Raw genomic sequence first — 72089 nt, 5'->3', positions numbered from 1 at the left:
CGTTCCTCCACTCAGCACGCTCTTCCGTTCTCCACGTGCCTCTGCTCTCTGCACATAGCCGCTCTCCACACTCGACTGCTCTCTACACTCGACGGCTCTCCACACTCTTCCGTCCTCCACATTCTTCCGTCCTCCACATTCATTTGCACTTCAAATTCATCCGCTCTCCACACTCATCCGCCAATAGTATTCATCCTCTAACACTCATCCACAACTCATCTATACTTATCCACACTCATCCTTACTCATTCGCTCTCCCCACTCATCCGCTCACGTCCTCCACACTCATCCGCTCTCCACAGTCAACCGCTATCCATGCTCATCCGCTCTCCACGCTCCTCCGCTCTCTACACTCAACCGCTCTGTACATTCATGAGCTCTCCACATTCATCCTTCTTCCACATTAATTTGCTCTTCATATTCGTCCGCTCTTTACACCCAACCGTCCTACACACTCAACTGCCCTCCACACTCATCCGCCAACAGCATTCATCCTCCACACTCATCTATACTCATCACAGTCATTCGTACTCCCCACTCGTCCAATCACGCCATCCACACTCTTCTGCTCTCCACGCTCGTCCGGTCTCCACGTTCATCCGCTCTCTGCACTTTCTACATTCCCAGTGATTTATTCCTATTGTCCACTTCACTGTTTTAGATCTACATTACTCGTTTTAGTTCTGTTTGTCATTGTAGGTTACAGTCTGGTTAGTTTAGCTGTACTTTATTTATTTTGTGGTTTGCTGGGTCGGTGTTATTGTGTTGATTGTTGTTGCTGGTATGGAACTGGTTGGTTTTAGGGAAAGAGCCAGGTTTTTAGTAGTTTGCGGAATGCCGTTAAGTCCTTAGTTAGGCGGATGTGGGGAGGGAGCAAGTTCCATAGGGTTGGGGCCAGGGCTGAGAATGATGCTCCGCCTAACCTGACTGAGTTTGTCTTGGGAATTACTAGGAGGCCGGCTGAGCTTGATCTAAGGGTGCGAGTGGGGTGATAAGGTATTAACTTTTCTTGAAGATATTGCGGTCCAGTTTTATGTAGTGCTCGATGGGTGAGGCATAAGGTTTCGAAGGCCACTCTATGGGCTACTGGAAGCCAGTGCAGTGTCTTGAGGGCTGGGGATACGTGGCCTCTTGGACCGAGCGCGAGTAGCACTTTGGCCGCCGCGTTTTGTGCTCTTTGGAGTTTATTCAGTTGGTAGGCATGAATTCCGAGGTATAGGGGGTTTCCATAGTCCAGTCTTGATATGACGATTGATTGGACCGCGGAGAAACTGTTGGGAAATGAGAGATATGGAAAGATGGGCCTAAGGTTTTTGAGGTGGTAGTGGCAGGACTTTGAGACATTGTTGACTTGGCGCGAGAGTGTTAGGTCTGAGTCAAGGGTGCATCCAAGATTTTTCACTGTGTTGGAGGGTGTCGGTGAGTTGCCCATGGCTGGTGGCCAGGGTAGTGGGTGCGGTAGAAGATCAGAGTTGCTGCAAACCATGATTTCTGTTTTGGATGGGTTTAACAAGAGGTGGCTTTGGGTCATCCAGCGTTCTATGTTCAGGAGGCAGGATGCAATATCAGGTCGGGAGTTGGGTTTTGCGTTCAGGATTTTTAGAATTAGTTGAGTGTCGTTGGCGTAATTGTAACACAGGATGTGTGAACGAATTATTGGTGGGAGGGTGATCAGGTAGAGATTGAACAGGAGGGCGGATAGACATGCTCCTTGTGGGACTCCTGTGTCGACTGGTCGGGCTTGGGAGGTAAAGTCGGAGAGTGTCGTTATTTGGTGCCTGTCTTTGAGGAACGAAGCTATCCATTTAAGGGCGGTTCCACGTATCCCTAGGGAGTGGAGGCGGTCCAGGAGGATTGAGTGGTTGATCGTGTCAAAGGCGGCCGATAGGTCGAGAAGGATTAGTGCGGCGCATCCCGGGGAGTCAACTGTCATTTTAAGGTCATCCCATATCGAGGTTAGGGTGGTTTCAGTTCCATGACGGGTTCTGAATCCTGATTGGGCGGGGTCCAGGAGATTGTTGGCTTCAACAAAGGCATTTAGTTGGGAGTAGGCGGTTCGGTCAGTGAGTTTGGCAAGGAACTTGGTGTTTGAGATGGGGCGGTAGTTTTTGGGCTTGAGAGGGTCGAGCAAAGGTTTTTTAATTAGAGGTTTGACGTGCACCAATTTGAATGCATCTGGAAAGATACCGGCGGAAAGGGAGGCATTTATGATAGATCTTGCGTGTTCTCCTGCGCAGGTGGAGGCAAAGATTTCTTTTAGGGTTGTGACTGGGCAGGGGTCCAATGGTGATCCAGATGGTTTGCGGGCGGATAGGAGTTTGAGAAATTGTTCAGTCCAATATCACCAGAAGGATTCGAAAGTTGATTGCGTAGAGGTCGCAGCTGATGGGCTGGCCGGTACGGGCGGAGGATTGCCAGGTGGCTGTAAGAGAGCCAGTTTGGTGGTTAGAGTTTTTGTCCTTTCGATAGCCGTGGAGTAAAAGTGGAGGGAGAGAGAGTCACACAGTGATTTTCACGCGGTCGGGATGGTTGTGTTACAAGCCGGATTGGTGAATTCGGAGATAATTTTGTGAAGTTCTTTGCTTTGGTTTTTGCAGTTTAGGATTCGGGAGTTGTAGTGGGCCTTTTTTGCTTTTTCGAATTTCGGTTTTGTACCGATACAGGTGTCGGGCTAAGGAGGTCTTGCTCTCATGGGTTTTCTCTTTCTGCCATTTGCGTTCTAGGTATTTGTATTGTCATTTAGTGGTCTTCAGCTCAGGGGTGAACCATCTGGGGAAAAGGCCACGGCGGGTTGATGGTTTGCACGAGGGGGTGAGCCGCATCAGAGATGCGTTGAGCCATGAATCAAAGGCCTCAGGGGTTAGTTGGTTGTTGAGATAGCAGGTAGGTGGTTGAGACTGGAGGAGTGCCTCGGCTAGGTCCGGGATGATTATTAGTTTCTTCCAGCATTTGCGTATGTTTGGAGGTTCAGATGCGAGTACGGGAAGGGGTTCGGGTGAGTGGATGGCGAACGAGAGAATGAAGTGATCGGACCAGATGACAGGGGTGGGCGGCATTAGATGGGTCAGGGAGTTGGAGCTAAAGATGGCATCAAGGGTGTGTCCTTTATAGTGAGTCGGGCCGTTTATGTGGGGTTGGAGATTAATTGCATCTAAACCGTCAACCAGGGAGTATGTCATAGGGTTGGTGGGGATGTCGAGCCATATGTTGAAGTCTCCAAGAAGGATGAGGTTGGGATGGTTTAGTTGGAGGGTGGCAATAGAATCGCAAAGGTTGTTTGCGAAGTGTCTATCGTAGCCAGGGGGCCTGTAGATTATTAGGAAGCTGTGTGAGAGCGACGGGGAGAGGGATAGTTGAATGAGGAGAGATTTGCAGGATGGAATGGAGGGTTGGTTGTCGATGATTGAGGCGCGGAAGAGAGATTTGAAGACGAATGCTATCCCCCCTCCCTTGGACGGGCGGTTCAGTGGGATGAGGGAGTAGTCAGGCGGAAAGGCTTCATTAGTGATTGGGGCGAAGTCGTCAGAGAACCAGGTTTCAGTGATGAAAACTAGGTCTGGTTTGACTGAGGCGAGGAGATCAAAGATGCAATATCTGTTTTTTGCCACAGATCGGGCGTTAAATAGGATGCAGTTCACATCGGCAGCCAAGGATGGTCTTGGTGCTGGAGCGGGATGGGGCGGTGGAGGAGCGGGTGGACGGAGGGGGGTAGGGTGGGTGATGATAGATGGGAATAGTGGGCGAGCAGAGAGATTGGCAGGCTTCGGGTGGGGTTGGAAGGCTGCGTGTGATAGGATGATCAGGTTTGGGTTGGGGGATTTGAAGGAGGGGTGTTGGCGGTTAGGAGTTTCAGTTGCAGGTGATGTGAAGTCGAGGGAGAGGGGTTTCAGGCAGGGAGAAGCCATGGGGGAAGGAGGAGATTGCGGGATAGAGGTGATGGGTCGAGACAAGGGAGGTGAGGAGTGCTGAGAGATTGAAAGGGACAAGCAACGTTTCCTCTTTAGTTTCTTTGCTGCGACTTGTGTGTGGGAGAGAGCAGGGGGGTCGGAGGGGGAGAGGGATGCAGCTTCGGTTCTTGCTAGGGCTAGGAGTGCAGTTTTTAGGGAGGGGAAAGGGTGTGGTTGGGGGGGGAGGGTGACAGGGGTATGAGGGGAGGGTGGGAGGTGGGAGAATGCAGGGTGGGGTGTGCCAGGAATTATAGTGAGGGGAGCGGGTATGGGTAATGCTGGTGGGGTGGGGGTGGGGTTCAGGGTATGAGTGGTCTTGGGGCGAGTGGCTCGCCATCGTGCCCCCCTGGCTTGGTGTTTGGAGAGGGGAAAGGCAGGGAGTGCGAAGGAGGTTGGAGAGATTTGGGAGGGGGGGGCGGGAGGGAAGGCAGATCGGAGAGTGGGGGTGGTCCACGGGGTTCGTTTCTGACTGACTCTTGAGGAGTGGGTGCACTCATGATTGGTGCGAGCTTTTAGGTTGATTTAGGAGGGCTTTCTGATTGTAGTTCTGAGGCGCGGTGGTGGTGACACGCTTTTAGGCATGGTTCAATTGCTTGAAGATGATACTAGACTATTGGTGGTTTTCTAGATAGAATTGTAAACAGAGGTGATTTTAGTTTATTGGGTACACTTCTAAGTTCACCTGTACACAGAGAAGATATTCGGTCAGCCTCTAGATTCAATTTGCTTAGAGGGGGTATTAGATTATTAGTCACAGTTTTAGATTCTATATTACACAGATATACTGTTAGTTATACTGTTGGGATTGAATAGGGCACGATAGTGGTGGACTTCTTTCAATTCACCTTTATACAAGGAGGGTATTAAGCATGGATCTAAATCAACTTTGTAGTTAGATTATTAGTCACTGTTTTAGATTCTACATTAAATAGCTATGCTGTTAGTTATTTCTAAATCAGAGTTTCACCGAAAGGTTGTTGGGCACAGATTTAGATTCTATATTACACAGCTATACTGTTGGTTATTTCTAAATCTGAGTTTCACAGGTTGTTGAGCACACTTCTAAATTCAACTATCACCGATAGTCAATTGGGTCCACTTATAAATGTATAGACAGGCTATTGGGCACACTTCTAAATGTAACTTTCGGGGTGGGTAACTTTCTAAATTCAAATTTCACAGAGAGGCAAGTTGGGCACACATCTAAACGGACTTCTCGCGTTCTGTTCACTTCTAAATGCAACTTCTAAATGCACTTAATTCAACTTTCCACAGGGAGGCTATTGGGCACACTTGTAATGCAACTTCTAAATGCACTTCTTAATTCAACTTTTTACAGGTAGGGACTTGGGTACATTTCTAAATGCACAGAGAGGCAATTGGGCACACTTCTAAAAGCACTTTTAAATTCAACTTTTCATAGAGAGGCAAATGGGCACACTTCTAAGTTCACAGCGAGGCTATTGGGCACACTTCTAGATTCAGCGAGGCTGTAGAGCACATTTCTAAATGCACTTCTTAATTCAACTTTCACATAGGGGGTATTGGGCACACTTCTAAATGGACATCTCGCGTTCTGTTCACTTCTAAATGCAACTTCTAAATTCAACTTTCACATAGGGGCTATTGGGCACACTTCTAAATGGACATCTCGTGTTCTGTTCACTTCTAAAATGCAACTTCTAAATGCACTTCTTAATTCAACTTTTCACAGAGAGGCAAATACGTGCACACTTCTAAATGAACTTCTTAATTCAACTTTCCACAGAGAGGCAAATTGGGCACACATCTAAATGGACTTCTCGCGTTCTGTTCACTTCTAAAATGCAACTTCTAAATGCACTTTTAAATTCAACTTTCACATAGAGGCTATTGGGCACACATCTAAATGGACATCTCGTGTTCAGTTCACTTCTAAGATGCAACTTCTAAATGCACTTCTTAATTCAACTTTTCACAGAGAGGCAAATACGTGCACACTTCTAAATGAACTTCTTAATTCAACTTTCCACAGAGAGGCAAATTGGGCACACATCTAAATGGACTTCTCGCGTTCTGTTCACTTCTAAAATGCAACTTCTAAATGCACTTTTAAATTCAACTTTCACATAGAGGCTATTGGGCACACATCTAAATGGACATCTCGTGTTCAGTTCACTTCTAAGATGCAACTTCTAAATGCACTTCTTAATTCAACTTTTCACAGAGAGGCAAATTGGGCACACTTCTAAATGAACTTCTTAATTCAACTTTTCACAGAGAGGCAAATTGGGCACACTTCTAAATGCACTTCTAAATTCAACTTTCACATAGGGGCTATTGGGCACACTTCTAAATGAACTTCTTAATTCAACTTTTCACAGAGAGGCAAATTGGGCACACTTCTAAATGCACTTCTAAATTCAACTTTCACATAGAGGCTATTGGGCACACATCTAAATGGACATCTCGCGTTCTGTTCACTTCTAAAATGCAACTTCTAAATGCATTTCTAAATTCAACTTTCACATAGAGGCAAATTTTGCACACTTCTAAATGAACTTCTTAATTCAACTTTTTACCGAGAGGCAAATTGGGCACACCTCTAATGAACTGGGTGAATTTAACTTTCTCAGAGAGGCTATTGGTCACAGCTTATAAGTGCACTTGGGAGCCACTTCTAAATACAGTTGGGTACACTCCTGAATGCAATTGGGTTCAACTTTCTCAGACAGGCTATTGGTCACAACTTCTAAATGCAATTGTGTATACGTCTGAATTCAGCTTCTAAAGCACTTCAAAATCAACTTTCGCGGAGAGGTACACTTCTAGATTCGCTTTCAAAGAGAGGCTATTAGAGATTCCATCAAGTGTGGCATATGCTAACATTCACACTTCTGCTCAGAGGTGGCGCAGGCTAATTTGTGTGGTTCTTTCGGGCTACTGTACTAGTTATCATTAGACTGCAGGCTATTGAAAGGTAGGTTAGAGTGGCAGGAGCTTTCAGGAGCAGAGTAATTGCACTTCCTCCCATCCAAGCCAGCACTTACAGTTTTGTCGGTGCCTGGTGTCTGTTGGCTTCCTTGGCGTCCCCTGCGGACACCGGCTGACACTCCCTGGAGTCGCCTCTGTTGGAGTCGCCCTTGGCCTCGGGGCCCTTAGCCGCTGGGGCTGCCGGACACACAGATACCAATTTCACGAATCATCCTTTAAATACAAAGTGAAGAGCGCCTCGCCATAGCACTAATTTCTCATATATACAAAAAATCTTTATTGGTAGAGATTATCATTCCTACGTCCAGTGGCTCCCCCTTTTTCTCTTTTTTCATTTTCTCCCGAGCTCTGCAAGTCACGTGAGGCATCACTTACCTTAAGTTACCGATCATGTTTGCTGGCTCGCGCCAATTACCTGCGTGACTCCAGTTACCGTTGGTTTGTTTCATTTGGGATATGCTTCTCCTCCTGTCCTAGTTTATGATTGATTAGGTCATTAACCCCCATCGGATAGCATCTATAATACATTATTAAACTTTTTAGGTTACTACACCAAGTTCCTAAGCAGAAAGGGTACGTTTGCACATTTCCCGTGTGGTGCATGCTACCCAGGCGGATTGTAATTTCAGAGCTCTAATACCAGGATCCCATGATCACTCAAAATGCATGAGACAACACATGATGCCTGAACCATAAAGAATATCATAGGGGTCACTTCCAAAGGTCACCTACCACGATAATAGCACCTACTCTTATGGGCACTATTTAATTAATCATTTAGAACCAACTCTCAGGGGCACAATTTAGTTTTTCATTTAGAATCTGTCACAACTGACCCCAATAGGCACATGGGCAAGAGAGGTTACACACCTTTAACCAAATAATTGATGCTCAAGTATTAAATATGTGAATGGACCTTTGGACATGTCTTATCTTGTTCTCAATTGTTTTGTCCGCTTTCCGCATTACTCTGAATCCACAACCTGGTTTATGGTACGTTCATTTTCTTCCCTTTCTTTTTTATTCACATTCTTAATATGCTTTTATCTGCGTTTTGTGAATTATTGTTTATTACTGGATTTGCCTCCAATAATTTGTGTTCATTTGGTCTCACAAAACATTTAATAATATGTCTTGCATGTTCTTTATTCTGACATATTACTTTTGTTGGTTTCCAACATTTTTTGTTTTATTACACTTGAGACAGCCTTGAGAACGACCAGTGTGGCCGAAACACATGTCGGCTGATTGCAATAAGAATAAACAAAACTTCTATGGAAGGCAGAATTTGAGAATCTCATTTTTGATAACTCATCTGTGGCAGTGCGCGATTCCACAATTTCCAATCCAATTGGACTCAAGTATTAGTATTACATTGCCACCAAGTTTGTCACCCCCAAGACCTCTATAGCTTACGCACAGCGCCTATTCCCACCACTACCTGCTTTGACCATTCATTGCATTTACAGTATGGTCAGATTTCCTGTATTGCCCTATAACCTATAACCCCATGATGGCTGTGTTACCTTCTGTGACCAATCTGTGATTGCCACCTAATCGCGGTGATCATTCTGCTTCAGTGCATTCACATTATTGCCTGATTTCCTGCTCTGCCTCTCAGCCTGTAATTTCCGGTCTTTCTCACTTTTGTGACCGTATGACTGCTGTTATTGTTTTGCTACCTAATCGCAGTGTCTGCTCTGCTTCTTTAATGCCTAGTAAGATGTCGCCTCCTCACCTGAGCCATAGGCAGCGGCAGCGCCCCATCCCGAGCTGATCTGCACCTTAGGCAGAGAGCTCTCCAGTCTAAGCTGTCTTGTACCTTCATTCTTATGGTGACAACTGATATAGGTACCTGATTCGCATCCACACTACTACAAATCTGTGCTAACCCATGTTAATAGTCTTGTCCTCTTCACCAGCCTATTCACTGCCATACCCTATTTTCGGCTTTACTTCCCAACGCTGCATCCAAACCAGCCATTGTAACCAGATTGGCTCGGAGCTCGCTATTTAGATGTGCCTGAGACTCCATGTGCTGTATTTGGATCATCATAGCGCTGTATGAGACATTGATCTTAGCTCAGCCTAAATTGCCACTCACAGGGACTACAACCTGAGCACAGCCTACTGTGTCTGCCAGAATACTGCTTATTTATTTATTTTGTTTGTTTATATAGCGCACCAAACCATTAGGTATCTGGGCGCATTTCTTAGGGTTACATAGGTTACGTATTTACATACACTTGAGGCAAGAACAGACATACATTAAAGTGCATCACATGAAGGTACAGAAATGAACAAGGCAGTAAGATATACATTGTGTCTCTTGCATGAGGAGCCACATTTTAGCATTTTTCCTAAAGTTAAGGTAAGATGGTTCTATTCTTAAGGCTAATGGCAAAGTGTTCTATAGTTTTGCTGTTAAAACTGGGAAACTACTGCCCCCTGAAGCTTAAACCTAGGTGTCTTAAGACAGTGTAGTTGTGAGGATCTTGTTAGTCTGTCTGAAGCGTTGCTTGAGGATTTGTCACGCAGGTATTTGGGCGCAAGGTTAAAGAGACATTTGTGAATGAGATGTATGGTGGGACCTATGGATATTCAGCGCTGATCTGAGCGCATTGTTCTCGAGTATTTGTAGCGTTCTTAGGTTCTGCTGGTTTGTTCCTAAATATAGGGCATTGCAATAGTCTAGTTTGGATAGAATGAGTGCCCTAGCTATAGTAGTGCAATTAGCTGTGGATAGCAAAGGTCTGCAGGCATTAATAAGTTTGCATGTGTAGGCTCTGGTGGAAGCTGTATCATTGACATGTCTTGTCAAAGTTAGTGATGAGTCAAGGTAAACCTCCTAGCGTTTTCAATTCCTTAGATACATTTATGTCCTTGCCGTCAATATTAAAAAGTTGAACTGTCAATCTAACCTATTAAGTCTCATTTGTGTTCCAATGAGAAGTAGCTCTGTCTTGTCATCATTAAGACAGAGTCCATGTTTTGCCATTCAAGCTTGAATGATTAGGTATATATAATTTAAAAGTTTTGAGTCAGCATTAACCGCACACAACTCAGTCAGCACCGATCACACTATTCTGCCTGCTCACTATCTGGCCTCCCACTACCTAATAGGACCACAGCCTTGCGCTGACCCTATGACACACATGGCAATCCTACGTAAGGTAACCTTAACCATGGCTACCTTTACTTAACACCATAGCACCTACCAGGTTACTTCCCCCTCTCAAGCCCAACCTACCTTTGTCTAGCTTTAACAATGAAGTTGCTGATAGTAGCCAAGGCACCAGAACTCCATTACAATGGATCCAACTATACGCGTCCCGGCCTACTCCTAACCATTCTTGCTTTAAGTATTAGAAATGGCAGACTAGGATATCGCCTCAAACCTAAAGGGATAGTTAACCTGCGATGCATATTCTCTAGAAAGCATAAACCTACGCTCCCCACCACCACTCGAGTTAAAGTTGAACACAACACCACCACCTCAATACCACAAGCAACCATAACTCCAGCCATTGTGGCACCTACCTCTGAGGTGTCTCACATCAAAGGAGGACTCATTAATTCGAGATCACTAATTGCCCACGCCTTAGATCATGGGTGCACAACATACGGCCCGCGGGCCAGTTGCGGCCCGCCATGCCCTTTTGACCGGCCCGCGAGGCACAAAGACTTTCCTAATGGAGGGCGGCCAGCGGCCGCCCTCCATTAGGAAAGTCTTTGTTGTCTTCCGGGCCGGTGAAAACACTGGCCCTCATTGGCTCAGCACACACACGCATCACGTCGCTCCTACGAGCCACGTAATGCGTGTGTGCTGCACCAATGGAGGGCCAGCACTACGGCTGGCGTGGTCCATAAGGCTTGATGCCGGAAGGCATTTCAGCCTTGGACCACGCCAGCCGTAGTACGATTCCAGCTTACCTGCCTGCCTTCCAGCACGTCTCCGGTAAGTGGTCTGTTTGTGTTTGTGTGTCGGGTTTATTTTGCTTTATGTTTGTGTGTGTATGTTGCGGGGGTGTGTGTCGGATGTGTATGAATGTTTGTGTTTGAATGTATTTTGTGTGTATGTTGAGATGCGGGTGTGTCGGATGTGTATGAATGTTTGTGTTTGAATGTATTTTGTGTGTATGTTGAGATGCGGGGGTGTGTCGGATGTGTATGAATGTTTGTGTTTGAATGTATTTTGTGTGTATGTTGAGATGCGGGGGTGGGTCGGATGTGTATGAATGTATTTGAATGTATTTTGTGTGTATGTTGAGATGTGGGGGGGTGTGTGAATGTTTGTATTTGAATGTTTTTTGTGTGCTGAGTTGGGGGTGGGGGTTCGGGTCTGTATGGGTGCTTGTTGGAGAGTTTGCTGATTTGGGGGGGTGGTGGGGTTCGGGTCTGTATGGGTGCATGTTTGTGTGTGTGCTGAGTTGGGGGGTGGGGTGTTCGGGTCTGTATGGGTGCATGTTTGTGTGCTGGGGTGGGGGGTTCGGGTCTGTATGGGTGCATGTTTGTGTGTGTGCTGAGTTGGGGGGTTTGGTTGGGGGTGAGGGGGCCATGGGGCATAGTGTTTGGTTGGGGGTGAGGAGGCCATGGGCCATAGTGTTTGGTTGGGGGTGAGGAGGCCATGGGGCATAGTGTTTGGTTGGGGGTGAGGGGGCCATGGGGCATAGTGTTTGGTTGGGGGTGAGGGGGCCATGGGGCATAGTGTTTGGTTGGGGGTGAGGGACATGGGGCATAGTGTTTGGTTGGGGGTGAGGGGGCCATGGGGCATAGTGTTTGGTTGGGGGTGAGGGGGACATGGGGCATAGTGTTTGGTTGGGGGTGAGGGGGCCATGGGGCACAGTGTTTGGTTGGGGGTGAGGAGGCCATGGGGCATAGTGTTTGGTTGGGGGTGAGGGGGCCATGGGGCATAGTGTTTGGTTGGGGGTGAGGAGGCCATGGGGCATAGTGTTTGGTTGGGGATGAGGGGGCCATGGGGCATAGTGTTTGGTTGGGGGTGAGGGGGCCATGGGGCATAGTGTTTGGTTGGGGGTGAGGGGGCCACGGGGCATAGTGTTTGGTTGGGGGTGAGGGACATGGGGCATAGTGTTTGGTTGGGGGTGAGGGGGCCATGGGGCATAGTGTTTGGTTGGGGGTGAGGGGGCCATGGGGCATAGTGTTTGGTTGGGGGTGAGGGGGCCATGGGGCATAGTGTTTGGTTGGGGGTGAGGGGGCCATGGGGCATAGTGTTTGGTTGGGGGTGAGGGACATGGGGCATAGTGTTTGGTTGGGGTGAGGGGGCCATGGGGCATAGTGTATGGGGCATAGTGTATCTAGGGTCAATAAAATATATATAAGTTAATTAAACAGGCGAGATACAATAACTAAATAGAAATAAATTATAACAATGGAAAATGTGTAGTACAAAATGTAAGTTTGAAATGCAAATAAAAATCGTTACCCCTCAAAAACATTCTTTTTCCATGTGTTTAGTACAAATTGGGGGTTTAAAAATCCTCCTGCCACGCCCCGCCTACCGCCCCGCCCACATTTACTTTTCGGCCCACTATAGCCCTCATGTAAGGTACTTTCGGCCCTCTGTCAAAATCAGTTGTGCACCCCTGCCTTAGATATAGCAGATCTCATCACATCCAACCATCTTGACTTTCTAGCGATTACGGAAACTTGGTTACATCCTGCTACAGGGCCATCTTTGCCTGCTGGGATGGTATAGTTTTCTGGGATAGCTAGAGACAGATACCAGCAGAGGCAGTGGAGTCACATTCATTGCTAAAAACCAACTAGTATAAATCAAAACAATTGAACCGTGATGGTGAGGCTGGATTATCACATTACTCATAATTTTATCAAAAATATTTATTCAATGCAATAGCTATTCAAAATCATAAAATACACCATACCATACAAGCAATTTTAACTTACATTACCAAAAAACTCTTCCATCTATCATCCACAATCATACCAACAAATGTCCACTTACACACTCACACTAGTCAGTGAGAGGGAGGATCAACCCTCATCAAGTCCTCCCTATCACTCAACACACCCAGTTTTAACAATTAATGGTATTGCACAAATGAATTCTCAGTTTATACACAAGTCCAAAGATAATTCATATAGACTCTTCTCGGACGAGCAAGCTTCATGGCTCATCGTCTATACCCTGCCATCCATTCCAATTTTCCCCGGTCTCCCCTAAAGAGGTAGACATCATAGCCAGCCTAAAACATTCTAGATGCCAGGGGTCACTTACCCAGCTACTGTCAAAGGACTGACCAAAGGAACTTGCTCCGTTCATCACTTCCCTGATAAACTAATTCTTTGAAACCTGCACAGCCCCAAATAATCTCAAGGAGGCATGGGTAATGCCTCGTCTCAAAAAACCAAACCTTGCTCCAAATACCTTGACCAACTACTACAGACCCATAGCTACAGTACAATGCGTCCCCAAAATCCCAGCTAGAGCGGCATACCTCCAAATTCAAAAGCACTTAGAAGACAACAACCTCCTAGGCCTGCATCAATCAGGATTCAGGCAACAGGCCAAGACATGGCACAGAAACTGCCCTCCTAGGGCTAAAAATCCAAATGGATGAATTAAAAAAGGAAATATGGCCATCCTCCTTCTGCTGCCTCCTTCTGCTGGACTTATCAGCAGCTTTAGATTTAGTTCACCATAATATCCTCACCAAACATCTGACTTCAGCAGCCTCTTTCTCCCGAACGCCGCTGCCTGGATACAATCCTCCTTAGCAAATAGGACTATGAGGGTTTTCGCACCCATGGCCTCGGCCAAACCAGTACCAATCTCATGCAGAGTCCCACAGGGCTCCTGTGTCTCTTCCACTTTATACAATATCTTTACCAACCTCCTCTTCATGTCACCTACACTAACTATGCAGATGAAGCCCAAGTCCTCATCACTTTTACGTGTTGTGATTACAAAGATACCAAACTGCTAAACAAAACATACCTTCACATTCAGGCCTAGATGGCCACCCATGGCCTCTGCCTGAATGATAAAACTGAGCTACCTCCTATAGGCTCACAGTCTCATTTAAACAAGCTAGATACCCTTCACAAACCCTTCAATATTGATGGAAATAACATCAAAGTCTCTAGCGAGGTCAAAACACTAGGCATATACCTGGACTCCACCCTTTCCCTCACAAGTCAAAGCGACTGCCTCAGCAACAGCATACACTTCCAAGTTGATCAAAGCCTGCAAACCTTTTATGTCCACTAACAGTTGCATTACTCTGGCCAGAGGTCTTACAATAGTCCAGTGTAGATAATATAACACCTTAAATCTAGGTTCCAATAATCAAAACTTGAACAAATTACAAGTTTTCCAAAATAACGCACTTAGATCTGCCTTAAACATCCCACGAGCCAACCACATCTCATCAATAAGACGCAACACACAGTGGCTTACAGTGCAAGACAGAATCACACTTCCAACACAGCTCCAACATACCTGGTCGACAAATTCATCAGGAATCAATTTACCAGACCCACTAGATCAAATTACTCACACTGCCTCAACATTTCTAAATACAAATTACAAAAAGCTGGCAGGTCTAGCTTCCCGGTGCTAGCAGCTAAGCTCTGGGACTCCTTTCTTATAACACTAAGAGCTGAACCATCCTTTTGGACTTTCAGAAAAGTAGTAAAAGCTTGGCTCTTCGCCCAGCGAAACTAAAACTTACAGATCTGGGTGTTTAATTAAGTTGTACAAATGAGAAGAACTGGGTGGATTTGTAACAATTGAAGTGACACAGATAGCAAAAGCAGGTATAACTTTTTCACATTGTGTACGCTGCACCTGTCTAGCATGTTTTCTTGATAAGTAATACAAGTCAACTGCTATATTTTTTGTCTTTGTAACCACTGCTCCCTGCTCAAGTAAAAGCGTGCAGATACCTCAGGGTTAGGTGCACTCTATAAAGAAACTAGACTAAGAAAGTAACCACGATACAGAAAGAAAGTTGATTGAGTGAGCAAAGCAACGTATATGAACTTGCAAAGAGGCAAAGTATGAACTTTAAGCATGCCAAGAGGGCAAAGTAAAAAAAATAATTCAAGAAACTACAACTACCAAGAAGCATTGGTGTTGCGAGTTGATGAAGATTGTCAGTGTTCAAAGTAGATGTCGAAGTGGTCTACATAAAACCCTTGCAGTTTCCAAAGGTTTTGACAGTGAAAAGTAGTATGCAACGAAACGTGGGGAAGGGAACCCCCACAAAGAAAAAAGGGTTTGTGAAGAGAAAGACAGGCTGGAGCCTGGCGGATGGAAGCCTGTGCTGAACTGTGATAAAATAAAAGTTAAAAGTTAAACTGTACATTTGTGGCAAGGCAGACAAAGCCTAAAGAACGTATTGAACTGTCATTGAATCCCAAGCCTGAACTCTTGAATTGTACCAGTAAGCCAAAGTGTGCCAGATTGATAGTTGCTGCCACTATTGAACGTCCAGGAGGTTGTGTCAGTGATAGTTTTAACGGCATCCTCCAACCTATCGGCGTCTATTTTGACACGATACAGCAAACGATAATACAAAAATATCCAACTTACATTAAAGACATAACCGATTTTCTGAACTGACTTACCAAGATACAGCTCAATGAACAGGATTTACTAGTCACGATTGACGTGAACATCTTATACACCTCTATCCCACACTCTCTAGGTCAACAAGCAGTAGAGTGGCTTTTACTACAAGAAGATGAAGTGGGAGCGTCTAAGGAATGGATTATGGTACTTTTGGAATTTATCTCACAAAACGCATACTTCCAACATAACCGTTCATACTATTTGCAGACGAAAGAAACATTGGATGCATTTCTGACTTACTTGAATATGATCGACAAGAGAATTCAGTTTACACACGAGATTGGCAAACCACACATGCATTTCATGGATGTACACATTACCCCCAAATCCACCTGTCTTCGATATCAATGTATACCACAAACCGACAGACCGTAACAATCTCCTACATAGGAAGGGTTTTCACCCTCCGACCAACATCACAAGTCTGCCAAACAGCCAACTGCTACGGACGGATCAAAAGAATTACCAACACAGAAGCCATGTATGAGCATGAAAAGAATAAGATGTTGTCCAAGTTTAAGAAAGGGGTTACAATGAAGATGAATTGAGTGAGGCAGCCAACAAAGCAGCAACAAAGAAATGACTGTCCCTTCTGTCCTCTACCAACAGCACCACGACATTGGAAAACCCATTCGTCTTTGGCTTTTTTAATTCTCGATGTCTGGGTACTGTACTTACTGACATACTGAAACACTAGCCGCTGTTGAAATGAAACAACAAACTCCAAGATTTACTCAAGGACAAACCGATATTTGCATATCAACTCAGCAGCAATCAGAGATCTACTTGTCAAAACACAACCCAAATAGACCACGAAGATAAAGACCAAAAAGAAAGATACTTTCCCTTGCACGTCACGTGGGAACTGTAACAGCATCATCAAAGGCCGCACAGTCGCACATCCCAGGATTGGAGAGAACATTACCATCAAAGATTACTCAACATGCGTTTCGCAAGGAGTCATATACGCTATCAAATATCCATGTGGTCTCCTCTACATAAAACAGACTAGCAGGAAAGCCAGACTGAGATGCAATGAACACCAGTCCAACATTATGATATATGATTGGTTATTTATAACGCGCTTAATACCCAGCGGTTTCGAAGCATGGACCCGGGGACCGAACCTGTGTTGCTCTGTGTCGTTTTGCTTCCAAGGCGAACACGTTGCCCCTGAGCTATCCACCCGAGGCCAGATTAGAACGAAGAACCAACAACCACCAGTTGCGCAACATTTTGAACAAGCAAGGCACCAGTTGTCGCAAATCAGATTCCAGAGTCTGGAGGTTGTCAATTCCACTTACCTAAGAATCAACTTTACCAAGAGACTGGAACAAAGAGGCGTACTGGATAGAAACACGGGACACAGTGTCTCCAAATGGTTTGAATAAGGAACTTGATCTGCATTGTTTTTTGTAATATGCATTGGCACGTTTTCTCCAACAGTAACATTTAAGTTAGCATGACACTCTAGTATCCAATATGTTGAACCACAGATACACTTTTGCACCCATACGAGCTAATTGTGTTCAACATCATGTATTCCTTTATATATGAATTGACTTACCTGTCTTATTTTATGTACCCCCTCCTCCTACACCTATTACATAAAAACATACTACTTTATCCTCTTGGCCACCAACGATGCCCGTTGGCCCATGTAGTACCTGATCCTTACCTATGTTACGTTAGTATCTGGGGATTTTTTTTATCACATTGGTCATCTTAGAAAGACTGATAGTTTTATCATAATTACATGTACGTCTTTACATCTAGCCTGCTGCCTGTCCCAACCTAACAAACTAATATTGCCATTGCCGCCTTGCGGTGTATTGTTCATAGAATCAGATACTTCAACCTCAATAGAGTCTCCGATAACCAGTAAAGATTGATTTACATAGTGGTCCTGCACTGTTTCTCAGAGATTTCAATACGCAGAGAATCGTATATACAATATACGATGTATGTTTCACCCTTATTTTAGCCTGCTTTCACTGATCAGATATAGTTAGTATCTGCATATTATCCACAATGTTATTGTTACCATTCACATTCAACACATTCGTAGAATTTTTTTGCCAGACGTTTTTGCCTGCTTGCCTTCTTTTTAATACAGCATGCTCACCCTACTGCACACCTCAACAATTACCTTGGTAACCACAAACGCTGTGTATCCCGTCTGCATCCTCACAACACCACGCCACATTACGCTACAGTGTGTGGTTTCCATTACTACACCTCTATATGAAAACCAAACCCCCCGCTGCCGCATTCTCTTTGGAACTCCATGCAGCACATTCAGTACGGATTGAGAGGGCCTCTCAATATCATGGTAAGCATATCCCCCCACCAACAGCATGACTGCACTAAACTGAATTTTATAATTACGCCTATTTTTTTCCATAACAGGCGCATGCTCAACTACAGCCATCAGGGACACGCTTAGCATTTGAATGTGCACGCCCCATCACATCTTGTCTCCATGACAATAGGACACAGTTCATCTGTTAGCAGAATATGATTGAAAATGCAAAACAGAGGTAAGGGAGATTTCACGTCTCCTCAGTAAGGGAGATTTCACGTCTTCTCTGCAATCTCATGGTTTAATTTAAATCACACTTTTTGTTTGTTCACACAATTGGACCATCACTAGGCATTTTTTCAAATGTCACTATATATATCATTTCTTTCATAGAACCTGAATTTTGAAATTATCGCATACATGTGCACATCCTCTCGACTTCACAAGACTGCAGGTACAATGAGGCTTCCTTTACATTTTTCTTTGACTTGTTTTTCAGTGTTGATTTTCACTCAGGTCTACTTGCACTATGTAGCTATCCAGTTGTTATAATCAATATCCCTTCTAAATAAGTATTTATTTGCTATTGGTATTGTAGAACTCATCCTGAAGAAGGACCTTGTCCGAAATGCATCAGCGCTAGTGGTTTCTGCCTACTCATATGAAGAGAATGAACTTTAAAGAAGAGATTTTACACAAATTTGGTACATCTACAATTTGTTGCTGATGAACATATCACAGAATAAATGAAAAAAAGATATTCAGTAGTTTTTACTACATTTGGGGACCCCAGGTGTGGTGAATATTTTCACCAGACACGTTCTTGTTCGAGATTGACAGAACTGTGCCATCCACATATCCTTTTTATATGAAAAAAAACTTCATTGGTTTTTTGTAACAGTTAAACCATACCAACCATAACCGTACCCCAGATACAATCCCTCAACGCCCTCTCCCTCTACCCCTGCCCGGCTCCAGGCACTACATATTTGTTTTTACACATATTTGTCTCGTCGTTGATCTGTAGCAAGCTTTGCTCCATCGCAATTCATGTTTGTTAATGTTCCTATCTTAAAGCCTGGTACTGCACCACAGTGAACTCACAACTTACTACTGGTCTATCGTGTCTCCCACCCGATTCCGGTATCAGTCGGATACCTTTCTCCTTCTGGGTTGGCTCCGCTTTATTATGAAGTGTCCCCCGTTGTTTGCATATTTTGTTTCAAGTCTGAGTAGTATTGCCGAAAGGGGGGCCAGTAATCAATCGGTCGGCTACTGGCTGGAAGTGTCGAAGCATAACAAGTTTGTTTTTGTTCACATGTGTTCCTAAACTCCAGCCATCTTGTAAACCCAGGGGCTTTACTCTTCCTGCATGTCCTAGCCACCATGTATCTAGCCGTTACCTTGCCCATCACCAGCAGCCTTCTCTCGAGGCGAGACCCCTCCCCGATCAGGGCCAGGAGCCATAGCTCAGGTGTATTGTATTGTATTGTATTGTTTGTATTTGTTTAAGGCATCTGGGCACTTTACAAGTTTAAAGTTACAGGTGAGAGAGACAACAAAAGAAGAACATATACAGAAAAGGAGACATTACTCACTTAAATGAGTTTTTACAGAATACATACAGAAGGTTATTTTATACAGCATCGTGTGGTGGTGCTGTGTCGTCTTGGGTTCATAGATCATTACTGATCACAGGAAAGCCAACCAACGCGTGACATTCATCTTAAAAGAGTGGAAGGAAGGTAGCGCTCTTAAGGTGTCTGGTATAGAGTTTCAGAGTTGAGCCGCCATGACTGGAAAACTAGAGCTTCCTGTTTTTTTTAGTTTGAAATTGGGGACTAAGGCTGTTAGATTGCGCCTTTCTGAGGGGTCGTTCTGATGTGTGTTTGGTGAATCTGTCCATCAAGTATATGGGTGCCTTATTGGTGAGGCATTTATAGGTAAGGTTTAGCGATTTTAACTTAATTCTGTAATTTATGGCAAGACAGTTGATAGAACGTCTCTCCTGGGATATGTGCTGCGATTTTGGAATGCCTAGGGCAGATCTTGGTCATTATTTTGGAGTGTCTCTAGTTTGTTTGTGTTGTGTTTGCTGGTGCCCAAGTATAGTGCATTGCAATAGTCCAACTTGGATGAAATTAATGCACGTGCAATCATAGTGCAACCTTCAGTGGTGAAGAATGGTTTGCATGTGTAGACCAATTTACAAGTGTAGCTGGGTGCACTCAACCTTAATAAACAAGTAAATGCCACTGCCTCTGCAGAGTCCAAGTAAAAACCTAAGGTTTTTACTTCCTTAGCAACTTTGATCTTGATTCCATAATAGTGACAGAGTTATATTGGGGAGTGAGTTTATTCAGTCTGTTGGTGGACCCAATGATTAAGAGCTTGGTCTTTTTGTCGTTGAGACACAATCCGTGGGTGGCCATCCATTTTTGTATAATTAAGTAGATTTTATTGATCAATTCTACATCTTTGTCATAGTCTCCTTGGATAGGGAGGAGGATCTGGGTGTCGTCAGCATAATTAGTGTATGAGACACCCAGATTGTCAAGTATATCGAAGAGACGCTTGGTAAATGTATTATACAAAGTAGGGGAGACGCAGGAACACTGTGGTACACCACATGTGATGGGTACAGGGTCAGTTGCTGCGGAAGGTGAGAAAACTCTTATGAATCTATTCTCTAAGAAGGAATTTATCCAAGTAGTGGCATCCTTAGAGAAATAGGCAGCTGGTTTTAGGTGGTTGCACAGCACTTTGTGGTCAACCAAGACAAATGCGGCAGGTCAGTCCAAGAGTAGAAGAATGGAAGCTTCTCCTTTGTCTTTCCGATCATCCAGTTGGTTCTTCAGGTCAAGAAGGGCCATCTCAGTCCCGTGTCTTGGCCTGAAGCCTGATTGGTGGGTGCCTAATAAGTTGTTGATCTCCATATAGGATTGAATGTGGAGATAGGCAGCTCTGTCCAAGACTTTGAGGAGAAACAGTACTGTTGTGATTGGCCTTTAGTTGGTGGGGATGCTGGGGTCCAGATTAGTTTTTTTTTTTTAATAAGGGTAGTACCCAGGCGTCTTTAAGGTTGGTGGGAACTGAGCAGGATTTGATGAGGTGGTGATGAACGGAACTATATCCTTCACGGCTTCTTTAATGATAGGTGCTGGGCAAGTGTCCCCAAGGCACCGGGAAGGCTTCAGGGATGTGATGATGTTTTCAATTTATTTGAACTGGTCACAAGGTTTGATTTGATTATTGTTGATTTCTTGCAAGATGGCTTCTTGTGTTGCTAGAGCAATCCTGTGTATTGTGGTTATTTTGGCTATGATTTTATCTTGGAGCATGGAAATTTTGTTGCAAAGCGCATTTTGGATCTCGGTACACCAAATTTTGTTTTAATGCACATTCCGTTAGGAGCGACCGGGGATTCTAATTCTCTTAGTATGGAGATTTCCCTGGTACTCGAGTTGACTTTTTTTATTCTTTCATTGAATGTCTTTTTTTTGTTTGAATAATTTCTTTTTTGTATTTAACTGCAAGTGCAGTGAGAAGGTTTATGTTCTGTTCAGACGGGTTATTTTTCCAGCTGGTTTCAGCCTGTCTTTTCTCTTTGCGAAGGGCTTTTAGACCAGGGGTGAACCAAGAATTTAAGTGCGCTAGTGGTTTTTCTTTACTGAGTTTCAGCGGTGCTATGACATCAATAGCTGAATTGATTGTATTGTTATATACATTAACCAGGTCTGTTGGGTCTGCAGGTAGGTAGATATTTATAGGTTGGATCAGAGGTAAGAGGTTAGCGACTTTACATATAGTTAGGGCCGGTGGGGCCAAATGCTTAGTTGAGTTCGTTTGTGGGCTGTCTTGAGTGGTGAACGAGATCAAGTAATGGTCAGTCCAGACACAGGGTTCAGTGGCGGTTATACATGAGATGCAGTTGATATCTGCGACCCAATCGAGTGCTCGACCTATAATGTGAGTAGGTCCATTATTGCTAATAGTGAGGCCTACTTCAGCGATCGCGTTTGCTAGGATGGTAGCATTGGCGTCCTTAGGGTCGTTTAGGCCCAGATTAAAGTCTCCCAGTATGATCATTTGGGACCCAGGTTTAGTGTTGGTATTCAGGAGGGACGTTATGTCTTCGTCGAATGTTCCTAGTGGGCCAGGTGGTTTGTAGACCAGATGTACAGTAAGGGTTCACGAGGGGGATAGACCCAGCTGAACAGAGTAGCTCAGCAGAGGGAAACTGGCTTGGTTCTCTCTCTCATATGGCTAAATTAGATTTGCAAATGAATGCTAACCACCCTGTAAAGTAGTAGACTGTAGTCAGGGCTGTATCTATACCGCTTCCCTTTGTTCATTGTATCTTTTCCCCCACCTGGTCTCCATTTCCCGTGGTGGTTTATGGGACATGTAGTTTTGTTCTGTCCTGCTGATGTAACTTTTTGGGTGCTGGGTCTGAAAGTTAGAATGGGGTTGTCTTATCTCCATTGCCTCTTTGACCTCCTCACACACCACCTTTAGATATTTCTCTATCTCGTCTAATAATGGTGAAGTTTACCGGGACAGCTAAGGAGAGGGCAGGTCCAGCTGCTTTGTGGCGCCAAGTCTCTGAGACAGCTAGGAAGTCTAGATGGTTAGATTTAATGATATCAGCAATTTCTGTAGCATGTGCCACAAGGGATCTAGCATTGATAAGGGCTCCCTTGATTTTGTGATTTTCCCTTATTGTATTCTTGGTAGGGCCTTTGAGGAGGGTGCGAGTGGTGCTGCGCTCCAAATTCAATGTGGACTTAGAGTTGGGAGGGTTGAGTGAGTGCAACCCGGAAAATGTCTGGTTGTTCCCTCTTATGGGGGTTGATGAAGGATTGGTGAATCTGGATCAAAGTCTGTGGTTTCTCCAACTAGTGGAGCAAGGCTGGTTAGGCTTAGGCTTACTAGTGAAACTCAAGATCCATTTGGTGGTTGTTAGCTCTGACGTTTGTTGCATATCGTCCCTAATAGAGCGCGATTCCTTTTGTCCCAGAACCAGAGGCGGTAGGAAGTAAGTTGGCTTGATTAGGTTAGATGGTGGTCATGTTTTTCTTGCGAATGTGGAGTCTTTTCAGGCTAAAGAAGCACTATTACCAATGATGTTCTTGTGCAGTCTCGGAGAGCAGCTGACGAGAGAGCGTTTTTGTACCTGTCGTGCATGCTAGGGACCAGATAGTCTAAGTAAGCTTTATAAAATTCAGTGATTATTCCATCCAGACCCGGGGCCTTGCCACTAGGGAGAGTATTACCTTGCGGATCTCTTCATCCGTTATGGGGTGTTTAGGGCACCCCCTTGGTTCGAGACCAACCACCCCAGGGCCATCTATTCTAGGTATTGCACCATGCCCCATGGTGGAGCGGGATGTATATAACTGATCACAATACTCTAAAACAATATTGATCCCTTTGAGGTCTTTGGTGAGGTGTCCACTAAGGTCTTTGACCTCCGCAATGGACGTCATTTGGCGTTCTCCTTTAATGGCCCATGCTAGCATCCTACTTGGGCGGACGCCCTCTCCATACCTAGTTGCTGCAATCGGTCACCTAAAAACTGCTCCTCTAACTGCTAATTGGGGAAGTTCCTCTCTATGTGCTGCAGCTCCTTGCTTATTCTCTAATTCGTTGATGTTCTCTTCTTGCGTTCGCATGGACCTAAGTAGGGCTTTCAACACCACCACTTCCTTAGACATGCATGCAGAACCCCCTTACATATACTTTAAAGGTCTCCCAGATCACTTCAGGGTCAGGTACCGAGCCCACATTTGTTAGGAAGTAGGTCTCTATGTCTTGGCCAATTTCCCCACGGAATGCCCTGTCTTCAAGGGCAGCGGCTTGGAACCGCCAGCGCAGTTGCTTCGGAATATGTCGGCCTCTAGTACACATCTGACAATATATGGGGTGGTCATAATCCATTGTTGATGAGCTAGCGTGGACGCTGGAGAAGAAGGTATATTCCCTATTGGTTGGGTGCATTTCCCGCCACACATCGTATAGTTCGTGGTATTCAGCAATGGCAGACCATGCATGGGCAGAACGTGGTAGGGATTGTTGTGCTGTGGGGGATCTATCCAGCTCCAATGTTAGAGCCATATTAAAATCACCCACCCAGATGATAATGTAGCCCAGAAATGTATGAATGTGATTAGCACATTGGTGGAAGAACCCGGGGGAATCCGTGTTTGGTGCATATGTGTTTAACAACAAGAGTTTTAATCCTGAGATTTCCCCTCTAGTATAATGTACGGCCCCTCTTCATCCCCAATCTGTTCATGTAGTTTGAACTCCAAGGAGCTGTGTATATAGGTTGCCACTCCCCAAGAGTGTGTAGTGTAGGAGGAGCCATATCTATGTATGTCCCAACCCACCAACCTAGGGAGGGGAGCTTCTGGAACAAGATGCGTCTCCTGCAAGCACAGTATGTTTACATTGTGGTTTTTACTGTAATTTGCTATTAAGTTCGTCTTCTGATTAGTGAACCACCTTATTTTCCACAATATTATTGACATTGCGTTATCCAGTTTTTTCCCCAAGTTGGGTGTACACATAGAACCTATAATGTAGGGCAACGTATCAATGTCTGTTCCATTGAGCTGTACTGTGTAATAGACCGAGTGGTGTGTAACCTTGTTTCATCTCATTAATTAGGGATTCCTGCCATGTGCATACCATCAAGCCTACCCCCTTAATCCCTACATCAACTGGACTAGGTGAACTTCCCGTATACTCAACCCTGGATCCCAGCCTTTCCCACCCATGCCAGTCACAGAAACCTACCAGCACCCTTATTCCCCCCCGCCCCTCCCAAAACATCCCATGTCAACATTTTTCAACTATTCCGCAGTGTTTTTTCGGGTATTGGGGGGGCCGAGGGTGGCCAGTACGCTCTCATTGGTAACGGCCACTGTCCGTTGTTCCGCGGACCAGGCCAGTGCCCCTCGAACCTTCAATATAAGTCATTGAGGTCACCTTAAAGTAATTCAACTTCTCAAAGGACAGATTGGTGCCTTCAGGGCGAGTGCTCAGGCGATCTCCTTGGGTCAGGGAGATTCATAGCAAATCGTTCCCCCGCTTCTGGTGAGCGTTCCCCCCGCTTCTGGTGAGGTGCAGAAAGTCATCGAGCTGTCGTGCTGTACCCCAAGTTTGGCTGGATACAGGGAGTATTGTATTTCCTTTCTATGCAGAACAGTTTCTACAGATTGGAAGGTGTTGCGCTGTTCCTGGACTGCTCGGCTGAATTCCGGGAAAAATCAAATTGTGGATGGCCCCATCTTAATTCCTTCTTTTCTCTGGCAGAGTGAGCAGGCTATCCCTACCGTGATAGCTGAAGATTCTATCAATGATGGAACGTTGCAGTCAGCGAGCGGGGTGCCCGCTCTACCATGTATATGTTCGTAAGTGGGGGGTCCTCCAGGATCTCCACTAATAACTTCTCCACACATTTCTTCATATTGTCAATCGGCGTGGACTCGGGCACACCAAGAATACGGATGTTGTTCCACCTGGAACGACCTTCCAAATCTTCATTCTTCGGCATCACTTTCTTGATGGATTGTTGTAGGTCGGCTACTTCCCGCTGTAAGATAGCCACTTTGTCCTCGCCTTCTCCTTTCCTTTCTACTGCGGTCGACATCCGGCCACATAGTTTATCGATTTGTATGGCCGAGGTTTCCACCTTCCATGTGAGAGTGTTGATCTTTGCCCCCAGATTGTCGGTGCTGCTCTTCAGGGCTAATAGAGTCTGATTTAGGATTGCCACCTCTACCTGGACCGCTGGTTGGATTTGCTCAGGGGACGGGCTGCTGCTTTCTGCCCTTGCAAACTGATCTATTTTGGCCTGTTTTTTGGGGTTAACCATTATATTGCCTTCCTCCCACTTCGCCACGTGCACAGGTCGCCACAGAAGTCACAGAGTATGTTGGTGTTTAGAGCCGCTCAAGCCTGGTCAGTGTCTAGAGATGTCGTGGATGCACGTAGCGAGGACACTTTATTAATGGCCTTCTATGTCAGCCCGAGCCCCAGCTGTATGTGCAGGGATGCATTGGGCCATACAAAGGATCTTTCCGCCTCCCCAAGGCAGATATAGTGTGTCTGGGATCAGCTGCAGATGGGATATATCCTTCGTTGGTACAGCTGTTATTGCCAACTGTGCAGCTCTGAGTTTGGCCCTGTGGATCAGCGCGGGCACAGTCGCGGTGCTGGGCTGTTAGTTTTATAGCCTCCACTCAAGGGGGGGTGTAGGGCATCATTCGGTTTTGCTGTGTTATGGGGTCTCTGCTGCAGCAGTCCTTCAGCTGCCGTGCTCCCGCCGTCTGTCAACCCCAGCATTCCCCCCCTTCCTGACTTTCCATTCAATTACCCTGCAGAGCCCCCAGGCCACGGGATCCACACGTCCCCTGTGGGCTCTTACCAACAAGAGTCACAGTTTATAGGTCAGCAGCTCAGGCGTCTCGAGGGTTCGATTGTGCAGCAGGGGTGGTATGAGGCGCGGGGCCTGCGCGGCATGAGGGTCTCGCAGAGTTATAGAGTTTTACTGCAGAGTATTCAGTGTCCGCTGCATTGCACTAGATATAGCAAACATGGCAGTATGGTCGCAGATTATGTAGTGACTGTTCATAGGCAGTATTGGATGTCATATGTTTCGTCTACAGAGCCGGATCTCTTATTGCAACAATTGGCGAAGAGGTGTTGGATCTTGTGAGAACTGCGGATCTCTGCGTTATTGTTTTGTTTTCTCATGGTGCTTGTGTAGGCGCCTTCCGTTAGTAGCCTGCTGCCTGTATGGGGATCTCAGAGGGCCAGAGTTCCTGCTGTCCATGTGTTGAGGAAACTTGTTTTGGTGACTGAGATCCTTTTGTTGTACTTTGGCGCTGCAAAGTGATGCTTGATATTTAATAATTGTAAGTTTCCACACTTGGTAAGTGTTTGCAATATTTATTGGTTTTTATTTTTTGTATCGTGCATCAAACAATGGTTGTCACTTTTGTGACATACATTCTAGTTTGTCTAGGCTTTCATAGCTTTGAGAGAAAACAACATGCTTTCAGTTTACTAGTGGCAACACGTGTTTAAACCTTAAGGTTTTTCTCAAGGATGTTCATTGTGGTAATATATGTGACATGGTGCCAAGTGAGTGCTGATAGATAAAATGAGGTGACATGGGTAAAAACACAGTTTGTTGATACAAAAAGCGAGACCATGGCATACATATTGTATATGGAAATACATATTAGGTCAGTGACGAGTGCCCGGTTTGTGCAGTGTTCACATCACATTGAATTATAGTTGCATAGTCATTCATACATTGATGTTGAAGGCGAAGGTTAATACAGTATAATCACATTGCAGTAAGTTTTTGTAGGACCAGAAGAACAAGTTACTTTCTTACCTGGTAACGTTCTTTCGATGGGATGGTCTGACGACGTATTCCATATCTATGACAGGTAATGTCCACAGCTGTGCTGCTTCGGAAAATCTTTGGCGTCTGCGTCCTGCGTCGATGACGTCGATGCGCCGTCCCCGAGGACCTCCTCCGACATCACCCGATGTGATAAGGGGGACGCACGACGCCCATAGCCTCAGTTATAGTTTTTTCCCAGAACGTGTGCCACCAGTTTTCTGCCAGTCAGACACACAAGGCCTTGCGGAACGCAAGCTGCAATCGCAAAAGAAATTCTGCAGCGGGGAAGGCAGGGAGTGAGCGATATGGAATACGTCGTCGGACCATCCCATCGAAAGAACGTTACCAGGTAAGAAAGTAACTTGTTCTTCGAGGGGATTGGGTCCTCCGACGTATTCCATATCTATGACAGACTCCCAAAGCAGTACCAAGCGAGGAGGTGGGAAAGAATTTAGAATACAAATTTAGCATGCCCAATCAAATTGCGGAATAGAGAACTGCCTTGCCAAAGGCCAGATCTTGTCCTCTGATGGAATCGAGGGAGTAGTGACGTACAAAAGTATGTACTGAAGCCCAGGTGGCTGCATCACAGATGTGACAAATAGGGCCTCCCCTCTGCAGGGCAGTAGACGCAGCCACTCCTCTGGTAGAATGGGCCCGCAAGCCAGCCGGAGGGTCCTTACCCGCCAAGCGGTAACACTCTGAGATAGCTAAAATAATCCAACGAGACAAAGTCTGTTTCGTCACAGCTTGTCCTAAACGCTTCCCAGCGTAACCAATGAAAAGTTGATCGTCCACTCTGACCCGGGACATGCGCGAAATATAAAAGCTCAACACTCTCCGAGGATCAAGCCTATGGAGCCTCTCCTCTTCCTTACCAGGATGTGGAGGAGGATAGAACGCCGGAAGAACAACCTTCTGGCTCAAATGAAAATCCGAAACCACCTTCGGAAGAAAAGAAGGACGAACTCTAAGGACAACCCTGTCCTTGTGAAACACAGTGAAGGGTGGCTTAACTGAAAGTGCCTGTAACTCACTCACTCTGCGAGCGGAAGTAACCGCAACCAAAAACACAGTTTTCAGAGTCAACAGCCTCAAAGGGCAAGAATGTAAAGGCTCAAACAGAGCACCCATAAGAAACTTAAGAACAAGGTTCAAATCCCAACCTGGCACCAAAAAAGGTGACGGAGGGAACACATTAGTGAGCCCTTTCAAAAACTGTGAAATTAAAGGAATCTTAAAATAGGAACACACTTCAGACGAGCGCTTAAATATGGACAGCGCCGCCAGGTAACCTTTAATGGTCCCCACTTGCAAGCCCCTGTGGGACAAAAAGCAAAAAAGATAAAACCATGGGAATGTCGCATTCAAAAGGATCCACCTTCTGAACTCTGCACCAGTCGCAGAACTTTCTCCAACGGCAACGGTACAGAGACTTAGTTGCCGCCCCGCCTGGCCGAGAGCAACACCTCCATCACGTCTTCAGGGAGGTCCCAATCCTTATACCCAACCTTTCAGAAGCCAAGCGTGAAGATTGAGGGATCTGACCTCTGGATGGAGAATATGACCCCCCTCCGGTGAGAGCAGATCGTCTCGGTAGGGAAGACGACGTGGAGGGCAGATGGACAAGTCTAGAAGGTCCGGGTACCACGTCCTCCGGGCCCACGCCGGAGCAATGAGGATCATCCGGGAACCGAACCTCCGTAACCTCCGCAGCACTTGCGGGATGACGGGGACTGGAGGAAACGCGTACAGCAGTGGGAATGACCACTTCACCACGAACGCGTCTCCTAAGGCTCCTTTTGGAGGAAATTCCCGTGAGCAAAACCTTTCGCACTTCCAGTTGACACTGGAGGCAAAGAGATCCACTTGAGGGGTCCCCCAAAGGGCGAAGAGCTCCAGGAGAATCTCCTGAGCCAGCTCCCACTCGTGAGAGATCGTGCTCTGTCTGCTCAGAGCATCCGCCGTCTGGTTGTAGTCTCCGGTCAGATGAACTGCCGAGATCGAAACTTCCTGCTGGATGGCCCAGAACTCGAGCTGCATCGCCTCCCTGCACAGCGGAAGTGACCCTGCCTCCCCCTTTTTGTTGAGGTAGTGCATGGCCACCGTGTTGTCTGTCAGAATCAGGACACTCTTCCCGCGCACAGTCGGCAGAAAAGCCTTCAGGGCTAGCCTGACGGCCCTCAGATCCAACAGATTGATATGGAGTTTGGACTCCGACGGAGACCAACGACCGCTGACTGTCAGCTCGTTGGCATGAGCTCCCCATCCCGTGAGGGATGCGTCCGTCACGATCGTCACCTCCGGCCAGGGCAGCCAAAATGGGGCACCCTTCATCAGATTGCCCTCGACGGCCCACCACAGAAGGTCCCGGGCTACCGAGGGCGGCACCTGAACAGGATCCAACAGCCTGCCGGAGGACTGAGACCAATGGAGCTCGAGTGCCCACTGCAAAGATCTCATCCGCAGACGAGCCTCTTGCACCAGAAGAATGCAGGATGCCATGAGGCCGAGCAGTCTCAAGAACTCGGACGCTGGGAGAGTCTGGGCAAACAAACTTGTGCACCATCTGCTGAATGTGAAGAGCCCTCACCTGAGGAGGAAAACACTGCCCCAGGGACGTGTCGAGCACTGCTCCGATGTACTGGAGCCGCTGCGTTGGTGTCAAATGGGACTTCTTTAAATTGAGGGAGAAGCCCAGCCTGTGAAGGGAGTGGCAGGTGACGGACAGATGATCCAGGACTTGCTCGGGAGAGCTCCCCCTGATCAACCAATCGTCCAGGTACGGGTAGACGTGAATCCCCCCTTTCCTGAGATGCGCTGCAACCACCACCATGAGCTTGGTGAAAACCCTCGGGGCGGAGATCAATCCGAACGGCAGGCCCTGAAACTGAAAGTGCGAGTCGCCAACCGCGAACCTCAGGTACTTGTTGTGCTTGGGATGGATCGGCACATGGAAGTAAGCATCCTTGAGGTCGAGAGACACCAACCAGTCCTGAAGTTGAAGGGCCTGGAGGACTTGAGAAAGAGTCACCATCTTGAACTTGTCCTTCCTGAGGAGTTTGTTCAAACCGTGCAAGTCCATGATGGGTCTCAATCCCCGTCTTTCTTTGAAATCGAAAAAATAACGGGAATACCATCCCTTGTTCCTCTCCGCTACAGGCACCAGTTCTATGGCGCCTTTCTCCAGCAGGGCTTGAATTTCCTGCGCAAGGAGCGGATCCGGACTCTTCAAAGAGAGGTTCCCTGGTGGATTGTCGTGAGGCCTCTGCCGAAAAGGAAGACAGTAGCTGTGGGTTATGATCTCCAGAACCCACACATCCGAAGTAATGGCTTGCCACTCTACAAGATGCTGCGCCAGCCTTCCCCCAACCGGTGAACCATAGGACCTGGCCTCATGACTGAGTGGTAGCGGCTGCGGCGTTGCCTGAGGGCAAAGAGGCAACTGCCCGAGCGGCCTTGGCAGCTCGAGTACCCTTGTTTCCACCTCTGGCACTCTTACGATGGCCTCTTTGACTGCTAGCTCCTCTCGCTTTACTGAAGGACAAGTAATAGCGAAAGGAATCTCCCCTCCATTGCTGTCCCCTAGGACGAAAAGGCGGAGGTTGGCGAACTGCAGCGCCCAACGACTTTGCTGCAGCTTTGGAGGTCTGCAACCTCTCAAGGCTCTCGTCAGCCTTGCTGCCAAAAAGGTGTTCACCGTCAAAGGGCATGTTGAGGAGCCGGGACTGCACATCGGGAGCGAACCCAGACTTCAACCACGCAAACCTGCGCATTACGGTGCTCGCCGCCATGGACCGGCTGACACAATCCGCCAAGTCCAAACCCGACTGAACCACATGGTATCCTTGCCATCCTGAACCATAGCAAGGAAACCATCCCGTTCGTCCCCTTCGGGAATATGATCAGCCGCTAATGCAATACAGTACCACAGAGTGTGTGTGAAACGAGACAAGGCACATATGGAGTTGGCCGTCTGAAGCGCCATACCCTCAGAAGAAAACCCTTTCTTCGCCCAGCCGTCAAAACGTTTGCCGTCCCTATCCGGAGGGATGGTAGGATACGACGACTGCTTTGCAGGGCCGTAGCCGCCTGTACCAGCAAACTCTCCGGGGTGGGGTGCCTAGACAAGTAGCAGGGGTCCCTACTGGCTGGACGGTATTTTCGCGACAAAGACTTGCCCACTGTCGGGAGACTCTCCGAGCAGTCCAAGCCGCCGTCACCCTTCTCTGCAAAGCCATATGAAAAGGCGAAACCGGGTCAGTGGGTGGACCGAGATCAAGGATGTCCGTGAGATCATCCTGAACGAACTCCCCTGGGGGAGCTGACCAACCCAAGTACTCGGTAACCCGAGACATAAGGCGCCGATATGACGAATCGGCATGAGTTCCAGGCTTCGGCCGACAAAACTCCACCTCCGGAGAGGTGTCAAGTCCACTGGCATCATGCAGTGACTGCTTCAGGTCATCAAACTGACTATGGCCCGAGATAAGGTCATCTGGAACCGTAACCAGAACCAGGCCGCCATCAGAGCCTTCATCACCTTCTGAAATGTACTCCAGGCAGGGAAAGGAAGACCTCTGCGGACCAAAACAGTGCCGGACCTTAGCCATAGCCTTTTTAGGGGCAAACCCCGTGCCACGGGGCCCCTCCGACGTCATCACCTCGAAAGGCGTCGAGGGCGCCGAGGGAGTCGGTGCCGGCGTCGACAGAAAAGGCGTCGACTTCGAGCGAATCGGCATCGACGTCAGCTGCAACGCCTCCAGCATCTGCGGCGTCGACACAGTCCTCGAAGCCGGAGCTCCGAGCGTGTCTCTCGACAACCTGGGCGCCGACGATGACCCCCTCGAAGATGGAACCTCGAGGGAAATCGTCGATGACCTCGGCGCCACAGGCGTCGATGTCTTCTTCGAAGACGGCACAGGATCACGCGGTCTCGAGCGCGTCGAGGACCGGGACCTGGAACGGGCATGGCGAGAACGGCTACCCTTGTCCGAGCGGGACCTCTCCCGCGAGCCGTGCCGACCACCCGAGCCCGAAGGCGTACGGGCGGTGTCTCTCGACCGGTGCCGACCGACCCCATTCGGAGGCGCAGACGGACCGGTGCCCTGCGATTCCAGAATCGCTAGCATCTGCTTCCGTAAGGAAGCCCATTCCTCCGGTGTCGCTTGCATGGAGGGATAAGCGACCCACCGACGGGCAGAGTCCTCGGAAGAGGACGGGGAAGGCGACCTATGCCGGCGCTTCCTGGAATGCCTAGAAGAGGCGGAGGAGTGGTGAGACCGACTCCTGGAAGGAGACCCACCGGACTTCCGACGACGACGCGGAGAGTCACCCCTCGAGTCATCGGTCGAAAGACCCGCAGACCTCGACTTCCGGGGCTTAGACACCCGACCTACCGACAGTTTCTTCTTGCGTTCCCGCAAGGCCTTCGCAGTGAGCGACTGGCAGTCGACACAGTCGTCCGTGTCGTGGGCCTCCCCGAGGCACCAGAGGCAGGCGTCGTGCGAGTCCGTAACCGACATCTTGGACCCACAGTCCCCGCAGTTCTTGAAGCCCGGACGTAGGGTCAAAGATGAGAAAGACATCGCCACAAACAGGTTCAACGAACCGAGAAAGAAAACAGCAACTCCAACGAGTCGAGGCGTACCGAGATTCACGAAGCGAACACGTTCGCGGAAAAAACGGAACTGAGGCTATGGGCATCATGCTTCCTACTTATCACATCGGGTGACGTCGGCCGAGGTCCTCGGAGACAGCGCATCAACGTCATCGAAGCAGGTCGCAGATGCCAAAGATTTTCCGATGCAGCACAACAGCTGTGGACATTACCTGTCATAGATATGGAATACGTCGGAGGACCCAATCCCCTCGAATGTTAGCAAATATAATAGTCATATTGCCCCAAGGCAGATAAAGCCAGACACTATGTGAAAGTTATCAATTGACATCGTTAAACAATGAGCAAAAGCGTGGGCATAGCGCCATGGCGATAGTTGTGGGGAGAATAGGGAGACAAGAAGGGGGAAATTATTGTTAGCAATTGTTATGGTGCTGGTTATCTGGTGGTCGACTACAGTTACTAGGGGCATGCTTACCAATAACGTCAGATGGGTGGTCCCGGTTTGTAAAGGAAGTTGTCAACAGAATTTGGTGTACTGGATAGTATCTGCAGGAAAAATTGGAGGTTTAATAGGGTGACATTGTTGTTGGACAGAATTAGTCTGTGCGCTATTGGTGCCGCTATAAGGTTGGTGGTGGGTGAAGATGAAAGACATATGGAGCAAGAGCTTGGTACTTCGGACATGCTTTGCAGTGGGCCTGTGGTGGCATGCTTGGAGGGCTGCCATGTGTATGGCGTGTTGTGTTTTACTGTTAACGAAAGTGGCGTATATGGGGGTTGGTCCAGGTTTGTTCTGTGGAGTAGGGTGTGTGCCCACGGGTGTGTAGTGAGGTGAGCGTGTGTGGCCCCAAGTAGTTGGCTTTAAGTCGGAGTGCTGGTGGCCAGAGAGTGTGCTACTGTGAGTGGCTTCCCTTGGGGAAGTTGTGTCGGTAGACGCTCTGCGCTGTGCTTCTAAATTTAGTCAGGATGTTCCTGAGCAAGTACTGTTCGCATGGTTGTGGTGTCCTGTTAGATATCGATAAAGGGGTTTTCTGCATATTGCTTAGGTTGGACAAGCTGAAACTCTTACCTAGGTTATGGCGATCTGCCTATCCTGCTAGATAGCGTTGTGCAATTTATTACATTAAAAATGCTAAAAAATTAACTAGCGGTTCCCTGCATGCTGGGGCCTGAAAAGGTGACCAAACTGGCCTGGTGTGGTAGTGGCGGTGTTTAGATAATCTATGCGGAGTGCCCTAAATTCTTACCTCTACCTGGCTGGGTGTTGTCGTCATAAGTGGTCTTGTGGTGATCAGCGATAGCGCAAGACTAGCATGTCTCCTCTAAGAAGAGTGAACTGCCCTGTGATTGGTCCTAACTTTAACTGCCCATGATTGGTCCGTTTTGTAAAACGTTCAGAACGGAATGTATTGGCCTTGATTGTCTGGACAGGGTGTCAAACTGATTCATATGTGATCATGTACATTAGGCTAAACTAAATGAAAGCGGCCTGTGGCCAGTGGCTGTCTTCTGAGATAGTGGAGTCCGTGATTGTTAGTTATCCAAAGCGTTAGATACGTAATGGGTTTACGACCGTGGTCGGGCCGGCATGTCAAAATTCATCATAGATAATTAAGGGCAATCTGCTTGTAGTTAATCAATGCGTCCGTACAGTAAGTGCTGCAGTGGGAATTAGGTAATATGTATGAGACTACTGCGTACGATGATGGTCATACTCACCTGAGCAAGGTCAGTGGTTCTGCGTGAGGCATGAATAAAGTTAGAAGAGTTGACAAAGGTTTCATAAGAAAGTCTGTTGCCTGATTGGCATACCAAACTTCCTCGTAGATGGTACTGTGCAAGATGCTTGTGTTTAATCATTAATACCATACAGCAAGTGTACTGTATAGAGACATGGTTGGTATGTAAGGGACTAGTGGGTGTTACAGGGGTCATGTGATCCTGAAACTAATCAACGGTCCTGTGGGCTCCTAATTGTGGCCTGTCGATAGCTACTGATAACTAGGTGAATTGGCATCCCGAGCATGGTTTGTAAAGGTCTGTGACTAATCGGGAATATTGGGCCTGGAAATTGGGCTGTCTGAGGGTAGTGTAGCGGAAAGGGATTGTCGCAGCCCAATGGGGCACACACCCTACTCCACATAACTAACCTGGACCAACACCCATATAGGCCACTTTCGTTAACAGTACAACACGCCATACACATGGCAGCCCTCCAAGCATGCCACCACAGCCCCACTGCAAAGCACGTCCCAAGTATCAAGAACTAGCTCCATATGTCTTTCATCTTCACCCACCACCAGCCTTATAGCGGCAGCAATAGCTCACAGACTACTTCTGTTCAACAACAACGCCACTCTATTAAACCTCCAATTTTTCCTGCAGATACTATCCAGTACACCAAACTCTATTGACAACTTCCTTTACCAACCGGGACCACGCATCCGACGTTATTGGTAAGCGTGCCCCTAGTAACTGTAATCGACCACCAGATAACCAGCACCATAACAATTGCTAACAACAATTTCCCCCTTCTTCTCTCCCTATTCTCCCCACAACTATCGCCATGGCGCTATGCCCACGCTTTTGCTCATTGTTTATGTGTATGTTATCAATTGAGATCGTTAATGTCTTGCTTTATCTGCCTTGGGGCAATATGACTATTATATATGCTAACATTCTGGTCCTACAAAAACGTACCGCAATGTGATTATACTGCATTAACCCTCGCCCTCAACATCAATGTATGAATGACTATGCGACAATAATTCAATGTGATGTGAACACTGCACACACCGGGCACTTGTCACGGACCTAATATGCATTTCCATATACAATATGTACGCCATAGTCTCGCTTTTTGTATCAACAAACTTTGGTTATTCCCATGTCACCTCATTTTATCTATCAACACTCACTTGGCACCATGTCACGTATATCACCACAATGAACAGCCTTGAGAAAAACCTAAGGTTGAAACACGTGTCGGCACTAGTAAACTGAAAGCATGTTGCTTTCTCTCAAACCTATGAAAGCCTAGACAAACTAGAATTTATGTCACAATAGTGACAACCATTGTTTGATGCACTATACAAAAAATAAAAACCAATAAATATGGCAAACACTTACCAAGTGTGAAAATCTACAATTACTAAATATCAAGCATCACTTTGCCAGCGCCAAAGTACAACAAAAGGCTCTCCGTCACCAAAACAAGTTTTCTTATTGCAACAATCATATGACTGTTGCGTTCTCTCAGTAGACCGTTGTTCACAGGGTCCCGCTATTCTTTACTTGTTTCCTCAAGCACAGTACATTGTCACAGGGCGTACAACGAGGTCTCAATTCAGGGGTCCCTGTGCTGCCAGAGTCGTTACAGTTCAGAGATGTATGTGTAGTCACACGGCTGGGCATTTCACTGCAGTGACGACCCAAGAATACCCCTGCGGTCGCCTCAGAACCCAGTAACTGTAGAGGGCAGGGGTTGCTTAATGTTTTTGCTGGGTGCCGGTAGCTATGCATTTATTGCATGGTATCAGTGGTTGGCGGTCACTCCACCCAGCGCTTCCCTGCCGGGCCACCTCATACTTAGGGAGCCACTCAGTGCAATTTTTCTGCGGAGCCGTTCAGCTGCATTGGTGTGGGATTTCCCTCTCAATTCGCAGAAGGGGGGCAGCGGTGTTCGTCACGTATTGGCATGTGGTTGCGGGGGGATCCCACCTCTGTTTCAAGCCGGTCCGCTCACCTAGGATGTTGCACGCAACCACACCGGCCTCAGTGGGGAGAGTGGGGTCTCCCAGCTTTGTTGCTCCCCTCAGCATCTGTCACAACCCGCGCAGGGGTCTTCTGGTCTCTGCGTGTTACATCCCGTGTTGGCCTCTCCTCCCGCAGCCCTGCCAAGGCCGGGGCATGAGTGCACCACGTTGTTTCTCCCAGTGCAGCTTGCAGGTTCCTTCGCCCGAGCTGGCACCACATTCAGGCGATTCTCCTCAGTTTCATAAATATAGAGCACCAGCTTCAGGTGATGACCGGGGCCGCCAGTCACAGGATTTTTACGAGGATATTGGGGCCATTGCCGGAGCTTCTCAGGCGGCCATCTTCCTAGCCGCATAACAGCGCCCCCATCCACATATCTTTTTAAGAAACTGTTGAGACCCTGTGCTGCTGAAACGGGGGAAGGGAGTTGTTAATTAAGCCATTCTGACATTTAAGAAACTATTTTTCCTTTTTATATCCCCTTTAAATATTCGTCATTTGAGGAGGGCAAGGTTAGTTTGTTTTAGTATAGATCTTTTTATTTGAACTAGATTGACTTGGGCTTGTTTTGTTATTTAATGGTCGAGACTACTCCCATACTAGAGTTAGGGCCAGTTGGGAATTCTACCAACCTTATCAAATACAAAATAAAGGTTTTTTAAACTTGCATCAATTGGGTCTGCTGTTGATACCATGCCTTAGAGTACTATGGACTAAAAATATAAAGTTAAGCGGCAGAAATAAATACTCTGAAATTCATCCAAAACAGCTTTTAAAGGCTTACTGTTTGGTCTGTCTGTTGGCAAAACCATGCAGGCCATATTAACACAAAGAGGTCAGGCATTTAAATACCACTAGAATATTTGGTGCTTTGAAACACAATTCTGTTGTATAAAGCGTTTTACAAATGCTCAATAAAATAAAAATATAATAATCTTAATATTGATGGCACCATTTGGGATTATTACGGTCGCCCATTGATCAACTTCTGCGTGTCCGAGTTGTTAATTAAACCAGTAGTGACTTTGTTGTCATTTTGACATTTAGGAATACGGATGTAATACTGTTGCGTCAGGGGCAGGAGGGAAATGGTGTTGGACTAAGCCTGCCTCCCGAGCTAGTTGGGCGTTCCCTCCGAGCACAGTAATGGAACTTTTCTACAGTATTGGTCGAGCTGACGCCGATCCAGACCTGAAATGTATTCTATCTGCACAGTACATTGTGAAATAATTTGGTATTTGGCACAATTCATGTTGCAGTATTGATCTATTATTCCAGCCACTGGTAATAAGTACCAATTACGCAGTACTGTTCGGGCAGCTTGTAGTAGAGCTCTCAGAGTGGAAGAAACAATTAAAAAAGTAAAAAGTGTAATCTTGGTGGGTAAGGGAGCAACAGCCGGGGTCATTAATACGGTTAACCAACATGGCTCAAAATAAAATCAGAATACTTAAAATTACAGGTATATAACCCAGTGAGTGAAACTCAATATAATGAAAGCATGGAATTTGGTGAAGAGGTAGATAATAAAAATGCAGAAATTCCAAATATATTGCCCATCAACAACAATTCCTTATTGAATATGTGTTTGAGTTTACAAACAGACAGTATGGGCCCATTTCATGGAATGATCTGCACTGAAAATAGGGTACTTGTGCATGCATCTGCGTGGAAATCCGCCTTTGTCATTTCATGGAATTGAATGAGCAGAACTTTTCCTGGACTTGCATGGATTTCGAGGTGGCCCAGCATGTTGCTACGTCCGCGAGACACCACGCAGAGTGTAGCCCGGGCATATGCCGCGAGCAAAATAGGGGGCAGAACATGCAGAATGAGGAATAGCACGTGAAAATGTGAGCATGATGAGGGACAGTCCACAGTCAAGAACATGGCTCAAAATAAAATCACAGAGTACTTAAAGGTACAGGTACATAACCAAGTGATTGAAACTCAAGATGATGAAATTATGGAATTTGGTGAAGAGGTAGTTAATAAAAATACAGAATCATCAGAATATGTTACCTTTTGACAACTATTCCTTACTGAATGTATTTGAGCTTACAAAAAGACAGCATGTTTACTCTGCCTGTAATAATGTCTTTCTCCTCCAGAATTGGAAGATATGATTAAAATACCTGACACTATGACCAACCTGACCAAATCTCCTGATTTGGTCCCAATAGCGGAAAGTGTACGTTTCCTCCCCAGCCTCTAGCAGATCCTCCTTTTCAGAGGCATCGAATGAGGAACCCCCGCAGCCCTCCAACTCAATCTGAAATGCTGGTAATGCCAAAAGCTAATAAAGCAATTTGTAATAACTTACACACAGAACAAACAATAAAAGATGGAGTAGTATGCTTAGCAGAGTGTTGAGAGCTGCTCAGAAAGGGGAACACAAGGACCATCTACCTAAAACTATAGTGCCTCAAGAAGGTTGTGATGACTGTCCCGTTTCTATCAATAGATACGTTTTTATGAAAGAGGATATAAATAATGAAAATGTTGATCAGGGGGATGCGATTGAACTGATGTATTCTCTGTGTAATGATTTGTTTAATTTGGCAGCTATTAGGAAGAATTTTCGGAGACGAAGTAGTAAGGCAAAGCCGATGATGCCAACTACTAAGGCCCCTAGTGCTACTAACAACAAAACTGTTACAAGAAATAGACTTGTGCGAATAATACTAATTGGTTACACTTGACACTAGAAGAGCAATAGGGTACAACATTGTCAAACAAAATTAAGATCTGGGAACCTAGGGCTACAAGTGGGAGCGAATCATAGTGATGTATTGACCATCTTGCATGCGAGTGTTCATTCAAGGGTATTTGCCACTATTGATATAAAACTAGTGGAGGATCCCGAACTTATTTCCGATGATAATTGGGCTATAGTACACTTAGTCTCCCTTATTGTTGTTGAAATGATTATGAAACAGGTTAATGAGTTAAACAACTTGAGATATATAGTAGAGAAAAAGCAACACGCTCTTCTGAAGCAGTGGAGTAAACCCTTTAAATGATCAGAAAAACCATCCAAGATGCCATATGTAGACATTGATACTGTTGTGGGGAAAGATTCTTAGTTCAATCAATATAAAGGAAAGGGAGGCCAACAAAACGTGAATGGCATGGATTCAATATCGTGAATGGATACAGAGACACTGATTGGTATTAAAATGTTATGTTGGAACACCAGAGGCTTCTCCTCATTTACAAAAATTATGGAAGGTCTAGATTTTTTGCTATCATCTGACATCTTGCAAGACACATGGAGGACACATCTCCATCTAGACGGATATAAGATCATACAGAGACTGGGCCAACATGGTGGAATAGGGGGACCCTCTGGTGGGTTAATTGGTATTAAAAATACTATAGCTACAGTGCAATTTGATAGCGGAGCAACACATACTAATATCGACTAATATCGTGACTGCTGCCATAATTACATCTCATGGGAGGAGATATGAGATTTTGATTAAAACTATATATAATCCTCCAAGTAGTAAAAAGTCAGATGACATCATTAGCAGAATCAATCTAATACTAGAACAATGGACATACAAAAATACTGAAGGAGAGTATTGTATTATATATATATATATATATATATATATATATATATATATTATATAGATATATTTTGGTTGGTGACCTCAATTATCAGAGGTTTGTGAGCCATGACGCTTTTTATGGTAAGCTTCCATTGTTCAATGATAACAGCAAGGTGTCAATATTTTATTACCTTGTGTAGAGGAATTGGAAAGTAATCCAATTTATGGCTGAATTAATTGGCACTCTTATTTTAGAATATGATTTGGCCCAACCGATGACAAGTGGGATACTCCGACCCACACTTGATATAGCAGTGACAAACATTCCTGGTTGGATGAGGCCATTAATTTTACCCTACAGTATAATTTTAGCAGGTCTCATAACAAGTTAATAGGGAATGACCAGATGAATGTGATGGGCAATATAGTAACTTGGTCCGAAAGTAATATTCAAGTATTTCATTAATGTATTTTGGATAATGTGATGGTTGCTGCAGTTTTAGGTGTATTAGTGAATATAACATTTGATTGAGAATATTTTAGACAAAGTAAGAAGCAGACAAACCACTATTATACTAACAAGGAGAATAATCATTTTAATGACATGCCATAGTTGAGAAGAAGAAACTATTGAAGGTCAGCATTAAGCAAATACAAAAGCGTGACAATAATGCTTAGGAAAAAATAAGGGGGATTACTACATTGAAGACTAGCTATGAAAACTGGCTATGGTTGCATAAGGGTTCTGTTGCAACTAGTCAGTGGTTTATGCTTTTCAGCAGCCTTAGATCAAATGATACAACTAAATGTTGGGCTTTGATAAAGAGGAATCAGCTGTTGTCTAAAGATACAATTGAGGATAATCCTATTTCTGAATGCAGTATATTCGTAAGAATTTTTATAAAGATGAAAAGAAATTAAATATAGGTCCATAATATGACAAATTAGTGAATCAATAGTTTATTTACCTCAAACGAAGATATTGAAAGTGTAATAAAAAAATGAAACCATCTAGGGATCCTGGCCCATGTGGTCTGGCTGTTTTTAAAGAGGATCCTCTTCTACGGGCCAATAATTATACCGGGTATTTTTAAAATTGTGGTGAATACAGCTAAAGTCCCTGTTAGCTGGATCAAATCAATTTTTATAGGGATATATAAAAAGGGTGAGTTACAGGTTTTGCAAACACACTGCGCACAGACACTGGTTAAAACCAAAATGGTGTAATGATTTTTAATTAACACTAGGGTAGCCCGACACTGTTTCGAGCACTTGCCCTTCCACTGAGGCTACAACATTTTTGTACATGCAAGGTAATGTAGTACAAATAAATTAAGCAAAGTCATAATATGTATGGAAACTTGAATATGAAATTATAGAATAAACAATTATACATATATAGGCATGTGTATCAATAATACTTTAGTGATTAATACTATGGCTTCTGGGGTGACAGCAGAGAATTTCTGGTGATTAAAAATGTATCGCACATAAAGGGGGCTACTACACGGAGAGCCTGCTAGAAGTATATAAATCTAGTATAGTACCCAGTGCAATATATGGATTGGAAATATAACCCGTTAAAGAAACATTATGGTTACCAAATTTACACAGGAAATTATGGCGTGCCACGCTGGGATTACCCGATTTCGCTCCTATTGAAGCTATGAGTTAGGACTCATGGCTATGGAGATCTAAAAAAAAAAGAAAAATAGCCATCGGAATTCTTTTACTGAAGAGATTAATTGTAGAGGGAAATGACAAATAACTATATACTTCTATTTTAATAAGATATTGAAACATCATGTAACTCCGGTTGCTTTGAAATCCTGGTTAAATGATGTCTCTTATGCTATTGATTACAAAGTTATGTATCCCATTCATTTGGGAATTGTCATCAAAGAGATTTTAAAAAAGTCAGTCTGGGACAGACAATTTGAGAACACTTACCAGAAAAGGAGATATGGAAATGTTAAACAAGGGTTTATAACACGGGGGGTTGGTTGACTATACCTTGTATGCTTTATGCTGACAATTTAGTGTTATTTAACCACACCTATAGCAGAGTGAGGGGGATTTTTGAAGTATTTACTTCATATGCAGCTGAAAATGATGTATCCATCAATATGGAGAAATGAAAGTCATGTTGTTAACAGCCAGGAGAGTCAATCGACTTACTTTCTCCACAAGCCTAGTTAATCTGAACCATGTAGAGAATTATGCCTACCTGGGATTATAAATGAGTGCCAACAAGGACTATGTACTACATATATAGAGGGTTGGTATAATAATGGGTACTCCCAAATATTTTTTGTTAACGGGGGGACAAGTCTGTAGACAGGGAGGGTAAGGGAAATAAGAACAAGGTTACAGACTGACTACCCCTCTCTCTAAGGTCTAACGGCACACCTGGTAGAGGTGCTGCAGGGCTGGTGTGTCAATCCACAGCAGATACCTTGGGGAAGAGACAGTTTATAAACAGAGCCGTAGTAATTATAACAATAAATCTCTTTAATAGGTTCTATAAAAAGTTTGTTGTAGAAAAATATATATGTTCATAGGCTTTATCATATCTCACTCATACCATTCATATCGGTGCAAACATTCTGTGACAATTAGGTGCAAAAGTTAACAATTTCTTCAAACATATCAGTTGTTATAGATATGGGAAAACAATGAGAAAAAACACAATCGAATTTTCTATAGGTCGACATATGTTTCGGCCCCTTTTAATAGTCCCATCGTTGTCTGCGGTGGTCTACGTGGTTAATGTTGGGCCATCTTCAGGACAATGATGATTTAATACAAGCTTAACGTCTTCACCCTATTTCTGTATGACAAGCCAAATCTAAAACAATAAATAAAACAAAAAGTACAATATAGAACGGTCTGGTCTCTTGTGGATGGTCTCAAGGTAATGGCTCAACATCTAGGCCAAAAAAGGAAGCACCTACCAGTGGCCGAGAAAATAGTAGAAGACCACGGAGAAGAAATTTGGGGGTATCTTCAATATTCCCCTGATCTATGGCCCTAATAAAAGGAGAGTAGAAAAACAAAGGAAATTACTACCTTGTGTATAAATTGTAACACTAACTCGTTACTAGACATTGCATTGTAGAAGTGGCATCGCAGAGCAAACTCACTAGGGTCCCTTGAGCGGTGAGTGGCGCTCAAGAGGCTCCGTCATGGACCAGTTCCGATGTCGGGAGGCTTTTTTTCTTTTTTTCTTTTTTTCACCCTCGACCTCGTAGTGTCTATTCAAAAAAGAAAGAACAAACACGGGGGAATCAGTAAAAAGCCCTAGTGGAGACTGTTTTACGATGGCTCGCGTGATAGTGCGCTAAGCACGTCGTGATGAGTGCGATTCAATCTGGGAAAACTCAGCCCTATCGTTAGTGGTAGTGAAAACACAGTAACTGTGCGATCTTTTTAGTCAGAGACGCGGCTCACGCGTAGAATAGTACTCATTGCTAAATGAGTGACTGAAGGTGGGGCAGTAGTGTGGGCCGGGTGGTCATGATCGCTCCGTGGCGGAAATGGTCCGTAAATGGACGCTAAGAGCTCTCGAATCGCATCTAGACCCCACAGATATTCTAGTAACTCTAGATGTAGTGAGCTTATATACCAGCATCCCACAGGATGATTGTCTCAAGGTGATGGCCGGATATCTAGATAGACGCACAGATACCCTACTCCAAGTACCGACGGCATTCATTGTCGAATGCATCAGGTTAGCTCTCACAGAGAACTTCTTCCTATACAAAGACCGGTTTTTCAACCAACTCAAAGGCACAAGTATGGGAGCTACTTTTGCCCCTGACTTGGCGAATCTGTATATGGACCACTTAGAACAACAATCCATTTACAGCTCCAGCAATCCCTTTTTAAACCATATCAAAAACTGGCTACGATACATTGATGATATCTGTCTAATATGGAGTGGCACCTCAGAGCAACTTTCTTCGTTTCACCAGTGGCTGAATCTTCAGAATGTTCACATTCAGTTTACAATTCACACTGATCTAAATAAAATACCATTTCTAGATTTGGAAATTCAGAAAACTACAGGAGGCTCTATTGCAACAGCCCTGTATAGAAAACCAACGGACAGAAACACGTTGTTAAACTATACAAGCTTTCATCCCCTGAGCTTGAAAGAGGGTTTACCCTATGGCCAGTTTCTGCGCATTCGCAGAAACTGTACAGATGTACAAGAATACAAAATACACGCCAAAAGCCTTAAGTTAAGACTTAAAGAGAGAGGTTACCCTCACAAAACGATACAAAGAGCTTACAAACGCGTGTTACACACTAACCGCATGAATACACTAGCACCCACACCAAAACAGCAAGAGGACAAGATAACCTGCGTCAGTACTTTTAGTCCGATTAGTAATATATACAGAAAGATCATACGCAAACATTGGAAGATGATCCATACCGAGGATTTTACTCCCTCGATTCCTAGGTTTGCTTTCAAAAGACAACCAAATATTAAAGACCATTTGGTACACTCGTATCAACCTGCCATACCCAAAAAATTGACACAAACATCTTTGTGGGGCTTCCTGCCCCTAATTGGCCACCATCGATGCGGCCATTGCTCAGTGTGCGCTCAAACCACCACTTTTAAACAAATCACTTTATGTCACCACACTATCCAGTTGAAAGAGTTCACCAACTGCCTTACACCATGGGTGGTCTATGCCATTATATGTCCATGCGAGCTGGTATACATAGGTAAAACCAAACGACCAGTGCGCCAACGGATTAATGAGCATAAATCCTGCATTCGTAATGCAGTCGAAAATAAACCACTAGTAGCCCACTTTTCTAAAAAACAACACAAATGCACAGACTTTCGCTGGTGTGTCATCCAAGTTATAAAAACGTCTTGCCGCAATGGGAACAAAGACAAAATTCTGACCCAAGCGGAACAAAAATGGATTTATAATTTAAAAACAGTCCAAAATGGACTAAACATAGCTGTTGAATGGAGCGTTTTTCTTTAAATAGCCCAGGCATCATCGTATTCCTATTTGTTGTATGAGACTCCATGAATGTTGTCGAGTTTGTGCCGTAATATTTTCCTCAATCCACATGATGCGGTCAGATTTTAGTTTATATATACAAGAATCTGAGATTTAATGTGGCTGTCTCATCTCCTCCGTGACAGTTGCGAACATCGATCTTTCATTCATTTAAATCTCTGGCATCACTTTTTGCTTGCTAAAGAACCGCTGGATTTGGCAGCGTACTTACGACTCGCGTCCACCGCGTTCTTTGAGCCTCACGTGATCTTTTAAATATCTAGCCCCCCCCCCTTTTCGACTTCGTTTCATTCAGGAGCAAGCAGACGCCGCTCGAGTTACTATGCCGCATCGCTAAAACGTTCCAACAAGGTGAGGAACAGCGCTCTCTTCGAGAGCTCTTAGCGTCCATTTACGGACCATTTCCGCCACGGAGCGATCATGACCACCCGGCCCACACTACTGCCCCACCTTCAGTCACTCATTTAGCAATGAGTACTATTCTACGCGTGAGCCGCGTCTCTGACTAAAAAGATCGCACAGTTACTGTGTTTTCACTACCACTAACGATAGGGCTGAGTTTTCCCAGATTGAATCGCACTCATCACGACGTGCTTAGCGCACTATCACGCGAGCCATCGTAAAACAGTCTCCACTAGGGCTTTTTACTGATTCCCCCGTGTTTGTTCTTTCTTTTTTGAATAGACACTACGAGGTCGAGGGTGAAAAAAAGAAAAAAAGAAAAAAAGCCTCCCGACATCGGAACTGGTCCATGACGGAGCCTCTTGAGCGCCACTCACCGCTCAAGGGACCCTAGTGAGTTTGCTCTGCGATGCCACTTCTACAATGCAATGTCTAGTAACGAGTTAGTGTTACAATTTATACACAAGGTAGTAATTTCCTTTGTTTTTCTACTCTCCTTTTATTAGGGCCATAGATCAGGGGAATATTGAAGATACCCCCAAATTTCTTCTCCGTGGTCTTCTACTATTTTCTCGGCCACTGGTAGGTGCTTCCTTTTTTGGCCTAGATGTTGAGCCATTACCTTGAGACCATCCACAAGAGACCAGACCGTTCTATATTGTACTTTTTGTTTTATTTATTGTTTTAGATTTGGCTTGTCATACAGAAATAGGGTGAAGACGTTAAGCTTGTATTAAATCATCATTGTCCTGAAGATGGCCCAACATTAACCACGTAGACCACCGCAGACAACGATGGGACTATTAAAAGGGGCCGAAACATATGTCGACCTATAGAAAATTCGATTGTGTTTTTTCTCATTGTTTTCCCATATCTATAACAACTGATATGTTTGAAGAAATTGTTAACTTTTGCACCTAATTGTCACAGAATGTTTGCACCGATATGAATGGTATGAGTGAGATATGATAAAGCCTATGAACATATATATTTTTCTACAACAAACTTTTTATAGAACCTATTAAAGAGATTTATTGTTATAATTACTACGGCTCTGTTTATAAACTGTCTCTTCCCCAAGGTATCTGCTGTGGATTGACACACCAGCCCTGCAGCACCTCTACCAGGTGTGCCGTTAGACCTTAGAGAGAGGGGTAGTCAGTCTGTAACCTTGTTCTTATTCTACATATATAGAGGCCAACAAGATAAAGACGCGACGGCTGACCCATAGGATTGATACATTTGCAAAACACACAGCTTGCTACTCCACAGAGGGGATAATTACCAGTTGAGGACTGATGAGCAAAGTTATTGCCCCATGGTTTTGTATGGCCTAGATGCAATGTCAATGGGCGATTTAAACTAGTTGGACAAGTTGGAAGGTTAATTTTGGAGACGGGTGCTAAAACCTCCACCCTCGACCCCAGTGGAATATCTTAAACTGGAGTTGGGCTTAGTCTCCTTGAGGGGCAAATTGCTGGCAAGCCACTGCATCTAAAATCCAATTCTTATCCCAAATGTCAACTATTAGCGGTGGTGGGGGGGGGGGAGGAGGGCCCCATCCAGAATACAGAGGAGGTGAATTCAAATGTATTGATGATAATTTGTACGAGAACGTTAATTGGCACCCACATTTTGGTTGGGGCACAAACTTTGATACTTTGAAAGCCCTATTTAGGAGGAAAGTGGAGTGGCGGGATTGGGCAAATAACTATGCCCATCTATCGACTCTGCAAACCTACCAATAAGTATAAAATGTCACATGTACTTAAAACCGCAAACTTACCTGCGGCAGAGCTCAGGTCCGGCTGTGCGTAATCTATACTTGGACTGCACACAAATCAGCTCCCACTTTTTGTATTTAAGGGTGGATGCCTTAAGATACCACTGGTTTATAGGGTATGCCGTATTTGTAAAATACCATGTAAAATGGAAACAGCAAAGCATGTATTTACCGAATGTAAATCATTGGGATTAGTGTACATGTCCAGGTTCTGCACGTATTTGCCGAAGATGGACTATAAAAAGTTAGGCTTTTGGGGACTATCGGTTAATTCTCAGTCAGAGAGCTTACAAATAGCCCTATACTGGATGCTGCACCATAATGTAAAATCTTAATTGGTAGACAGTGAGGCACCTGTGTAAGGTTTTAGGGGTTAACGATTTAACATAATCTGCAGTATATTTGACATTGGTTTATGCACAGTACTGTTTTCATGTGTTTTTACTGGGTACGATGACATTTTCATATTGAAATAGTAGCCACAGTCTGAATGAATACAATGCTAACATTTTAATATAACCCCCCCCTTTATTAACCTTTTCAAGTTCTATAACCAGGGAAATGGAATATCTAATTGGACCCCCGACACTGGAATTGAACTGCACACGATTAATTTTCAACGATGAATTGCATTTTAAATTGTGTTTCAAGTTAATGTAGTAAATTAATGTAGTAAATGCAGTAAATGGATTAATACATTTTTGTTGATGTTTGTAAAGGTTCTTTAAGAATCAAATAAATAAAATAAATGAAAAATAAATACATTAAGGAAAATAATAGGATTACAAGATTTATTTTACTCCTAAATTTCGAACTACTTCCGACCTTTAGTAGGTTAGGTACCTGGAAGTGTATCCCTTTTGAAAACGGGCTGCGTCGACTGTAAAAAGGAAATTGCAGCATCTAGACACTTGCGGACATGCGTACATAAAGGGATATGATGGGAAGTTGCGTATACATTTTTCAGAGAGTGATCAAACGTGGTCTTATATTTATTATGGAGAGAACTACATTTTAAATTCTTATTTTTTTATATGGCAGGAAATTACTTTTAAGATCAATGAACTATAATACATTCCCTTGAATATGAATTGTTTTAGATTGGTATTTTGTCATTATAGTTTGACTGGTAATTGTGATATTTTATAAATTATGTTTTACTAGATGTATGATGTATAATGAAATCTATAATGTGAAATTGTATGTATTGCTCTGGAAATAGTTAAGACTATTACTTACTTTTTTTCTTTTGTGTAGTGTTTAATTGTTTAGTGTTTAAACGGTTCATATGTAACCAATAACACTTTAATAAAAACATCCTTTAAACAAAAGACTGCTGATAAGATTAGAAAGTTGGGTCAGAACTATCTGTACTTTGTTGCGGCAGGTTGGAAATGGAATACATTGTCCAACATAAAAACATTGGTCATCTATATTTATCAGCACATGGCCATGAAATCTTACGCCAATTATTTGAATTCTTCAACAGCTTACTATATCAAACTTCTTAATCAGATTTCTCTAGAAATAAATGGCCTAATCAGAGTATTGCAAGAACGGTTATCGGCACACAGATTACTGCGGTAGCTTACTACAGGGCATTGGTGCTGGTGATTTGAAGAAGCTTCAAGTACTGCAGAACAATGTAGTGCGCGCAGTGGTACAGTTGGCCAAGCATGATCATGTGTCTGGTTGCCACCAGGATTTCTTTCCAAGTGATGACCATAACACAGATGTTTATTTGGCTATAGTCCTGCTTATCTTTTGGAAAGTCTTGTTAGACTTCCAAATCGAAAGAATACTCCACTGAAATAATAGCAATCTCTTGATAGTGCCTAGTGTGATATCGTTGTTAGCCCCCGGGACACCTGTCGTAAGGCCTTACTCACCGTACATTCAATGAGACAATGGACACAGGACTTCACTCGTCTGGCACCCGGCGTGCCCTGCCAAGCCTGTGCACGCCTACTTTATTTTATACAACACACGACGGCGAACATTGCCGTCGCGCCACGTGATACCATCACATTCCTCCTTTTTGATAACAAAATTTAAACAGAGCTGTTAAGCAGGAGCTGCTGTCAACATGACAGACATACATGTAATAACACAACACCACATAGAAGGCCCAACGTGGGCAATACTGGGAAACTCAGATTTTTCAGATTTGGCCCATTATGTAGTCTTTGAAATGCACGGGACAATGCCAGCCTTGTCTGCGAGGGTATCGCTCCTCTGCCGCTGTCTCTCCTCTCACCTTCCTGGTCGCATGATGTAAGTTCTGGATCTCCGGCATCTTCTTCCGGAGGTTGTTCTCTGCCCGGGGTCCGGGCTGGGGAAACATCTCCTTGTTGGTCTTTCCGCTTCTCTCCCCCTCCAATCTTCTGAAAGAAACTGCCATGGATCAGAAAGGAACTGTGACAAGGAATTCCAGTCACCAGGGAGCCCTTTACTGGTGTCACTCCCATGGGAGAGGTTTCATAATTGAGGGACAACTTTCCTTCAGGATGGCAGTTTCTTACCAGGACAGGGTCACCCACCTCAATGTCCTGTGTTCTGAGACGACGTCTGATGTTTTCCCTCTGGTCATGCGCTAGTTGGTCCTCTGATGTAATCAATGATGCTTGGCAGTCGGCCTTCCGTCTCTGAAAGGAGTCCTCTTGGGCTTCTGTTAAAAAGTGCTTCGGCTGGAGTCACCGCTGTGGATTGGTTGGGGGCGGTTCGGTATTCTCTTAGGAATTTGTAAAGGGTCCTTTTCAGTTCGCCTCCCTGACCTTGAGTTATGCGGAACACTAAGCGTTCACATGAAGCGTTCAGCCTCCCCATTTGCCCTCGGCCATCCTGGTGCTACCTTCCTATGCGTAATACCACAGTCTTCCATGAACTCTGCAAAGTTCCCTCCTTGTAATGGCGGTCCATTATCGGAGCATATGATTCGTGGGAATCCATGTGTGGCAAACACCTTTTCCATCACTTGGGTGATCTGTTCGCAGGATGTCGATTCTACCAGCACCACCTCTGGGTACCTTGACCACTGGTTGATCATAACAAGAAAGTACATTCCGCTTCCTGTCGACCCTACGTCCACATGTACTGTGTCCCAGGCAGTGTCACTTCTGGTCATGGATTCGATACTTGGCTCCCTGTTGACTGGGGCTGTTGCCTGGCACCAGACACCTGCCGATGTGCTCATCTACCTTTGTCTCGGACCTGGGAACCAAACTTTGGGGCATAGCCTCATCTTTGTTTTCGCTGTGCCTTGTTGGCCACAGTCTGCCAGTTGCAACGCTCTCTCCAGTGCCCTCGGAACTACTATCTGGCAGCCACATAACAGCAATCCTTCTCCAATCACTGATAGTTAATGTAAGACTTGCCACAGCTGTTCAAGTTCCCGTTGAGTCGCCCGGCTTCTGCCTCTGCTACCTCTACCAGATTAAGGGCCAAGGGCATTGCTGCGCCCACCACTAAGCGAACATGCTCTTCACGGTCTACCATTGTTGTCTCTTCCAGTTCACTGCCACTCCTTGGGTTTCATGACAAGTAGTCTGCAGGATTGTGGGTTACTGGTCTGCAGTTCAGTATGACCCGACACTCCATCAGAGCCAGCATCCACCACTTTATCCTTGGGGGTGGTTTGGATGAGTATCCCGCCATGATGGGGATCAATGGCTTGTGATTGGTAATCATTCACAGGTTTTCCTAGAATGTAAATGTGGAAGTGCCGGCAACCCCATAAAACCGACAGCTCCTCCCTCTCATTCTATGAGTATCTTTGTTCCGTGGCAGTAATTGCCTTGCTGGCATAGGTGATAGGCTTCATTTGCCCCTGGGTATCTGGTGGGAGGAGTACTGACCGGACTGGTGTTCACAATAATTTCTGATTTCTTTCCTGGATCAAAGAAAGCCATTGTTTCTTACCCTGTGAGCGCTTTCTTGATGGTGTCGAAAGCCCTTTGTTCAGCTTCTGACCACGTCCAGGCGGTGTCTTTTCTGGTCAGGGTCCGGAGAGGTTCTGAGAGGGTTGCCAAATTAGGAATACATTTCCTGCAGTAAGTCACCATGCCTAGGAAACTCCTGACCTCAAATGTTCTCTGGAGGTTTTGCATCCGGGATATGTCTGACCTTTTGTGGATCCGGGGAGATGCCATTGGCATGAAAGAGAAGGACAGCATCAAATGTTTTGGTTTTGAGGAATTTGCACTTGCAGTGTTAGCCCTAGACTCCGAATTCTCTCCAGAGTCTTCTCCAGGCGAGCCATATGTTTGGTTTCGGATGTAGCATAGACCAAAATGTTGTCGCTCAAGTTTATCACACCTTCCAGGCCAGCCAGGGCTCCCCTGATGACATTTTGAAAAACCTCGGCTGCCGAAGAGACCCCAAACTCAGTCGTTTATATTGATAAAACCCATGATGAGTCGTGAAAGTCGTTATGTAGCGCAAGTCCGGGTGTAGTTCTAACTGGTGGCACCCGGACCACAGATCAAGTTTGGAGAATATTTTCTCTCCTTGTAATTCCCCCACCACATCATTTAGTGTGGGTGTAATGTGTCTCTCTCATTTAATAGCAAGGTTGGGCAGCCTCATATCAATGCAGATGCGGACAGATCTGGGTTATTTCGGTTTGGCAGCTAACACAATGGACGATAACTATGATCATGTCTAGGTCTACTAAGTTCAGTAGTTCCTTCTCCACTTGTTCCCTCAGAACAGTATGCGCCAATGTTTCAGTGCCACTGGGTGCACCGCTTCATTAATGTGTAGTTTAATGGACTCGCCCTTGAGTTTTGGTGCAGCTTAGGAGGGAGTGTGTGCTGCTATCTGTCACAAAAAAAGGTCACTCAGAGAGCTGTCTTCATGGGCCACCTGAGTTGCGAACGCACACCGGAGGGGCAGTGGTTGAGTCCCCCCAAACGAAAATATTTTTGCACGGGCCTTCATTAATGCTGGAGGCCCTGGGAGTGCCTCATAGTGGCGGGTTGCTAGCAAACACACAGATGCACCTGTGTCCACAAGCACCGAGTCATTGTTCCACATACAGCCACCGTGCACATGGGTTGTCTTTTCTTTTTGAAAGAGTCAATGCTCGAAATGAAAAATACCTCTTCCTGCTCTTCAGTGGTTTCTAGATTCTGCATCTCCTGTTCACCAACAGATACTTGTCTTTGTCGCCGAGGCATGTCATTGGTCATCCTGGTTGGCCCTCTGGGAATGGCGACTAGAGCGGCAGCCCGGCACATTCTTGCAAAATGTCCTGCTGCCCGCAACGCCCACACACTCCCCTTCGCCAGACAGTCACCTGCATGTGGGCGATAGTAGCCACATTTGGGGCATGGCTGCGGTGCCTCGGCTCTCCTTGGGGGCCATCTGTTTCTTGATGGGCTGACGTTCGATGGTCAACCAATCGCATAAGAGTCTTCCACTTTCAAAGACTTAACTGTGGCATCCATTTTGGTACAGCTGTACGCTAGTTCATAAAACCTCCCCCATCTCAAGAATGCGAGAAAGGGTCAGTCCTGGCTCACTGAGGACTTGCCTGCGTAGTTTTCTTGAACTGCAAACCCTCTTTGTTCTCACATTTGCACGTGCTCGCTTAGTGACGCAGCCTGCCATAAAAATCAATGGAGGGACTCCTCCTCCCTCTGCTTTTCGCTGCACATGACAAATCTTTTGAAGTCTTGATTTGCCAGCGGCATAAAATGTTCCTTAAGGCAGTCCTTTCGAGCCTGGTATGAGTTATTAGCGGGAACGAGGGATTTGAAAATACAATGCACCTCTGAACCAGCTGCCTAGATAAGGGGTTGCAACTTTGGCTTGGTCTGTCTCACCAGTTGCTCTGAAGTATATGTTGAGTTTTTCGACTCATAGTAGCCATTTTGGCCCCAGCTTCAAAGGAATATCTGAGGGGTCGAACTTGGGCATCGGGGCAAATGTGCCTTGCTGACGGGGTGTTCTTCTACCTTGTGGGGCCCCTGCGGCATCTTGGATGACATTGTCAGCGTTACTCATGTTGACAAATCACACAGGCACCTTTCACACTAGTAAATGCTGCAATCTGCGTCTTCTGGTAGACTGTCGTGGTGGCGCAACCGCACAGGCGCCCTCACAAGCGCTGCGGTGTACACTTTCAGGTGTGCCCCTTGAGTATGATGGTATTGCCCCAGTTTCCCACCTCAGGATACTAAATGGAGACTTCAGAGGAGAAGATCCTGTCTTCCTTAGGCCCACTGGCCACTTATGGCCCGTGTGGCCTACTCGTGAAATTCTAGCCTTTGGGGGGTCCAATAATTACCCTTGCAGTGCACGAGCACTCCACAGGTGGAGCCGCAACAGAAGGGTTCCAAAATGGTGGTGGAACTATCCCCGTGAGGGTTAATGCGGACAGGCATCATAAACCATTACCGATGCAAAATTGTCAGAATGTTAACCCCCTGCCCAGCAGCATCCTCATCACCAATGTGATATTGTTGTTAGCCCCTGGCAATCCTGTGGTAAGGCCTTGCCCACCGTTCCTTCAATGAGACACTGGACACAGGACTTCACTCGTCGGGCTCCCGGCGCGTACTGCCAAGGCTGGGGACGCCCACTTTATTTTATACAACACGCGCAACGGCAAACGTTGCCGTCGCGCCACGTTATACCATCACACCTATAACCAAACTAGCACGAGTTACTAAAGGAGTTTTCTTTTCTGTTGCCCCTATATTGTGGAACTCTATACCGCTGGACTTGAGTAACATTGCATCTTTGGATACCTTTAAACAAGGTGAATTCAGGTGAATAGGGACCCCTAATATGGAAGCTACACTCCCCACTTTTCTATGAAATTTCTGAAGTTTGATTTTTTACACAGATATGGCTAATTGACTGCATTTACCTTATAGTAATGGAAGATTGAAACTGTTGAACCAATTACCTAATTCAAGCTCCTGATGAAGGGGATTACCCGAAACGCGTTGAGCTCTGTATTGTTTAGTTGACCACATCATTAAATGTTTTGACTGAATTCTTTTTAAAAGTATCCTAATTACAAGTACCTTTGAATCACTACACATTTTTCATCAAAAACAGTCTTAAAGCAATTCTTGTTTTAAATTCAGAAAAATATTGACTGTTCTCAGTATTTTGGTTGTGCAGGGCACATGAGGGTCCTTAATAAGGATATATGAAATGGCATTTATAATGCCCCTATACACAAGTGTTTCAAGGTGCAAGACGAGGCAAGGGAGGGGGAAGAGATGGAAGGCAGACAACAATCTTACTAGGCCAGGTGATATTGAGACCGTGCAAGTGCAGGGGAGGGGGAAGAGGGAGGGGGCAATGCAGTACATAGGAACAGTAATAAATAAATAACAAATAAAAACAATCGGTAAAAGGTACGGCCAGCTTGTGGCAAGTGCAGGGGTAAGTGCAGACATTGGATTTAGAGCTTGTGGGGACTGTAGGGATACAGAAACAGCCCCCAAGTGGAGGGGTTGCCCAAGAGGCAGTGCAAGTGTGCAGCTGGCGGGGGGAGGAGACATGGGCCCGAGGTCAGAGGGTAGCCAGGTGACCAGTGCAGTTTAAGTCAGGAGTTCAGCAGGGGAGAGGAGGAGAGAAATCAGAAGCAAAGAGGAAGGTCTTGAGGTGTTTCCAGAACCGGAGATGGTTCTCAAGTTTCAGGGAGGCCCCAGCTGAAGAAAGATATACCACCAACTAGTTGCTTGGAGAAGTGTCTGACCCTGGGGGAGTTGGAGGCGGATGAGCGAAGAGCTCGAAAAGGAAGATATTTAGGAAGATGAAGGTATTGAGGCCTCAGGCCCGAGAAGGCCTTGTGAGCAATGCAGAGAGTTTTGAACTTAATCCTCCAAGCCACTGGTATCCAGTGCAGAGATTTCAGCCCTGGAGAGATACGATCCCTGAGCTTGAGGCCAAGGACAAGTGTTGCAGTTCTATTCTGGAGAAGTTGCGGAGAGTAGAAGCAGGCCGATTTAGAAAGAGGCTGTTGCAGTAGTCCAGCCTAGAGAGAACCAGAGCTCTCGAGACAGTGAGCTTCTGGCGGAGGAGAGGAAAGGAAGAATACCTCTGAGGAGGTACAGCTGGTAGGGTGACTTCTTAGAGACGTCAGAGATGTGAGGAGAAAAGGAGTGTGTGGAGTCTAGGTGACCCCGAGGTTTTTAGCCTCACAGGTGGAAGAGGGCCAAGAGAGGCCGGCCAGAGAGCGATAGGAAAGGAGGGAGCAGGTGTGCCGATGAGGAGAATCTCAGTCTTGCTGGCATTAAGGCAGAGATCATTGGCGGCACACCACTCCTGGATAGCGGACAGACATTCAGAGATGAGAGAAGGAGAAGAGGTGGCAGACGGAAGCCTGAAAATTAGCTAAGTGTCATCCGCTTAGCACTGAAAGTTGGGGCAGAGAGCAGCAATGCGGTGGTCAAGAAGTGCGAGGTATTGGTTGAACAGCCACAGAGAGAGGTTAGACCCCTAGGGAACACCACAGGTAGAGATAGAGGAAAGAAAGGACCCAAGTTGGACCTGGGAGGGTCGATCGGAGAGGCAAGCGGTCAGCCATGCCATGGCCTTTTCGGTGATACCCAGGTTATCACGGAGATGGGTGGGCAGGATGGCATGGTTGACGGTGTCAAAGGCAGAATAGAGATCAAGTAAGATGAGGACACAGGGGGTATTGGAGTCAAGGTTTGAGAGCAGGTCTTCACGGATGTTCAGGAGAGCAGTTTCCGTTCTTCTGGTAGCTCTGAAGCCAGACTGATGGTCATGGAGACAACCAACAAATTCTTTGTGAAGATTAAGCTGGGAGATGGCCAGCTTTTCCAGGAGTTTACCCAGAAAAGGAGTGGCGATCGGCAGTAGTTTGCCGTGCAGGAAATGTCGGCTGTGGGTTTCTTAAGAGGAGGGTGCACAAGGGATTGCTTCGGGGAGAAGGGAAGACTCCAGTAGTGAAGTAGTGGTTTCAGAAGTCAGCCAAAGTGGGAGCCAGGGTGTCAATGTGGCCTTTGATGGTTTTACAGAAACGGGGGAGAACCGGTTTTGACGAAACTGTCATATATTGGACTTGTCTAGAAACCTTGTCTGGGGAGAACAGGGGAAAGGCAGAGAAGGAGGGAGGAGGGGTGGCCACAGAAGGGCCAGAGGAAGAGCAGGGAGTAGAGGGAGGAGGAGGAAAGGAAGAGAGAGAGGACAGGATGTCCTGAGTTTTAGAGATGAAATGAGAAGCCAGGCCCGTGCACAGGGCCTGGGAGGGGACAGGAGAGGTAGAGACTGCAGCAGGATTGGTCAGCTCCTCCTTGCAGATTTTAAAGAGTTCAGCTGAGTTTTTGGGACCGCAGGGATGCAGGCTTGGATGAGGGCTCTCTTGGTGTGGACAGAGATCCGGTATTTCCTCTGGAGCAGGCGGCAGGCCAGTTTGTCAGAGGATGTACAGGAAGCACACCATTTCATCTCAGCCAACCTGCACTTGCGTTTAAGAATGACGAGGTCTGAGTCGTAACAGGAGTTGCACTTGGCTTTGGGCTTCAAGAGGATCCTCATGACAGGGGCAAGAACATCAAAAGTATCAGATACAGCAGAGTGGAGCATAGAAAGGGCTGTGTCAGGGTGTGAGTCAGCCGAAGCAGGATGAGGGGAATATAATTGGATATCCTTTTCAAAATCGATGCGTTTTTCCTTTATTAGGTTTAACGATCGTGTTTACTGGCCATAGTCCTTGCTGTGACGCCATGTTTATGCTGCTACTATTTTCAGGCTGCTGTGGATATTCACTGAGACATATTGATCTATGTCTACAATTTCATTTTCCTTCTTTTTCTCTCTTTTACTTCGAGAATCATTGATGCACGACATGTGATCTTTGAGTTAGAGTGCATTGCACATTACCACCCACAGAGACCGGAAGATGTTCCCCATTGTTTTTGTGATGGGCCTTCCATGTGAACAATGAAGGTATGGAGAGTTGCCATAGATGATCCTATATTGTGGTTCTGTGTTCATTTATTTTGATAACCTTAGATGGGGTAACCAGTGAGATTTACATTTTTTCTCCTTCCCCTTGATTATGTCTCTACAGATTGATTTATCATAGTGTCTGTTTTTTCCTTTAAATGGATGGATGGAGGATTAATTCTCGCAAACCATTTTTTGACTCTAAAAGGTGACTTTCAATAGAATCTTGTGCTATTTTGTCTTTATAAATCATTTTGTTTCCGTTTGAACTTTATCCTTTTGCTACCGTGGGGCTGCTAGGCTAGGTCAAGGTTTTTAATCATGTCCTTTTTATCTCTCTTTATGTCCTTTGTCTGTTTAAGTGAAGTAGTAGATAACGGATGAACATATGGATTGCAAATGATCACAGATGAAGATATTATGGATGGAGGAGAATTAAGATGTCCATCTAATATTAACGCTGATTCGCCTGTTTATATATACCATTTTCAAATATGTCCTGATGACGACGGTTGTCAGCTTGTTCCTCTTCTTTTAGAGTTATACGACCTAGACAATTCTATTTCGTCGAAACTACATAACAATTTGATACCTTGAAAATTAGATTAGCCATTACATTACACAAGGTACTAGTAGTAGACAATTAGTTTTTGAAATGGTGTGTTTCATTAAATTTAGCACTTTATTACTTTTTGCACTTCAAAGTCTTTTTGAGAGGACCTGTTTTTATGATAGAATACCTTATTATTTTACTTATCTGAATGCTTGTCACTTTGTATGCTGATTCAGTACCAAGGTAATTTGTACTTAATAAGGGATTTGGACAAGATCCAGTACACTGTTTGAAGTATTTTTATACTACATTGATCTTAACCTCAACTGCAGTGGGGTTAATTTGGGTATAATTGTATATTTACAATGTTCCATTTATTACATCAGAGTGGCAAACATATTTATTATTATAATTACAGATATGTACTTCATTTTGAATAACGTTTACCCAATGAATGTACATCTATTTTATCATCTATTATGTGTTTTGTGTGTTTATCATGGTGAAACTTGTTTTATAAAATATGCATGTTTTATACCATCCTTGACCTAGTCTATCCCCTCCTTGGTTTGCACAATAGAAATCGAACCATTTATTTAGTAATGTTACAGTAGTGATTGTCCGTGTGACCACCTTTTTGCTTTTTCTGATCTTTTGTTGTTCCCAGGGTCCACGTTGTAGGGGTCACCCATCCTTTGGTCACTATACTGGGGTGAGAAAGTGGCGGCAAAAGCCTCAACTGACACACGCTTCAGGAGTCGGATAACCGAGAAGGTAGGTGGAAGCACTGGATTTAGCTTGCCGTAAGGGGTGGAGAGTGTGAGCTGGGAGGAAAGGAGAAAGTGATCCCTCAAGGAGAGAGGAGTGGTGAGAGGGATAGAAAAGGGAAGGTCTGTAGAGATTAGAACATCAAGAGCGTGCCCTGCAGAGTGAGTGAGGCCAGAGCGGAGGATAGAGAGTGAGAGAGAGTCGCAGAGGTCGTGAAAGAGCCCAGAGGAAGGACGCGAAGCATCCAGGTGGATGTTAAAGTCTCCAAGGAGGAGGAGTTGAGTCGTTGAGACCAGGAGAGAAGAGAGGAAGGAGGAGATCTGACCAGGTGGCCGATAGATGGTAGCCACAGTAAGGGAATGGCTAGGAGAGAGAACCTGCAGACAAAGCATTCGAAAGAGTAGGCCAGCGTAGTAATTACAGTGGCAGGAATCCACTCAAGGAAGATCAGGGCTACACCCACTCCGGAGCGATTGGACCTGGTTGCAGAGAGGATCTTGTAGCAGTCAGGGAGGAGAGTGTCAAAGCGCGTGACAGAGCTGGCTGTGAACCATGTCTCGGTGAGACAGAGGACATCGAGGTCAAGTTCTTTCAGGAGGCGGCACATGTCAGGAGTGTGTGACTGCTGAGCAAGAGTTTAGAGTGGCAATGTGGAGAAGGTTTCCGTCCTTGAAAGACGGCCAGGGAGGGGTACAAATCAGAGGTACACCCTGCGGAGGTGTAGAAGAATCCTGAGGGGGGGCAGAAGAGTAAGGTGGAGAGGGCAAGGTAGCCAAGGAGGAGGCAGCAGGGGGAGGCAAGGAAGCCATGGAGGGAGGAGAGAGGACAGCAGGAGAAGAAATGAAATTGATGAGGCACGGGAAGCATCTATTAAAGAGCAGAAGGTTGGCCTGAGGGCCTTGTACCAAGACGGTACCATTCAAGTAAACATTAATGATTACCTTAGAGGAATGGAAGGAGGCCAGGACCAGCGGGTGCCACCAGTAATGGGAGAAAGGAGAAAGCACAGACCATATGAAGAGTCCATAGGTTTGACAAGGGAACGACAAAGGATGTCAGTGATGGTTTGCCTGGAGGAAGCACTGGTATAGATGTCAGTGATAGGGAGGCCTGGGTTGGAGACCAGAATGTCCTTTTTAAACTTCTTCCTGCCAGTTTTAGTGAGGAGAGCAGGACGATAGAGAAGCAGTTAGAAAAGATAGGTGTTACGCTCACCTGGTCTATGCGGAGGCGTTGGGGGATGGTTGCAGCCCTCCCAGTGGTTAGATCACCCCCTTCAGGTTTCTCCCCCTGCGGACTAGCTGTGGGTGGTGACAAATGGTGGCACTGCTCCTGCGTGGATATGAGAAAACGTGAATGCGCTGATTGGTGACTGTTGTACCTCCCACACCCTTTGACCCAAGGTGCGATTTCTGTGGGCACGTACCGACCCATAAGGCTCACCTGGTAAGTATGGATGATTAGCTCTCCGTCCTCCTACTTCTGGCAGGGGCGCTTGTAGATGGGATCTAGTTCCTTCACTGATCTCTGATAGGTATAGTCCAGTCCAGCTGCGACTATGATCCTCATTGTTGGTGGTAAGTATTTCTCAATGTCTCTTGTCTTTTCCCCTTTCTATTTTCTCTCTTGGTATTATTGCTCTCAATGTTGTTCATTCCTGAATAACGTTTTCTCCTCTGCTTTCTTCCAAATAGATGGAATTGCGGCCCTACAGCAGCTGTGGAGACGTGGAACGCGGCCGGGATGAAGATTGATGAAACCGCAATGTCTGACAACAGGTGAGTGATGGTTTAAGGGTAAGCGCAAGGTTTGATGGTAGCGCGACTTTAAACTTAATGTCTGTTAAATGTCTAAACTTGTCTTGTTTTTATTTGCACCTGCTGCAGTCGCGAGTGGAGCGTGCAGTGCTGCGGTGCCAGGATGAAGATTCCTGCATCCCAGAAGAATGGAAGATGAGCCGCGGTGCCAGGATGAAGATGCCTGCGCTCCGGGAGATGTGAAGGTGAGCCGCGGTGCCAAGAATACGCGTACAGGTGAGTGCAGGATCCCACAGGTGGTGAGTATGTAGGCAGATGATAGGATTTCTAAAGGTAAGTTGATCCCAGGCGGTGGTGAGCGTTACGCTGCATGTAGATGCAGAATAACGCGAAGCGTCTGCCTCAGGGATCAGAGCAACTTATATAGCTGTGATCGTGGGCACGCCCACTAGGCTTGGCTTGCCTGCCACTCCTAGTGAGTCAGCACGTGTCGGGCAACTCAATAGCAGCAGCCCCACCCAAGTGTGCATGTGGGGCTGCTTTAAAGAGGAAAGTTCCAATGTTAAACACACGGTGCACCCAAAATTAGGTGCTATGTCCATAATAAAGGTATTTTCTGACCCAAATGAATGTCTCGTTTATTTTTTTTTATGAGCCTGGCGCCAAAAGTGCCAGGGCTGTCTCCATCCGGGCCCCCTGTGTGTGAGACCCTGTACGGTCTGTGTCCTTGGCCAGATGACCATGACAATAGGACAGACAGAGAGCATCATAGAGTAGGTAGGGAGAGTAGAGAACGGGAGGACAGAAGGGGGTGTAGGGGCAGGGGAACAATAGGGAAGGACACTGGGAGGGGTGCAAGCAGACGAGACAATAGTAGACAACTGAACAAAAATGACAGGAGCTCAGACAATAGAACAATTTGCTAGATGAACGCTTTGCTAAGAAGGCAGAACCAGAGAAGGCACTACTTTCACAATGTAGTTTAAAACCAGAGACAACACACCTAGGTCTTAGAGTCCAGTATAGTGGGAGAAAGGCCTAGGTTTCACAATGCAGTTAAAATCCGGCCAATGACCATAGTGTTATCTCAGAGTGGCACAGGCTAATAATTACAGTACTTAGCAACCTTACACACACTAGACTATGTGGTAGGGTGTTCAGGGTAGAGTGATGGCTCTATTCCTTACCCAGGCCCCTCCTACCTTACTTATCGCTGCTGGTTGACTGATGGCCACTGGCTTCCCCTGCTGACACCTGCAGACACTACCTGGAGGTGCCTCTGTAGGAGCCGCCCTTTGCCCAGGGGCCCTTAGCCGCAGGGGCTGCCGGGCAGAGGGATGCCCTGGGAAGGCCAGTTATGACCAAGTGGGCGCACCAATCAGGGGAGTAGGGCAGGCTGAGAGGCAGGAGGGAAGTGACCAACGAAGTGGCTGGAAGTGGAAGTAAGGGGGTGGTAGACAAGGGAGCACACTGGCACTGAAGGCCCTAATTTCTGGCAAAGTTTTCAAAAACAAACACAGGCCCGAGGACCAAAGCTGCTCTAACCTGCTTCTCAACAAAGAAGCGAGCTGGGAGTTTTGTGGTCTGGAGGCACTAAGCTTTTCTACCAATCAGGGGAGGTGGGAGGGAAGGAACCAAGAAAGTGGCTGGAAGTGGAAGCAAGGGGGTGGGACACAAAAGGAGCATGCTGCCGCTGTTTGTTATTATATTCTTGCTATAATTCTTTGCTATTATATTACACCTGGTGCCAGGGCACTTACACTCTCCCCTGTATCCTTATTATATTGAATGCATGACTAGAAACAAATTGCAAGACCACACAGGCAACATAGTGGTGTATTGTTATAGAGGCTTACAAAATATCCTTTGGTTATTGGATATTATGTAAAAGGGGGAAAACAGAAATGTTTACATTTTATTTTATTTTTATAGTGCAACCCTAGCTCAAGAGCACAAATTCAGAAAGTTATACATTATTTTATTTTTTATTTGATTCTTTAAAGTGCAGACGTACTGCACATCTCCTCACTGCTCTCAAGCTGTCTGTCCCCATGACTGGAACAGGCACAAACAAGTGAGGCCTTTGTCTTCCATCGGCCCTTTGCTGAAGACTCTGGAGATGAGGACACCCTAGTTTAGTTTAAAATATTTTTAAAGTGCCAAACAAGGCTCCTAGGCATAAGGGCGCTACCAAAGCAGCAAATCAAGGCAAGCACAGAAGAAATAATGTAGATGATACCAGGCATAGCCACACAGGAAAACACGATGCTTTTCAGAGATAGTTTAAAAGGTCAAAGATGCAATGTACCTCAAGTCCGTTAGCAAAAAGTTTAACTACTGTCTAAGTTTGACAGCTGAGAGGTGAATCCTTCCAGGCACATGCCATCCAGTAATTGTTGCAAAAGCGGTTAAGGGGCTGGGGGGGGGCGGTGAGGGCATATTTGGTCTTGGTCAGGTTCAGTTTAAGATACGCATTTGACATCCATGTTATATAGTAGCCAGGCATTTCCAGAGGCAATCAATGTCCTGGGGGCTACTGACCTTAAGGTACAAAAGTGTGTCATCAAGCGTACTGATGGATGGCTATGTTAGAGTCACTTACGAGATTTCCAAGCTTTCCATGTATAGAATGACGGTGATTGGGGAGAGAATGGAACCTTGGGGGACCCCACATGTAACAGGCAGCAGGTCGTGCAGATCGGCTCATTTGGATCCAACTGTCAATCGAATAAATCTAATGCAAACCATTTTAGGACAGTCCCAGAGAAGCCCATTCTGTTGGCAAGGTGTGAGCATAGTATTTTTTGATCAATTGTTGAAAGCAGCTGTGTCGAAGGCAGTATTGGAGTACCAGGAGAAATCTGTCCCCCGTGTCAGTGATTCTGAGTGCTTTGCCCACCACTTGGATGGTTGCAGTCTCCATACTGCATTTGCGGCAGAAGACAGATTGGTAATCGTGGAGGTGGGGAAGCCGGTCGATTTTGGCAAGTAGTTGGGTTGCAGCTACTTTCTCGATAAGCTTCCATATGAACAGGAGGCTCGTTATAGGTCTGTATTTGGCAAGGTCCTCTTGGCCAAGCAAGGACTTTTTGAAAAAAAAAGGGTCATATGAGACATGTCTTCACTTTGGGAATGCACCTTCACTGAGGGAGGCATTCATAATATCAATGGGTGCATTAATTCTGGGCCAATTAGTTGATTAATGAGGGAGGCTGGGAGGAAGTCATCAATGTAAGTAGTGGGTTTGAGTGTGTGAGAGATCCTTAGGAGAGAGGAAGGTGAAGTTTGTCCATGAAAGCAGTTCCCAGGGGGATGGTTAGCAGGGCTGTTTCTGGGTTTGAGACACCAATATGACCCCTGCTTTTACCAATAACACCCCTGATTTTATCAATTCTTTTAATGAAAAAGTGGTTTATTCCATTGCATCTCTCTTGTGAAGACAGCACCTTGGTGACAGGCGTGGGCTTGAATCAGTGCTTGACTATTTCAAATAAAGGTGTTGCTCCTGTTAGAGGCTATCTCAATGTAGGAAATGTAGTACGCAGAATTATCCTTCGAGATCAGGTGTCAGTCCTGGGTACTGTGACAAATCTGGACTATTTGTCCCTTCTTTCGAGAGGGTAGCGACCCCCTTTGAGGCTAGGGAGTTGAGCCTGCTAAGCAAGATCCTCTCTAGTGGTCTGGGAAAGTGGGACCTCATTGGGAGGGACTCCCCTCTTGGGGGCAAAGACTCCCTTTCCTGTACGGAATGTTTAGAGTGCATTGTCTGCCTACATGGGAATCAGAAAGACTATTGTGTTTTGGACTTGCCAAACAGTGACATTTCTTCAATCTCTTTGGCTTAAGGCAATGCTGGAAATCGCCTGAACTCCACAGTCAAAGAGGAACGACACACCGCTTTTTGTGATGACGTCACGTACATAAAACGAGGAACCTAGAATGGAGTAGAGGGAAAATCGCTAGCCTGTGGTAGTGTGGGAAGTGAGCTGATCGCTAGCAAGATGCCAGAAGGCTGGAATCCTGGTCGATGACAAAGCCCAAGTTGAGAGTGGGAGAGAGAGACTGTAAAGCGACCGTCTTGCCTGGTGGCATGACCACACAGAAGCTGTGGTGGGCCTTGGGCCCATTATCAGATGCCAAGACCAGACAGCAGCGGAGAGATTAGATTCCTGATCTCCACACGAGATGTATATCAGCTGCTGAGCAGGGCAGAAGGAAAGCAAACGCTGCTTAAGAGGTAACGCAGCTGAGAGGGGCAAACAGCTATATCCAGGGCTGGAAAATCCAAAAAGGTTACAGGAGCCAGGAAACCCCGAACAGGCAAATACTAATTTCCCGCATACGCACTGTATTAACTCACCAAGCCACTGCTGCAATGCTAGATTGTATTTTTTTGATCGGTCTGCTTCACCACACAGCCATGCACACGACTGCTTAAATAAACCTCAATCAACCATCCCAGCCGGTCATGTCCTCCCAACAGCACAGTAGTCTGACCTGCACCAGAACATGCTCTAAAGGCATCTATATTTATCAAGGCTAAGGCCTGGCCTGTATTTGTTGCCCAACAGGCAAATGCCCAATCAAGGTGACACTAAAGCAGACCTGGATGAGGACCAAAGGGCTTTGGGGAACCCTGAAAATATAAAGCATATGAAGCAAGACTGGCAACAGATGACCAGGAGTGTTCACCTGCACAAACCAAAGACAGGAAGATTTTTCATCAAGTCAGAAATGATGGAATTACAATAGAGAGAACCCTTTTTCCGGGTAAAGAAGGGAATGTAGCGGAAGTGTATATAGACTTAAGACTGGCCTTTCAAAACCTGGAGAGAGGCTGGAACACTGCATTGTAAGACACTGAGTAACTTTTAAAATCATCTCTTGGCAAGAGATGCCAGTAGTTTGGCCAAACAAAATTCAAGGGTAGAGGCTGGCTATTGCTCCGGGACATATTTTTCTTTTGTTTTTCCAAGTGGTAGGACAAGTTAGTACATAGAGTTTTAACAAAGGACTATTTCTTTTGAAAATTTTGACAAGCACCATTAGTTTTAGTTTTTTAGGTAGGGAATTACCCTCACATCAGTAGGGCTAGATCAGCATTTTTCTTAAACACTCTTGAACATGTCACATCGTAGTCCGACTCTTCCTCTGTTTCGCCACATCATGCAGGGATTTGAGGGATTAGAGATCTGCTAGGCTGGGGTCCTTCCTCCTCTGATTTTCAAGGGATCTGATAGTTTGTTTTCAGTGAGTTTGGGTGTGTACCAGGGTGTCGAAAATGACCTATTATGCCAACTATAGTTATATAAATATGAAACTTAGTAGCTGGATACATGTAGTGAGGATAACCAAGTTAGATTGCAAGTTCTGATTATATTGATCAAAAAGGCTCAAGAACTGCCTTTTCCACATCGTACCACCGAATCACGGAGTAAGGCCGATTGCCATTTACTAGCATGTGCTGAAAGCACTGTTATTGCTACCCAATATCCTGTTTTCTTCTGCTACGACCGGCCTCTGATCACCAAATTACTGTACATTGTATGCCGAATGCCGTTGAAATACACGTGCAGCCTCTGCAACATGGCCGTCGTTAGGCGGTTGCTTAGCAACTAGTAAACAAACTTTCTCCGAGTTGCGCAACGCGATTGGTTGCAGTGCCTCACTTATCTCGACCGGCATCACCGGAAGGTGCAAGCCGGCCCTCCTCCAGAAGGCCCACTACAAAAGGCTCAAGCCTGTCTGCCTATCCGGGCCTTAGGAGCCGTGGGCCAACCACTGTGCCTGTTTATATCAAGCACAATTCCAGTGCCCGACTCTGAACCCTTACCTGCAATGTAAGTACATCCTCGCTTTCTCGCGAAGCAACCTAAAGCCGTTCAGAGCTTGGTACCCACAACAAATGACAAGCAGCCCCCCCTATCGAATGACCGTAGTTACCTAAGCCATAGTCAAATGTGACACTAAGAACTAAGTCGCGCGTCTTCCGAAACAGAGCTCTGGCTCCTCCCTCAATGCTCTGCAGCCGAGCTCCCCGCACTGAATACATACAACTGTCCGTGTACAGGAGCTCTGCTACAGTGCTTGCATGCTGATGTACCACTATGAATCATTTAGCTTCACATTGTTAACCCCATGTATTACAGTACGCATTCAAAACGGTAAGCTGATTGGAGTACCTCTAGCCCTGTGTGTTGGTTTTGCATTGTACTGCACATCCTTCTGTGCCCCCTCTCACATCTTGCATGCTGCATTTAACTTGTAAGGCTGCACTCCTTACCTTCGAGGCATTCTCTGAACTCTGCAGCTAGCTGCATCCTGTCTGTTGTTGCATTTACTGATGTTGCATCCTGCCGGCCACTGTGTTGGTGACACTTCATGTTTTTTTGCATCTATTTGCACCCACTCTATTGTTGCATTCCCTCTCTTTTGAAGCATTTTTGAACTGTCCATCTAGCTGCATCCCATATGTTGTTGCACCTACTGATTTTGCATCTAGCTGCTCCCCTTATACTGTAGCATTTACTGAATTTTGCATATTTACTGGGTAAACCCATCTAGCCATTTTTGCTATGTTAGACACTACGACCTTAATCTGCTTGCATTAGTATTACTGCACACGTAACCTGTTACCCTATTTGAATTGCTCCACAACATTGACCCCACAGTGACTTCCACTAATGTCCCGCATACGCACTGTATTACCTCACCAAGCCACTGCTGCAATGCTAGATTGTATTATTTTGATCGGTCTGCTTCACCACACAGCCATGCACACGACTGCTTAAATAAACCTCAATCAACCATCCCAGCCGGTCATGTCCTCCCAACAGCACAGTAGTCTGACCTGCACCAGAACATGCTCTAAAGGCATCTATATTTATCAAGGCTAAGGCCTGGCCTGTATTTGTTGCCCAAGCCATCACCCTCTCCCTTGCCCCACGCCATTCCTGCCCAATACAGCAGCCTTCCCCTCCACAGTAAACAAAACCACTACCACTTCACAAACCTTCCTTAAAGGTTCAGTAGTCACAGAATTCACTCTCGCTTCCCGCCACCCTATAGTAGTAAGCTCTGCCAGCCCATCCGCCACTACCACTCTTACCACCGCATGCTTAGGATCCAATTGTCGGATGCACCTGAGCTCAAGACCCTAAGATCACACCCTAGACCTATTCTGGGGGCCACAAGGAGACAGATTCTCTGCCTGCACTTACCAGCGCCCTCCAGTTACTTGTAAACAGAGTAGCCCACCACCCAATCATCCCTGCTGCTCTACCAACAACCCACACAGGATACGCACATCCCCAACCAACAAACTAACCACTATAGCTACCACTCTTCAACCCCAAGCTCCAGTATTCCCACTCCAAAGCCCAGCCTGCTAACTCATTCTACACAGATCCACCCTCCACACCCAGTCCACACAATTCTTCCCCCAACACATACCTCAAATGGGCGTTACTAAATGTGCGTTCCCTAGGTGCACATGGCATAGACATACACAACCTCATCTTGGAACCCCAACTAGACTTCCTAGCTATGACTGAAACCTGGCTCCAGCGAGCCTCAGGTCCATTACTGACTCTAGCCATCCCACCGGACTACAACAGTCTCAGAACTAACTACCAAGAAACAACGGGAGGAGGAGTAGCCATTATCACCAAAACCTCTTACAGTTCAGAGCTTGTAACACAGATATAATAGATGACAATGAGCTTCTAGCCCTTAAGCTATCTACTGACCCTAAAAAAACATTCAACTTCCTCATAGTCTATAGAGCACCCATCTCACCTAATCACCCAGATTTAGATATCCCCTTAGATGAACAGGTTACTTTCTTACCTGGTAACGTTCTTTCGATGGGATGGTCCGACGACGTATTCCATATCTATGACAGGTAATGTCCACAGCTGTGCTGCTTCGGAAAATCTTTGGCGTCTGCGTCCAACGTCGATGCGCTGTCCCCGAGGACCTCCTCCGACAGCCGACGTCACCCGATGTGATAAGTAGGACGCACGACGCCCATAGCCTCAGTTATGGTTTTTTCCCAGAACGTGTGCCACCAGTTCTCTGCCAGTCAGACACACAAGTCCTTGCGAAACGCAAGCTGCAATCTCAAAAGAAATTCTGCAGCAAGGAAGGCAGGGAGGGAGCGAAATGGAATACGTCATCGGACCATCACATCGAAAGAACGTTATCAGGTAAGAAAGTAACTTGTTCTTCGAGGGGATTGGGTCCTCCGACATATTCCATATCTATGACAGACTCCCAAGCAAGGAGGTGGGAAAGAATTTACAATACAAATTTAGCATGCCCAATCAAATTGCGGAATAGAGAACTGCCTTGCCAAAGGCCAGATCTTGCCCTCTGATGGAATCGAGGGAGTAGTGACGTACAAAATTATGTACTGAAGCCCAGGTGGTTGCATCACAGATGTGAGGAATAGGAACTCCCCTCTGCAGGGCAGTAGACGCAGCCACTCCTCTGGTAGAATGGCCCCGCAGGCCAGCCGGAGGGTCCTTACCCGCCAAGCGGTAACACTCAGAGATAGCCAAAATAATCCAACGAGACAAAGTCTGTTTCGTCACAGCTTGTCCCAAACGCTTTCCAGCATAACCAATGAAAAGTTGATCGTCCACTCTGACCCGGGACATGCGCGAAATATAAAAGCTCAACGCTCTCGGAGGATCAAGCCTATGGAGCCTCTCCTCCTCCTTACCAGGATGTGGAGGAGGATAGAACGCCGGAACAACCACCTTCTGGCTCAAATGAAAATCCGAAACCACCTTCGGAAGAAAAGAAGGACGAACTCTAAGGACAACCCTGTCTGTCCTTGTGAAACACAGTGAAGGGTGGCTTAACGGAAAGTGCCTGTAACTCACTCACTCTGCGAGCGGAAGTAACCGCAACCAAAAACACAGTTCTCAGAGTCAACAGCCTCAAAGGGCAAGAATGTAAAGGCTCAAATGGAGCACCCATAAGAAACTTAAGAACAAGGTTCAAATCCCAACCTGGCACCAAAAAAGGTGTCGGAGGGAACACATTAGCGAGCCCTTTCAAAAACTGCGAAATTAAAGGAATCTTAAAATAGGAACACTCTTCAGACGAGCGCTTAAATATGGACAGCGCCACTAGGTAACCTTTAATGGTCCCCACTTGCAAGCCCCTGTGGGCCAAAGAAAGCAAAAAAGACAAAACCATGGGAATGTCACATTCAAAAGGATCCACATGCTGAACTCTGCACCAGTCGCAGAACTTTCTCCAACGGCACAGAGACTTTGTTGCCGGCCACCTGGCCGAGAGCAACACCTCCATCACGTCTTCAGGGAGGTCCCAATCCTTATACCTCAACCTTTCAGAAGCCAAGCGTGAAGATTGAGGGATCTGACCTCTGGATGGAGAACCTGACCCCCCTCCCGTGAGAGCAGATCATCTCGGTAGGGAAGACGACGTGGAGGGCAGATGGACAAGTATAGAAGGTACGGGTACCACGTCCTCCGGGCCCACGCCGGAGCAATGAGGATCATCCGGGAACCGAACCTCCGTAACCTCCGCAGCACTTGCGGGATGACGGGGACTGGAGGAAACGCATACAGCAGTGGGAATGACCACTCCACCACGAACGTGTCTCCTAAGGCTCCTTTTGGAGGAAATTCCCGCAAGCAAAACCTTTCGCACTTCCGGTTGACACTGGAGGCGAAGAGATCCACTTGAGGGGTCCCCCAAAGGGCGAAGATCTCCAGGAGAATCTCCTGAGCCAGCTCCCACTCGTGAGAAATCGTGCTCTGCCTGCTCAGAGCGTCCGCCGTCTCGTTGTCGTCTCCAGCCAGATGAACCGCCGAGATCGAAACTTCCTGCTGGATGGCCCAGAACTCGAGCTGCATCACCTCCCTGCACAGCGGAAGTGACCCTGCCCTCCCCCTTTTTGTTGAGGTAGTGCATGGCCACCGTGTTGTCCGTCAGAATCAGGACACTCTTCCTGCGCACAGTCGGCAGAAAAGCCTTCAGGGCTAGCCTGACGGCCCTCAGCTCCAACAGATTGATATGGAGTCTGGACTCCGACGGAGACCAACGACCGCCGACTGTCAACTCGTTGGCATGAGCTCCCCAACCTGTGAGGGATGCGTCCATCACGATCGTCACCTCCGGCCAGGGCAGCCAAAATGGGGCCCCCTTTATCAGATAGCCCTCGACGTCCCACCACAGAAGGTCCCGGGCTACAGAGGGCGGAACCTGAACAGGGTCCCACAGCCTGCCGGAGGACTGAGACCACTGGAGCTTGAGTGCCCACTGCAAAGATCTCATCCGCAGACGAGCCTCTGGCACCAGAAGAATGCAGGATGCCATGAGGCCGAGCAGTCTCAAGAACTCGGACGCTGGGAGATTTTGGGCAAACTGAAACTTGTGCACCATCCGCTGAATGTGAAGAGCCCTCACCTGAGGAGGAAAACACTGCTCCAGGGACGTGTCAGGCACTGCTCCGATGTACTGGAGCCGCTGCATTGGTGTCAAATGGGACTTCTTTAAATTGAGGGAGAAGCCCAGCCTGTGAAGGGAGTGGCAGGTGACGGACAGATGATCCAGGACTTGCTCAGGAGAGCTTCCCCCTGATCAACCAATCGTCCAGGTAGGGGTAGACGTGAATCCCCCCTTTCCTGGAATGCGCTGCCACCACCACCATGAGCTTGGTGAAAACCCTCGGGGCGGAGGTCAATCCGAACGGCAGGACCCGAAACTGAAAGTGCGAGTCGCCAACCGCGAACCTCAGGTACTTCTTGTGCTTGGGATGGATCGGCACATGGAAGTAAGCATCCTTGAGATCGAGAGACACCAACCAGTCCTGAAGTTGAAGGGCCTGGAGGACTTGAAAGAGTCACCATCTTGAACTTGTCCTTCCTGAGGAGTTTGTTCAAACCGCGCAAGTCCATGATGGGTCTCAATCCCCCGTCTTTTTTTAAAATCAAAAAATAAGGGGAATACCATCCCTTGTTCCTCTCCGCTACAGGCACCAGTTCTATGGCGCCTTACTCCAGCAGGGCTTGAATTTCCTGCGCAAGGAGCGGATCTGGACTCTTCAAAGAGAGGTTCCCTGGTGGATTGTCGTGAGGCCTCTGCCGAAAAGGAAGACAGTAGCCGTGGGTTATGATCTCCAGAACCCACACATCTGAAGTAATGGCTTGCCACTCTACAAGATGCTGCGCCAGCCTTCCCCCAACCGGCGAACCATGGGACCTGGCCTCATGACTGAGTGGTAGCGGCTGCGGTGTTGCCTGAGGGCAAAGAGGCAACTGCCCGAGCGGCCCTGGCACCTCGAGTACCTTTGTTTCCACCCCTGGCACTCTTATGATGGCCTCTTTGACTGCTAGCTCCTCTCGCTTTTCTGAAGGACGAGTAATAGCGAAAGGAACCTCGCCTCCATTGCTGTCCCCTAGGACGAAAAGGCAGAGGTTGGCAAACTGCAGCACCCAATGATTTTGCTGCAGCTTTGGAGGTCTGCAACCTCTCAAGGCTCTCGTCAGCCTTGCTGCCAAAAAGGTGTTCACTGTCAAAAGGCATGTTGAGGAGCCAGGACTGCACATCAGGAGCGAACCCAGACTTCCGCAACCACGCAAACCTGCGCATTACGGTGCTCGCCGC

At 46.1% G+C, this 72089-nt stretch overlaps 2 long non-coding RNA genes across 2 annotated transcripts; one reads left to right on the top strand and one right to left on the bottom strand.

Annotated features, from left to right (window-relative positions):
• Window positions 1-42593: 42593 nt before the first annotated feature.
• On the bottom strand, window positions 42594-43574 carry LOC138579612 (uncharacterized). Its single transcript, XR_011304095.1, has 3 exons — window positions 43340-43574; window positions 43151-43226; window positions 42594-43044 (listed from the first exon to the last, which is right to left on the bottom strand). It is a non-coding gene; the product is annotated as an uncharacterized lncRNA (long non-coding RNA).
• Window positions 43575-45608: 2034 nt separating this feature from the next.
• LOC138579611 (uncharacterized) lies at window positions 45609-46788 on the top strand. The gene is made up of 3 exons (XR_011304094.1): window positions 45609-46042; window positions 46156-46231; window positions 46338-46788. It is a non-coding gene; the product is annotated as an uncharacterized lncRNA (long non-coding RNA).
• The last annotated feature ends 25301 nt before the right edge of the window (window positions 46789-72089 follow it).

This window comes from Ambystoma mexicanum, chromosome 3p (genome assembly GCF_040938575.1).
Source record: "Ambystoma mexicanum isolate Mex_15411 chromosome 3p, UKY_AmexF1_1, whole genome shotgun sequence".
NCBI lineage: Eukaryota > Metazoa > Chordata > Amphibia > Caudata > Ambystomatidae > Ambystoma > Ambystoma mexicanum.
Note: the sequence above shows the minus strand (reverse complement) of the source record. Positions and strands in the feature narration are given on the sequence as shown.